Below are 67,155 nucleotides of genomic sequence, written 5' to 3'. Positions count from 1 at the left end.
GTGTCCAGTGCCGGGAGGGGGGGGAAGGGGAGGAGGGCCCAGCAGAAGTCCTATTTGTGGGTTTACAAATGAACTTGGTCGTGTTTCACAACCTGGGGTCAGACACATGAGCATTCAAACTAAACAAGCTATGGTCACTGAAACTGACCCCCAAATAGAGGAGACACAAGAAATCCTCGGCCTCTGAAAGACTGCAGTTTAGGGAGGGGCCAGGGCTTGGACCCCTAGGTGTGAAGGAGGAAGGACGGGCCTGGATTTCTGGGTGTGAACAGGGGAAGTTGAAGTCTGGACTCTGAGAGAAGAGGGGGCTGGCTTCCAGATTTTCCAGAATCTGAGGGAGGAGAGAGCTGGGTCACCAGAGTCAGATGGAGGGGGTGTGGACCTCGGGCACCTTGGTCATCCAACTGGGGCTTTGCACACTCCTCCCCTCACACCCTGTTATCTCTTGTCCTGGGCAGGGGAGGAGACCGCAGTATATTTAGTCTTTGTCCTCGCCCCTTATCTCAGTGTCCTCAGTGAGGCTCGAGCAGCCCAGAGGGGACCCAACCTCTAGAGACCTCCAAGGTCACTGGGGACACCCCTCCAGGACCCTCCAGGAAGCTCTGATCCCTTTCTCTCTCTTGAGGGATCAGCATGGCAGACGAGTAAGTGAATCTTGGTAACCTTGGACTGGATCCCCAAGGAAAGGGGAGAGGAGTAATCAGGCCATTCCAGGGCGCTTGGTCTGAGATGGTAGAATGCAAGGGTGGTTAGGTTTCTGGGTGGAAATAAGTAAGCATTTGAGAATCAGACCCCCAGGGTCCGAGGGAGTGAAAGTTAGTACCCCCGACCTCTTGGTCAGTGGGAGCCCCGTCATTGATTGCCTCTTCACGGTTTCTCTCCCTTCAGGAGCGATGCGGTGAGCGCTGTGAACTAAGAAGTGGAGCAGGGAGCCCTGGGCCCAGAGTGGGCGCTGCAAGGGACTGGGGCGCGGTGGGCGGAGGAACCTGCAGCTGTAGGTGAGGGTCCCGGGAAGGATAGGGTGGGAGGGTTTAGGCAGTGATTGTAGTCTGCTCCACCTCCAGGCTGGGGACCCTCATCCGGCACCAGCTCCTATCCGACGCCGCTCCTCTGCCAACTACCGAGCCTATGCCACGGAGCCACACGCCAAGGTGGGCCGGGGTCCTAATGGGTGGGGTCACCGCTGGGCGGGGCTTCTGGATGCAGACTCCTCAGGGACCAGGGAGGGGCGGCACCAAGGCTTTGACAGGGGTGGCAGGACTCTGGTGATGGATGGAGCCTTATTGGTGGGGCAGAATTTTTGAAAGGTGCAGGTTGGGCTTGGTGACAGCTGCCTGGGGGGCGGGACTTCGCTGCCCACAGCAAGGCATAGGCGATGGGGGTGGGGAGCGGTGGATAGATGGGCAGTGTGTAGCTCTAGTCAGAGCCCAAGCTTCCGGTGAACTCTAGTTGAAGAATGGGCCCAAATGTACCTGTGAGAGGTGGGGCCTCGCAGCTTTGGGACCTCTCTCTGACCTTTCTCCATGTCATCCTGGCAGAAAAAGTCTAAGATCTCCGCCTCGAGGAAACTTCAGCTGAAGGTGATGACTTGCTCGGAGGGGCAGGGCCTTGATGGGCGGAGCTTTTCTGGGTGTGGTTTCATTTGGGAGTGTGTCATTACGTGTACCCCCCCCCCCCCGCACATATGTGTGCGCAGAAACGAGACAGTTTTTGAGTAAAAGATACCAACATGGATGTTCTGTCTCTCTGGAAGATGGAGGGAAATTTTTTGTTGCTATGCTTTTGGGAACACTGTTGTCTTCTTCAACCGTTCTGCAGACTCTGATGCTGCAGATTGCGAAGCAGGAGATAGAGCGCGAGGCAGAGGAGCGACGTGGAGAGAAAGGGCGCGTTCTGAGCACTCGGTGCCAGCCTTTGGAGTTGGATGGGCTGGGCTTTGAAGAGCTTCAGGTACCAGCTCAGAAAGCAGGGATTCCTGCCGAACCTAGGGCCGGAGGTTCCATGTTTCCAGTCTGGCAACCCTTGGGTATCAGGAGCACAATCATGGTTTCCCTAGGGACCTTATGCCAAGCAATACAGACAGCGCTACAACATGCAAAACCCAATGTATTTCTCCAGCCGTTCCCTTCCAAGTCTCAGGATTCTTGGTTCCTAGCCATATTACTTGAAGTTCCCTGGAGTTCACTCCAATGTCGTTTCCTTCCAGCTCCCCCTTCCTCAGGCCCAGGAGTACAGATCTCAGCACTTCTCTCTCAAACTCAGGAACCTAGCGCTCAATCCTCTTCCCTCAGACCCAGGGATCCAGAGCCCAGGCCTCCTCCCTCAGACCCTGGGATCCAGAGCCAAGGCCTCCTCCCTCAGACCAGGGAACCCACTCTCCAGCCTCTCTCTCAACGCACATGCACTTTTTTCATCAGGACTTATGCCGGCAGCTCCATGCTCGGGTGGACAAAGTGGATGAGGAGAGATACGATGTGGAAGCAAAAGTCACCAAGAACATCACCGAGGTGGGAATCTGGGGAAGTCTGGGCACCCTCACAGTAGACTGCCATCCCCAGGTCTGTGGCTTCAGGCTTCAGGCTATGGCTGTCTGGGCTTGAGAGAACTCGGAGCAGAGAGCAGTTAGCGGTGTGCCTACACCGTGGGAAAGGAAGTTGTTTCAGCAGAGGGACAGCACAAGGCACTGCGACTGGACTATTGAACAATAAATTAATTGAGACCCTGTCAGGGAGTCAAGATCTGCACATTGCTGGGCTGGGCTGTTAGAAGCTTTGATGGGGCCGGGAACATCCGAAAGAGCATGCATGCAGTTGGAGGCATTTTCTCTTTCTTTCTTTCTTTCTTTCTTTCTTTCTTTCTTTCTTTCTTTCTTTCTTTCTCTCTCTCTCTCTCTCTCTCTCTCTCTCTCTCTCTCTCTCCTTCCTTCCTTCCTTCCTTCCTTCCTTCCTTCCTTCCTTCCTTCCTTCCTTTCTTTCTTTCTTTCTTTCTTTCTTTCTTTCTTTCTTTCTTTCTCTCTGGTTTTGTTTTGTTTTTTGAGACAGGGTTTCTCTGTAGCTTTGGAGTGTGTCCTGGAACTCACTCTGTAGATCAGGCTGGCCTTGAAGTCAGAGAGATTAGCCTGCTTCTGCCTCCCTAGTGCTGGGATCAAAGGAGGTGGCACCGCCCAGCACAGTTGGAGGCTTTAACCTGGAACCAGAGCTGGAAGAAAGGCAGGAGCTTAGATACTGATGGCAAGATAGGGATAAAGGGGAAACGTAGGTTGGAAGACTAGGGAAGGAAGCAGAGGTAAGGGGATCTCCACGTGGGCCCCATGTGGTCGCCCCCAGATCGCAGATCTGACCCAGAAGATCTATGACCTGCGTGGCAAGTTTAAACGGCCCACCCTGCGAAGAGTAAGGATCTCTGCAGATGCCATGATGCAGGCTCTGCTGGGGACCCGGGCCAAGGAGTCCTTGGACCTGAGGGCCCACCTAAAGCAGGTGAAGAAGGAGGACATTGAGAAGGTGAGTGTGGGTGAGGGTGAGGAAGGCAGATGCTTGAGAGGGTCTGAGGGGCCACAACCACGGTAAAATCCAGACAGAGAGAGTGGAGGTGCAGGGGGAGGGGGAGACTGGAGGTGTGTAGGGGAGACAGGAAGTACATGGGGGTGACTAGAGGGGCATGGAGGAGAACGGAGATTTATAGAAGTTGGTCAGATTGTCTAGAACCAGATTCTTGGACAGGTATTCAGTTCAGCGTAGAGTGGTCTAGCATGCTAGAGGGGAGATAGAGGGTATTTAGGGGATAGATACCAGGAAGAGTTCCTAACCTCTGACCTTTCACCTCCAGGAAAACCGGGAGGTGGGAGACTGGCGCAAGAACATCGATGCGCTAAGTGGAATGGAGGGCCGCAAGAAAAAGTTTGAGGGCTGAATCCACAGGCTCCCACCCTTCGCGCCGACGATGTCCCTGAGGAATAAACCTCTCTGAACTGGAAGTGATTGTGTGTGCCTGCTACCCTGGAGTTTAGACATGAGAAAAGATAGGGGCAATAAGGGTTGGTGTCCCTCCAAACCATATGGGGGTGTGGTCACAGACAAGCTTCGAATATGGGTTTCAAACATGGGGTAGTCTCCTCTGCAGGGGCACAGAACATGCTAAATCCAAAGAAAGATGTGCCAGTGGGCCCAGAAGTGACTCTGGGATGATGAGCACTCGCTGTTTTCCCAGAGAGCTCAGGTTTGATTTCCAACACCTACATAACAACTCAAAATTATCAGCAATTCTAGTTCCAAGGGATCCTATCCCTCTTCTGGCTTCTGTTCATGCAAACAAACTATCCATATGTATAAAATTTTTAAATTATTTTTTTAAAGTGCCAAGAAAAGAACAATAGAAACACAGATACACTCACAGTGAGGCAGACAGATGATGGAGACCCTGTGAGAGTGAGAGACAGACATGGAAAACGAAACCAGGTGTGGGGGCGCACACCCTTAATCCCAGCACTTGGGAGGCAGAGGCAGGCAGATCTCTGGGAGTTTGAGGCTAGCCTCTATAGAGCGGGTTCCAGTACAGGCTCCAAAGCTATAGAGAAACCCTGTCTCGAAAACCAAACCATGGCTCTGAACGTTCAGAGCCATGGACTAAACAAAACCCAGTTTTTACACATTACCAAGTATTTTGTCAAGGCGACAGAAAAGACAGATCAAGGCACTGCGATGTGTTGAAAGATCAGATGTGAGCTCTCAGTTACTGCTCCTGAGTTGTGACGGCCTGTCTGCTACCACAATCCCTGCTGTGATGGTCATGGACTAACCTCCTGAGACTATAAGCAAACCCCAATTAAATGCCTTTCTCTGTAAAAAAAAAAAAAAGAAAACCAAACCAAAAGAAAAAAAAAAAAAGAAAAGCAAAGAAGAAGCAGAGCTGAGCTGCAGGTGACTACATACAGACACCCCAGGAACACATATGGACCAAAACATGGAGAAACTGTGTTAACCCCAGCACTGCCGAAGTGTAGGACCAAAGGATCAGGAGTTCCAGCTACCCTTAGCCACATAGATGAGTTTGAGGCTGGCATGGGCCACATGAAACCTCAAATCTTTCCTCACCCCCTGCCCGCGAAACAAAACAAAAAATGCAGAATGTCACAGCAGTTCAGACAGGGGAGAGAGAGAGAGAGCGCAAAGAGAGCCCAAACCCGAGAAGGGAAGAGAGAGCCCCCAACACCCGCAGAAATAAACCCAAAGATGCAGTTTGAGGCATGGAGAACACACTTTCAGGGCGGCCATGGATTCCCTAGAGTTCAAGGTCATGGCTTGGCTGAGAAGGGGAGGGCTGGAGGATACTAAAAAAGATCTGTGTCAGATGGAAAGAGCAGGGGCTGGGAGGGTGAGGGCTCTCGGGCCTGACACCCCATCCTCCCCCTCCTCCCCACACCTGCTTCCCAGCTTTAGCAGCCTGTTGTCACCGTGGTGGAATCCCGGTGGCAGACAAAGGACTGACTGGGGGTGGGGACGGGAGACAGTTGGACTGAGTCAGAGAGGGTAGAGATGGAGGAACAGAAACACACACACACACAGAGAGCGAGCGAGCGAGAGAGAGAGAGAGAGAGAGAGAGAGAGAGAGAGAGAGAGAGAGAGAAACATCCAGACAGGGCTAGAGGAGAAGTTAGAGAAAAGCCAAGTAGAGAAAAAAGCAGGAATCCTTGCTCAGACCCCCTTTGCCATTAAGCCCTTTTCCCTATACTGTTTCCATTCATGGGGACTCCAAAGCCCAGAATATTTCTGGGTGTCCTAAGAGAGCTTGTGAGGTGCCTGACCCAGCCTGGAATCTAGGGCATTGTTGACTGAATCCAACAGGAACCTTGAAGCAGATGGCAGGGGTTGGACCCCAAAACTGGAGCCAGAGAGGGCAGGACAGGCTCTGAGCATGGGGGATGGTGTTTGGACAGAGGAATCCTAGCCCCCTCCTCCAACCCAGGGGCGGGGCTGAGCATCCAGCTATAAACCCAGGGGTGCGTCCCTGTCCTCAGAAGCATCAGATCCCCTCTGCACCAGTGGACCCAGCCTTAGGTAACTGGGCTCTCAGTTCTTCACACAGATGTCTTTGGGGGTGGGCAGGATAAGAGTGGGGACCAGGTGTGAAAGTGAGGTCAGAATCTCCCCCCTTCTCCTCCTCCTTCTCCTCCTCTTCCCTTCCTCCTGCTTTGAGACAGTCTCATTCTGTAGCCTAGGCTGGCCTTGAGTTTACAGCAATCATTCCGCTACCTTAGTGTTGAGATTGTAGGCAGCAGCAACCAAGCTAAGCCTGAGCCTTTGGGAGGACTTGGAATGGCAAGGGTGGAGGGGTAGATTTGTGGGTTATGGATTCTGGGGGTGCTCTTCTTAACATGGTGGAGGATGCATTTGGAAGACAGAGGTATGTGGATCTCTATGAGCACAAATCTAGGCTGGTTTACAAAGAGAGTTCAGGGTTACCCAGTAAAATTGTCTCAAAGAAATGTGGAGGTCTCAGAGGCTGGAGGAACCACAGAATCTGTGCTTGAAGGGCAAATGGCTCCTGTATTAAGGTTTGGGAAATCTTGAGGTATGAGGAACTGGGGAAGGACTTGGGCCTGAGGTCTCTGGTACAGGTCAGAAGTCCCAATACTCAAAAGATTGAAGCAGGAGGATTTTTAGTTTGGGGCCAGCCTGAGGAAAGAAACAGACTATTTGGAAAGGTGAAACTGTAATCCCGGGTGCTGCAGATGGGACTTCTGGGTTTGGGTGTCAGGTTTTATTTGACGGTCTTATACCCTGAGGTCTTATATCTGGGGTTCAGACAGGTGCAGGCTGTGATCTGGCATTCAGGGAGGCAGAAGAATCAGGAATTCAAGGGCATCCTTGGCTACATAGTGAGTTCAAGGCTAGCTTGTGTTATTTGAGACCCTGTCTCAACACCCCCCTCCCCAATCTTGTTGGTCTTGGAATGTAAGGGCCCACACATGTGCTCGTATGAACTGGGTACCTGATAATCTAGAGATACTAAGATACTAAGATTTCTTGGTCTCACATAACAAGGGCACAGGACTTGGATCTCAGAATCTGTGGGTACCAACCTCTGAAGGTCTCAACGTGGGGACTTTCAGGCCTGGAGGAACAGAATTTGGGGGAGGGAGTTGTGGTCTTTAGGAGATCAGGCTGAAGCTGCTTTTGATGGATGCACACACATCCCTGAGCAGAATTTAGGCGGAAGGAAAACAGACACAGGAGGAATGTTAGGTGAGCAAGGGGCTGTGGTAGGAGAGGCGCAGTGGTGGGGGACGCCCCACTTCTCCAGTTCCTTATTGGGAAATGTCCTCTGTTTCTCTGTCTGTGACATTCCCCCAAAATAGCACTAGGGGTGGGGCAGCTATTGTCTTCAAATCCTGTCCCTTTTCCAATATCTCCTAATCCCTTCAGGGATCAGGTTTCCATGAACCTGTCACAGGACAAAAGAAGACAGCTGGGAGAGGGGGCAGGGTAGGCAGGCTCGGTATAGGACTGGGGCCTGGCTTCCATGAGCTGGAATGCTGGATGCTAGCCTTCCCTGCTCTGATCCAGAGGTCCAGACCCCATCGCACCTCCCTCAGCCCCAGGAGTCCAGGGACCAGCCCTCTTCCCTTGGGGACCCTATCCTACTCAGCCTCTCTTCTCTGTTCTGTAGGTCACTCCAGAATGTCAGACACGGAAGAACAAGATTACGAGGAGTGAGTGATGGCCTCTGGCAGGGTTGGGGGCTTGAGATGAGGAGAGATCATTCCAAGATGTCTAACTGTCCCCTCTCTCCCCCTCCTTCCTTGTCCATGTTTCTAGGGAGCAGGCAGAAGGTAAGTGGGGAGAGGACTTGAGGCGGTGGAGGAAGCACGAAGAAGCCGGCTCCTTGAGGGGGAAGTGTGGCAGCGGGGGAAATATGGAGCGGGTGGGATGTTCTGAAGCTGCTCCCAGGAAACCCCTGACAACAGGTGGGAATGGTTCCTCTTGCACTTGCAGCTGGGACACGAATGCCATCTTGTTAACCCACTCTCCTCTTACCCAGGACTTGGGTTTAGACCCCAGACCTGATGGAGGCTGGGACGCTCCTGGGTCTGAGGAGCGAGGGCTGGGGCTACCCCATGAGTCTCTGGTACACACTTGATGCTCCTTATCCCGGATCTAATATCTTCTTTGTGTGTCCCCACTCCTTCCAGATGAGGAGGCGGTGGAGGAGGAGGAAGGTGAGGCCTGAATCCCACAGGAGGCCTGGGTGTGGGGGTGGGGTGGGGAGGGGCAAAGAACGTTGTGCTGGGCTGGAGGATCCTGGGTCCATTCTTTAACTGCATCTCGCTTCTCTCCCCATTCCTCTATGCTACTGTGTGGCTTCCTTTCCCTGCACCTCCCAATCCTCGCTTCTCCCAGCCCCCGAGGAACCGGAGCCGGTGGCAGAGCGAGGTAACCATAGCTTCTTCGCTTCCTGGGATTGATTCGGGTTGTCTGGGGACCCCGACATCATCAGGTGCGCCATCCACTATCACCCCATCCACTCCTGGATAACCTGCCTGGCCCAGCCTGATCCTTTAAGCCTCTAGGGCTCTGCGCTCTCTGGTGGCCATGAAGGAAAATTGCCTTGCGTGTCTTTAAACCTTTTCCCTTCATTAAAGGGACTGTTGTAACAAGCTTTCATTCCAATCTTGGGATGAAAACTTAGTAGAGAAAGTTGAGTGTTGTTAGAGAAGTGCCCCATCGCCTCTCCTTTTGGCTCCCGACCCTCTTTGTTATATTTGATCCCTATATACATTCGAAGGTTGGGATCTGAAGGTTTTTTTTTTTTCCTTACATTGTGTTTTATTTGTTTGGTTTTGGAGACAGGGTCTTATGTAGCCTGGGCTGGCCTCGAACTTGCAGCAACTTTAGCCTCTCGAGCACTGGGATAACAGGTGTTCACCACCACGCTCAGTTTTTTTAATTTTATTTTTTAGCTCAAGTTGGCCTGAAACTGCATATGTAGCATATATGTTGGCCTTGAACTCATAGCAATCCTCCTGCCTCAGCCTCCCAAGAGGCTAAGATTACAGGCATGAGCTGAGAGGAACTTGAACTTTAGAGTACTATTAAGGGGGGTGGCTGTGTTCCAAAGGAATAGGGGACTGGGGACAGAGGTCTGGGGGGTCCCTGAATGAAGAGATGGGGTCCCCTCCACTGCTGGGCAGGATGGGGAAGGCAGGATACAGGGGATGAAATAATTGTAGACAGTCAGGAGTTTGGTCTCTTGGGTTTCCAGAAGTTGAGGACTGGGTGTCTCCACATAGGGCAGAATGTATATCTGATGCGAGTGACCCTCTTCCTCCCTCTTGGCCACCTTGACACCCCTTTCCTCTCTTAATGGCCGTTCCCCAGAACTGGACTCTCAGATCTTCCTTGGGTTCTCTCTTAGGGGTGCCACGCTCTACACTCAACTATTTCTAATTATCTTTTTTTATTCCCCCATTGCCACCAGAAGAAGAGCGCCCCAAACCCAGGTGAGATGCTACAGGGTGGGCATGGGTCACAAGCGGGTCCTCCCATGCTCCTTCATCTGCAGAGACAGGGCACCTGAAGAGCAGAGAAATGAGGACTTGAAACAGACAACCTTTTTTTTTGTTTTTTTGTTTTTGTTTTTGTTTTTTGAGACAGGGTTTCTTTGTGGTTTTGGAGCCTGTCCTGGAACTAGCTCTTGTAGACCAGGCTGGCCTCGAACTCACAGAGATCCGCCTGCCTCTGCCTCCCGAGTGCTGGGATTAAAGGCGTGCGCCACTACCGCCCGGCTGAAACAGACAACCTTAACTCTTATTAAGGACTTCCCTGCGTTGTGAAACAGGTCTGCTATCATAAGAGCCAAGTTCTAGAACGGCATTCAAGGGAGCCTGTGACACTTCAGGCCAATCAAGGAAGATTTCCTGAGGGAGATGACTTATAGATCCTGATGGTTGGAGACCTTGCTAGTCAAAGAAGGTATTGGGTACATTGTAGGCAAGGAAAGCCATGTCTTACAGGCAAAGTTGAGTGGATCTCTTCCAGTCTGGATGCAGAACCAGGTCATTCTGAGACTATGGCTAAGCCAGGGAGGCCAGTGCCTGCAGTGGAAGCTTACTGAGCTGAGAGGAGGCCTGGGGTGGTGATGTTAGGACCAAGCTTTAGATGAAGGAACACAACCCCGAAGATTCCAGGTCAAGGGAGTAGAGTGAAGGGATTAGAGAGCTCCGGGGAAGGCAGGGAGGAGGTGAGGGCAGTTTCTGAGGGTTTCTGGCAGAGACAGCAAATGAACAATAGAGACACCACCACTTCCGGCAAGAGAATGAACCCTACCAAGGCATGGAGTGTGGTGACAAATGAATTGTTCAGGAAGTGTTCGTTAACCTGAGTCTTTGGAAAGAGTGTGAGCCGCACACTGTCGCTGCACCCGGGAAAGAGTGTAAGCTGCTCAGTGTCGCTGCACCAGGGAGAGAGTGTGAGCTGCGCACTGTCGCTGCACCCAGGAAAGAGTGTAAGCTGCTCAGTGTCGCTGCACCAGGGAGAGAGTGTGAGCTGCGCACTGTCGCTGCACCCGGGAAAGAGTTTGAGCTGGGCACTATCACTGCACCCTGGAAAGAGTGTGAGCTGCGCAGTGTCGCTGCACCAGGGAGAGAGTGTGAACTGCGCAGTGTCGCTGCACCAGGGAAAGAGTGTGAGCCGCGCAGTGTCGCTGCACCCGGGAAAGAGTGTGAGCCGCGCAGTGTCTCTGCATGCTCAATACAGTAGCGCTGGAAATTTCAGCTTTGATGTCTGAGGGTTTTGTCAATCTCAAATCACAGCTATTAAAAGAAACTGTAGGTGTTCTGAACATGCAGATGTGTTTCTTGTTACAGTCGTGCACTCTTGCTGTTAAACAGCTAGTAACAGGACATTAACACAGCTGGGGGAACCGTAAGTTACTTAGAGAAGTTTATAGAACTTAGTATTCATGAGCCTTGGGCTTCATCTTTACCCTTGAAATACAATTTTAGGAACTGGAGAGATGGCTCAGGGTTTAAGAGCACTGACTGCTCTTCCAGAGGACCTGGGTTCAGTTCCCAGCACCCATGTAACTCGAGTTCCAAGGGATCCGACGCTTTCTTCTGGCCTTTGTGGGCGCTTGGCCACACACAGGCTGCACAGACTGCAGGCAGAGAACCCTTACACGTACAATTAGAGAAAAACATTTAAAAGGAAAATGGAGTGTCTGGGAGCATGTACAAAAAATTATACGAACGCATACATGTTAAGCTTTAAAACATTTTATTATTTATTTTGTGAGTGTGTGTGAGCATGAAGGTGTGTGTGCATGGCTCAAGTGTGGAGTTCTGAAGATGACTTCTGGGGCTCAGTTCTCTCATTCTGCCATGTGGGTCCCCAGGAATGGAACTCAGATCATCAGGCTTGGCCCTTGGCCTTTTATTGCTGAGCTCCCGCCCCCTTTTTTGGGGGGGGTGTTTTTTGTTTTTTGAGACAGAGTTTCTCTGTGTAACAACCATAGCTGTCCTGGCACTAGCTCTGTAGGTCAGGCTGGCCTCGAACTCACAGAAATCCACCTGTCTCTGCCTCCCGAGTGCTGGGATTAAAGGCGTGCACCACCACTGCCGGGCTATCCCTGCCTTTTTAATGCAGAGGACTCAACCTATGGCCTTGCATGTTTGAGCCACATACTCCATCTTGAGCCACATTCACAGCCCCTCATTGGGGATTCTAGGCAGGTGCTCGACTCCTGAGTCACATTCCCAGTCCTGTTTTTACTTTTTACTTTGAGGCTGGGTCTCGCAAGTTTCCAAGGGTGGCCTCAGCTTTCTTCTAGACCAGGCAGGCCCTGATTTGCCTCTGATTCCCAAGTCGATCGAATGGCAGATTTGTGCCACTAGGCCCTGCCCACTTTTATAAGTATGTCCAAACAGGCAAAACAAACAGTCTTACATGTTTTATTAAACCCAACATATTCAAACTGTATTTTTCTGACTGTGGTCTCCACACAGACTTGGGGGCAGCTGTCACTTCGACGTGTTGTGAGGTGGGTGGGTGAGGGAGGCCAGCCTGTGGATGATCTCTGTCCACTTCTGTCCACACAGTCGTCCAGTGGTACCTCCTTTGATCCCCCCGAAGATTCCAGAAGGGGAGCGTGTGGACTTTGATGTAAGTGACAGCTGTCCTACCCCAGGCGTACTTGCTGGTTCTTTGGCGCCTTAAGCCCATTCTGCTCGCGTCTCTCTGCTGCGTTCTTAAAATGCCTGGATCGGTGCCCTGTTGTCAGCAAAGAATGCTTTGCTGACGTCTGCTGGAATCCGTCCCTGCAGGCTGTCAATTATCCCCTGGGGCTGAAAAGGGTTCGGCTCTAGGGCCTGGTCCCGCGGCCTCACGGGCTCTCTCTGCAGGACATCCACCGGAAGCGCATGGAGAAAGACTTGCTGGAACTGCAGACTCTCATTGACGTGCACTTCGAGCAGCGAAAAAAGGAGGAGGAGGAGCTCATTGCGCTGAAAGATCGCATCGTGAGCCTGGGAGGCCAGGGAGGCCTGGGAGGTCGGGTCCTTCTGTCTCTCCTCTTCCCTTCCTCCGTGAAGTGCTTTGCGGTCTCTGGGAGAAACAGTGGGGGCACCGGGTGGTTGCACTCCAATGTGTATTTCTGCCAGGCGTGCACTTAGGTGGCCAAGGCAGGCAGATTGCCACAAGTTTGAGACCAGCCTGGGCTATCTGAGACTATTTCAAAAAAAGGAAATTAAAAAAAAAAAAAAAAGAAACCACACTTATTTCTCTTGCTGCCTAGTGGTGGAGGGAGGGATAACTTGGGGGAGAGGCTAGCCTCCGATCCTCCTTCCCCATCTTTCTCCCTTCCACCCCCAGGAGAGGCGTCGTGCAGAGAGAGCTGAGCAGCAGCGATTCAGAACCGAAAAGGAGCGAGAGCGGCAGGCCAAGCTGGCGGTAGGTGTCAGTTCCTTCGCTAGAGAAGAATACCTTCTTTCCCACTTTTGATATTCTCTGCGGGTCTCAGAAAGTCCCTGTAATGTATCACATAAGGCTTTTCTAATGAAAGGACAAACTGCATATTAATAAAAGTCTACTTCTGGTCCAGCTTCAGGCATGGCTGGATCAAGAGACTCAAACCATAGCACAAAGTCTGGGGTTAGTCGGGTGTGTTGGGCCTAGACCTATGATCCCAGCCCTGGAGAAGCTGAGGCGGGAGGGTTCTGTGACTTGGAGGGCTCGTCTCCGGGAGAAAAATGGGGGCATATCACGTTAAGGAGTGGACTCCTCCATGGCCGTGTCTTCACTCAGTATGGAGCTGAGCCATCCACTACCCAGCTGGTGTCTTCCTCCCTCACGGAGGGAACCGCTCTGTTTTCACAGGAAGAGAAGATGCGGAAGGAGGAGGAGGAAGCGAAGAAGCGAGCAGAGGACGACGCCAAAAAGAAGAAGGTTCTGTCCAACATGGGGGCTCATTTTGGGGGCTACCTGGTCAAGGTGAGTCTAGCCTGTGCAAGCCTGGGGTCTGTGTGTACAAGAGGGAAGGGAGGGGAAGCTTCGGAGTGCTGGTCCTGAAGAAGACAACTGAGCCTAGGTCCTGTGTAGGGGCAGCTGTCACTTTAGACAACATGTGACCAGCTGCTGAATGTCTTTGTCCCCTTGGGAAGAATGGGGCCTGTGCTCCTGTGTCTGAGGGAGGAGGCAGGGAGCCTGGGCCTTTGAGTCTGGGGGAGGAGGGTTGAGACCTGGGCCCTTGGGTCTGGGGGAGGAGGGCTGGAGCAGCTGTTGGAGGCACTAGCCATGATCTCGGGATTTTTTTAAATTATTTTTTTAATTTATTATTATTATTATTTTATGTTCATTGGTGTGAGAGTCAAATGCCCTGGAACTAGAGTTACAGACAGTTGTGAGCTGCCATGTGGGTACTGGGAATTGAACTCAGGACCGCTGGAAGAGCAGCCAGCCCCCCTCTGAGTGGATACTGGGAATTGAACTCAGGACCGCTGGAAGAGCAGCCAGCCCCCCTCTGAGTGGATACTGGGAATTGAACTCAGGACCGCTGGAAGAGAAGCCAGCCCCCCTCTGAGTGGATTTTAACATCCAGATTCATCCCTGGCTTGAGTTTCCTCCCTTTCCAGGCAGAACAGAAACGTGGGAAGCGGCAGACTGGCCGGGAGATGAAGCTCAGGATTTTGTCTGAGAGGAAAAAGCCCTTGGACATTGACTACATGGGGGAGGACCAGCTCCGGTAGGTGCTTGTGGCTCATGTAGGGCTTCCATGTGCAACACTCTGAGTCTGTGCCTTGGTGCTGTGCTACTCCAAGCAAGGGACGTTCTTTTTCTGGGCCACCTCTGCTTTCTCTGGTTGAAGTGTCACTCAGATGCAAACTATCCTGTGGCTGGCATGGCCTGTAGAGTCGGGCATACATAGTGCCCTCTCCCTCATTTAGGTACAATCCTAACATTAAGGAGGTGGAGGCAGGGGGATCAGAAGTTCAGGGTCATCCTCTCCTATATATTGAGTAGGAGGCTAGGCTTCCGTTACATGAGACCTTTGTAATTGGATGTTTCCTGTCCCAACTGCCCAATCCCAATAACCAACTCAGAGGCTGAGTAGGAGTTATAAATGCTCAGCTGATAGCTCAGGCTTATTACCCATTTTTATTATCTATGTATTGCCTTGTGGCTCATGTGTGCAAGTCTTGCTTCCTGGGCGGCTTGTTGGCATCTCTGCTAACTCTGGCCTCCTTCTTCCCTTCATTCTCACCTAACTTCCTGCCCAGCTGCCAGCCTGTCAGCTTTTATTAACCAATGAGAGTATTGCACATGCATAATATAGAAAAGGATTGTTCCACACCATTTCACTCTTTTTGCCTAATTAAAAAGGAAGGTTTTAACCTTAATATAGTAAAGCTATATACAACAAAAACAGTCATTAAGTAAGAATTACAGTAACAATATCCAATCTATTTGTATTTGGCAGAATTAGAGAAAATACTTAATTATCTTATCTTAGTGAGTCTAAAGTTTTGCATCTAATTTAACTTTTGTCAGAACTAAGGAAAGCTATTAACTATCTAGTCTTCAACTCCATCAAAGATCCCAGAAGGGTGAAATGTTACCTAACTACACAGACCTTTTGCTGCCCGGACAGTCACCCAAATTCTTCTATAATGTTGGGGCATCCATCTTTGACCCATAAGCCTAGAATGTCTGACAGACATTTTTCAGAAGCAGGAGATGCTGAAGGACTGTTCTGCTGTGTCTTGGCAAAGTTTGGCAGTTGCCTTTCTTGCACCCTTGTGGTCCAGTTTGGACAGTATATTGTCATTTATTGAGGCAAGGGCAGTTTATTTGCCCACATAGGTAGATTTTGCCACAAAGAAAGCAAACTCCATACGGAGTTTCTTTGATGCCCATCATCCTCTTTGAGTTAATTGGTGCTGCCAGGAGCAGATGTGTCTCACTGTTGAGAAAGTCTAAGCTCTTAAAACATTTTAAATGCCATACTCTGTAGGCATACTTTGAAATATATCTAACTTTAATATATCTCTGTATATCTAGAAAACTTAACTAATTAACATGACCATAAGTTTGGTAGATATGTGTGACTATTATAGATGACTAATTGTAGTAAAAGGAGTGGGCTGTATTCCTGTCTCCTGGATAGCTTAGCCCTGAAATAATTATACAGAAACTGTATTCATTTAAACACTGCCTGGCTCATTAGTTCTAGCCTCTTATTGGCTAACTCTCACATCTTGATTCAACCCATTTCTAATCATCTGTATGTCACCACAAGGTTGTGGTTTACCGGGAAAGATTTAGCATGTCTCACCTGGCGGCTGACTCCATGGTGGCTCTCCCTGACCCTGCTTTCTGTCTACCACGCCCATCTAAGGACTGCCCTATCAAAAGGCCAAGGCAGGTTTCTTTATTCAACCAATGAAAGCAATACATAGAAAGAAGACCCCCTACACCAACTAATAATCTGTATTTCTTAATTATATATTACATTTTTAAATGAGTTGTATAAACAGAAGTAGAAACATACATACAGTATAACAAAATTAACTTTAAATTTATGCCAATAAACCAAACTCCATAACAATATAAAATATGTAAGATTAATAGTTGTTTTTTAGATTAAAGTAGATTCAATAATTTAGCCTTTTATCCTATCATTTCTATAATCCCCTCTTTTTCTTTTCAGAACAAGATCCCTGAATCTAATCTCCTTTGTTTAGCTTTTTTTTTTCTGACCATTATCTATAACAACTTGTAACCAACCCTCCTAAATGATGACAAACATTCATAATTTAATTTTGGGAATGTGAACATAGTTCTCTAGACTACTTCCTGTTGATTGGGTGCACTGGTAATCTTTGGGGGATCCTCAGAAAATTTAGGATTGTGGTCAAGTCCTGACTGGAGTATTCTTGCAGCTGGACCATCTCAGTCAGCATCCTTGGAGCTGTTCTGGATGCAGAACTCAGAGGAAACTGCCACAGAGGCAGGCTGAAATGGATCACCTGGACCCTCCGTTCCCATCGGAGATTTTTCAGGGGTCTTCCTTGATCAAACCTGATTTTTCTTAACCTAGAATGAATCCACAGCCTCGCATTTCCTCATTTTCTACATGTGCTTCTTGCCTGGCGACTGGCCGGTGTCTCTGACTCTGCTCTTCTTCTTCCCATCATTCTCAGTTTGGCTTTTCTGCCTGACTTCCTGTCCTGCTACTGGCCTGTCAGCTTTTTATTAACCAATGAGAGTAATACATATTCATAGTGTAGAAAAGAATTGTTCCACAGCAGACCTTGTCTCAGAAGTCAAAACCAAACACACACAATAAATAATATATAAGTGATAAATAAAACCAAATAACTAGGTAGTAATTGCGCATGTCTTTAATCCCAGCACTCAGGGGCAGCTCCCAAATCATGACACGGAGACTTAACATTAGTTATGAATGCTCAGCCTTAGTGTATGCTTGTCCCACTAGTTCTTATAACTTAAGTTAATCTGTTTCTCTTCACCTATGTTTGGCCTACTCCATGTCTGGCTGTCTGGTGGCTAGCTGGCAGGCTCGCTGGTAGGCTGGCTGGTTCGGTCCAGGCATCTCCCTCTTTTCTCCCTTGTTCTCCCTCCATCCATCCTAGATTCTTTCTTGTACTTATTCTCTCTGCTTGCCAGCCTGTGTATTCCTCTATTGCTTAGTTAATGGCTGTTCAGCTTTTTATTAGACCAATCAAGTGCCTTAGGCAGCCAAGCAACACATCTTTATATAAGTAAACAAATGTAGCATAAACAAATGCAACACACCTTTACATAGTTAAGGTAATATTCCACAATATACCAACTATACCAAACTCAAAGACTTGCTGCGCGACTTGCCGTAGGTGTCTCAATATTTCTGGGCCCAGAACACAGCCTGAGTCTCACACATCCCATTTTTTCTCATCCTGCTAGAGAGAAGGCCCAGGAGCTGTCAGAATGGATCCACCAGCTGGAGTCAGAGAAGTTTGACCTGATGGAGAAATTGAAGCAACAGAAATACGAGGTGGAACCTGCTCTTCTGGGGTCCAGGCTGGGTGACAGGGGTAGCAGGCAGGGCTTCCGTTGGGCAGCCACTCCTAACCTGGTTTCCTGTTCCACAGATCAATGTGTTGTACAACCGCATCAGTCATGCCCAGAAATTGTAAGTGCTGCCCCCCGCCTCCACCTAAGGCCTAGCCTGCTCCCTCCCTGCTTGCCTCCCCTCCTCTATGGCTTCTGCACATCTCTGCCCTTTTGGCATCTTTATGTCTTTGTTTCTTACTCCCTGAGACATCCTTTCTGTATCTGTTCTCATGAGTTTATTTATTTATTTGTTTGTTTGTTTGTTTAATTTGCCCATTATTTCAAGACAAAGTCTTACTTTGTAGCCCAGGCTGTCCTGGAGCTCACTTTGTAGCCCAGGCTGTCCTGGAGCTCACTATGTAGCCCAGGCTGTTTTTGGATCTGTAACAGATCCTCATGTCTCAAGTCAGCGGTATGTGGGGGTGACTGACATAGTTCACCCTTCCTGAATTTTTTGTTGTTGGTGGTCTGTCTATTTATTTTTAAGGCAAAGTTTCATGTAGCCCAGTCTCACTAGGTAGCTGAGGCTGGCCTTGATCTCCTGGTCCTCTGGCTTTAGCCTCTGCATGCTGGGATTATTGGCCTGCACTCCAGTCTCTCACTTCTCCTTATAATCTCTTAGGTTTCAGTCTCCTCCCATTTCTGCTCCCTCCATCTCTTTCTTCCTGAGTATATATTCTTTTACACATTTTTGAATCACATTCACATAGCGTGTGTGTGCATGTGCAAGCGCTGCCATGGTGCAAGTGTGATCAGAGAATGACTCCGACAAATTGGTTTCTCCTTCTATCGTGTGGGTCCCAGAGATGAAACTCATCCTAGGCTTGGCTGCAAGCACCTTTGCCTGCTGAGCCATCTCAGCAACACCCCCCTTTCTTCTTCTTCTTTTCCTTTTCTTCTTCTTCTTCTTCTTCTTCTTCTTCTTCTTCTTCTTCTTCTTCTTCTTCTTCTTCTTCTTCTTCTTCTTCTTCTTCTTTTTCTTCCTCCTCCTCCTCCTTCTTCTTCCTCTTCTTCCTCTTTCTCCTCCTTCTCCTCTTCCTTCTTCTTCATCTGTATCTCCACTACCTGACCCTCTTTATTCTCTCTATTTCATGATATTAAGACAAAGTCTCCTGTAAACTGGAATGATCTTTGACTCTATTTCTATTTGTAGTTGAGGCTGTCCTTGAACTCCTGACTCTTGCCTGCCTCCACTTCCCAAGTACAGGGATTACAGAACCATCATACCTAGATTTTTTTTTTAAATTTAAGTCAGATTCTTGCTATATAGTCCAGGTTGTCCTTAGACTCTAGGTGATCCTCCTGCTTCATCCTCTTTAGTGCAGAGATTACTAATGTGTTCCACCACGTTCAGGCTTCTTGCTGCTTCCCACTCAGTCTCTGTCTTTCTCTAACCTTTCTCTGTGCTGTTCCAGCCTCACTGAGTCCTGTAGCATGTCACCACCTTCAGCTCACCCTTCTTCCTTCACCCTGAAGCCCCTTACTCATAAATTTGCATGAGTTCTCTGAACCAACCCAAGAAAGTCAACTCCCACATGGCCACCAACCACTAACTGGGGATTATCTAAAAGGGATGTTCTCAATGTGACAATGGCTCAGTGGTAGTGTCTCTACCCTAGTGAGGCGCTCAAAGGTAGAACCCCTGCCTAGAATCCCCCAGTGAGGGATTGGGGGTATGTCTTAGAGATAGAGCCCCTGCCTAGAATCCCCAGTGAGGGATTGGGGGTATGTCTTAGAGAAGGAGCCCCTGCCTAGAATCCCCCAGTGAGGGATTGGGGGTGTGTCTTAGAGGTAGAGTCCCTGCCTAGAATCCCCCAGTGAAGGATTGGGGGTGTGTCTTAGAGGTAGAGTCCCTGCCTAGAATCCCCCAGTGAGGGATTGGGGGTGTGTCTTAGAGGTAGAGTCCCTGCCTAGAATCCCCCAGTGAGGGATTGGGGGTATGTCTTAGAGGAGGAGCCCCTGCCTAGGATTCCCCAGTGAGGGATGGGGGGATGTGACTCAGTATAGCATGCTTGCTTAACTTGTGAGGCCCTGACTCCATTTGCCCAGTACTGCAAAAAAAGAAACCGCACAGAGTGGCCTCTGCTTTCTTTTTCCTTTGGGTGGGGGTAGGTCTTGGTGGACTTCCTTAATTTTAAAGGTGCTGTGCTAAGCTTATCTCAGAGGCTTAGAGCCTCTTCCTGACCCCACCTTTTTCTCTGACAGTCGAAAGGGGGCTGGGAAGGGTCGAGTTGGAGGCCGCTGGAAGTGAGACTGCCAGGATTTGTCCCCTTGTATGGAGTCCAGGAGCCATTGGAGTGTATCCCTTCTGTAACTCAAAATAAAGGCTCTCCAGACATCTGCTTGAGTTCCTCAGTGTTGTCGTTATGTGTGGCTGGCTAACATCTCTATATTGCCTGGGAGAGCCATCAGCTCATGGCCAGGAGTGTAGTGTAGCTTGGCTAGCACTCCTGAGACCCTGAATTAAATCTTCCGTACTACTCAAGCTGGGGATGGATGGTGAATGTCTGTAATCCCAGCACCTGGGAGGCAGAGACAGGGGGACCAGGATTTCAAGGTCGTCCTTGGCTATGCAGTGAGCTCAAGACCACCCTGGGCTCCCTGAGACTCTGTCTCAAATAATAATAATAACAACAAGTATGCTAGGAGACTATGTGTGGGGAACGAGGTAGAAGGCTGGCATAGGAATAGATCTGTAAGATGTGGTGCTAGGGCCCAGGACACAACTCAGGAGGTAAAGGAGTGTCCTGCCAAGCCTTGTGACCCGTGGAAGGAGAGACACATCTCCTGCAAGTTGTCCTCTGACCTCCATGTGTGTTGGCATATATGAGCATACATGTACAAAGGAATATAACAATTTTCAAAAAGATGTGACTCTGGAGTTGGAGAGATGGTTCAATGGGTTAAGAGTTCTTGCTGCTCTTTCAGAGGACCCAAGTTCAGTTCACAGTTCCTATGACAACTGGCCTACAAGACCCTGTAACTCCACCTATGGGAGATCCGGTGCCCTCTAGTGGTGTACTTGTGGACCTGCACCAATGTGCAGACACATACATAAATACATAATGGAGCTGGTGGTGCCTTTAATTCCAGCACTCTGGAGGCAGAGGCAGGCGGATCTCTGTGAGTTCAAGGCCAACCCAGTCTTCAGAGCAAGTTCCAGGACAGGCTTCAAAGCTACAGAGAAACCCTGTCTTAAAAAACTAGGGGGAAAAAAGTGATTGTGATTTTAGGGGTTGGGGTTGAATCTTCTTCTATAGTTGCAGCGACTGAATTCCATTTGGAGAGTGAATTTCTTCCTGTTCCTTAGTTGGAGGTCACATTTGAAAGAACACAACCTTGTAGGAGACTAATGATCTCGAGACTTCCTTCCCGTTGACCCAGGTTTGGTGTAGTAACAGACATGCCAGCCATAGGTGGCTCCGAAAAATTAATTTATAAATTAATTCCTCTTGAATTTAAAGTGGTTGTACAAGGTTATAACTCTTCCTAAGGATAGTTTAAAATAACACATCCAAAGGCCAGGTGTGTGTAGGAGCGTGCATATAATCCCAGAATTTGAGGGATGAGATGGTAGAAGGTTATATATTAAGATCCTGCCTCAAAAACCAAACCTCAACAAAAACAACAGCCAGACCAAAACTGGCTAATAATAGTCTTACCTCTGTCTGTGCATCGGTGCAGCCTTATTTTGTGGATAATTTTATAAATATCTATGTAGTATGTGCGTTGTGGTGGGGTGTGTGTATATATGCCATGGTCGGGGGTAGAAATCAGAAGTCAGTTTTTGGAGTCAGTGATCTCCTTCCGTGTGGACCCCAGGGGTTGAAATAGCTAATTTCTTGCCTTGGGGAAGAATTGTGTGTGTGTGTGTTTGTGTGGTGTGGTGTGGATTAGGCATCTCACATCTCAAAAACCATGGGATTATACTTTTGGATTTATGGTCATTATTCCCCAGGCCTTGCAAGGGTTGGTAATTTATTTCTTTCACAATACAAGGGTTTTGTGCCCTAATGCCCCTTAGGAAACCGTTTGTTTTCTCTCTACAAATTTGACAACTTTCTGTCCAACTTTGCTGGGTCTGTGTTTGGTCTATTTTTCTGTTTCAAGGTGTTTCTATCCTTCTCCAGTTGGATTTTGGGGGAACATACTTGAAGTATTAAGGTGTTCCTATCTGTTGGGTCTATTATAAAACTTCCAAACCTAGTGGAAATCAGATTTTGTACTATAAATCCCAGCATGCCAGGACAGCATGATACAATCTGAATAACATCACCTAGAGTCCTCTGCAGCACCAGGCGGGCTAAGGAAAAGTGTGTGGTCATTTTGGGCTCCGCTCTTTGGGACCCTTCTTCCAGGTGTGCTCAGGGGATTACGACTAGAGACCGCAGGCTTTTCTTGATCTGGAGACGGACTTTTCTGGGTACCTTGAGTTCTCAGGCACATTTGGAAGTCGGGGGCTAAACCCTTTAGGAGGCGTGGTCCTGAGCTACATTTCCAGCTTACTTTATGTTATCTGATTCCCTTGAACTTTGCACGGGAACTTTATCCCAGAGTGTTAAAAGTGGGTACTCAGATTAGTTTGGCGGCTACTGTCTTTAATCTGGTTTGAGAAGTCAATTTTCCGATGCTTTAGGGAGCCCATTCATTCATCCTAAATATTGTTTACTGCCTACTCTCAGGCTCAGTTCTAGTCATGATGACCAAAGGGTTTGCTCAAAGAAGACAAATGCTTTTCCTCATTGAGTTTATCCCCCATCAACAGCAGATTCAAAACCAAAACAAGCCCGGGCGTGGTGGCACCCCTTGAATACCAGCACTTGAGAGGCAGAAGGAGGAGAATTTCTGTGAATCTGAGGCCAGTCTGCTCCACATAGCGAGTTTTAGGCCACGCAGGGTTACATAGCGAGGCCCGGTCTCAAAAATAAAACCCCAAACATCTGTAATCCCAGCAAGTAGGAGATGGAGGTAGGAAGATCAGCAGTTTAAGGGCATTCTTAGTTAACATAATGAGTTCGAGGGTCAACCTGTCTCACAACAAAACACAAAAAGTATGGGAATTTTATTTCTCTCTCTTTCAGATTCCGTTATACGCCATCATTTCCTAAGCACCTTCGTTTAACCACTTTACAAACCACACTACATTTCCCAGAATGCCCCCCGCCCCCTGGGCATTCTGTGCAGCTTCTATACCCAGATTCCCATCATTCCCTGGGGGCATGCCCTCCTTTAAGCAGTTTTAGGTTTTCGGTTGTTCGAGACAGGGTTTCTGTGTAACCCTGGTCGTTCTGGGAGTCGCTCTGTAGACCAGACTGACATCGAACTCAGAAATTCGTCTGCTTCTTTCTCTTAAGTACTGGGATTAAAGGCATGCCTTTTGGCGGTTTTCATTCGACCCCTTCTAGCTTCAGATTCCCAGATATTCCTCAGGATTTAGCGAGTCTAGTGAAAACTTCAGTTTATAGAATCCATTCCCCAGCACTCCCCGAGGCCCGCCTGCGTCCTCGATCGCTAACCTAGCCGCGCTAGTTACGCAAATCTCCTCAATTAGGACTCCATTTCCCAGAGGGCTATGTGTCAGCGTCGTGACGTCAACGTTCCGTCCGGGGGCCGGTCGAGCCTCTGGGCGGTACTTGCCGTGCGGCGGTTCCCGGCGGCCCCCGGGGCGGGCGGGTGGCTGCTGTTCGTCGCCCGGCGCTCGCTCGCTCGGTGGGCGGGCGGGCGGCCGGCGCGATGTCGGGCGAGGATTGCCCGGCGGCGGGCCCGGGGGCGGCGGCGGCTGCGGCGGCAGCCCGCGAGCGGCGGCAGGAGCAGCTGCGGCAGTGGGGGGCGCGGGCGGGGGCTGAGCCGAGCCCCGGGGAGCGTCGCGCCCGCACGGTCCGCTTCGAGCGCGCCGCCGAGTTTCTGGCGGCCTGTGCGGGCGGCGATCTGGACGAGGCTCGCCTGATGCTGCGCGCAGCCGACCCTGGCCCCGGCTCCGGCGCTGCGTCCGACCCCTCTGTCTCGCCGTCTGCACTCGCAGTGCTCGACTCCACCAACGCCGACGGCATCAGCGCCCTGCACCAGGTCAGCGCCCGCGCCCCGGGTCTGCGCCACCAGGGCATCCTCCCTTCCCGGCCCTGAGCCACCTCCCCTACCGACTCTGCTACCTCTAAGTGCCCCGCCTGCTCCGTGGCCGCCTCTTCTCTGTCATCTGTGCTGTCACCTTTCTCCGTACATCTATTGCAGATTGCTTACTTCCGTGCCTACGCTGGCCGTGTTTCTCCTTTTCAGGCTGTGCGCAGTTTTCCAGGTCTGAGGTTTCGTCCTCCTGCAGTCTGACTTGACCCTCCTCTTACGCTAGGCCCAGGTTCTTCAGTGTCACTTCTGTGAGGGTCCACCTTGTGTCATACCTGTGACCTGTACTTCCCTAGTGGCCTTGGGATGGTCTTTTCCCTTCTAAGCAGTTATATACCCTTTGTTCCCTTGAAAAGATACTTCCTCTGTTGGGTCATCCCATGCTATCTTTATCTTTTCAACTATCCTCTGCCCCCATGTCCTCTTAATTCAGTTCTCGGTTCATCCCCTTTTGGGGATTTTGCCACTTCTTAGGTTTCTCCTTGACTTCTCTTTCTCTATCCACATTATTTGCCTTTCTGGAAACTTCTAAGCATTCGATCTTCCAAGCTGTGGGCTACTTCTCTCATCTCAGCCTCAAGACACAGGTCCTGTGTCTCTGCCGCCTCATTTGTGGGATTACAGGCATGGCCACTCCACCTATCATTTGGGCAGTATCCTTCTTTAAAAACTATACCCTCTTGTTGGGCAGTGGTGGTGCACACCTTTAATCCCAGCCCTCAGGAGCCAGAGGCAGACCGATCTCTTTGAGTTCCAGGCCAGCCTGGTCTATAAGAACTAGTTCCAGGACAGGCTCCAAAGCTACAGAGAAATATTGCCTCAAAAAAAAAAAAACCAAAATAACCAAACAAAACAAACTATGCCCTCTCTCCTATATTTCTACCCTGTCACCTTCTAGAACCTACCCCACCACCAAAACCCTGGGCATCTCAGACACTGTGAATCTTATTTCCAGTGATCTGTGCCCGAGAGTGAGGACCATCTTGTGTTGCCTGGATTCGGTATTCTTTTTATCTTCCCATCTTCCAAAGTTGGGATCACCAGAGACAAGATTAGTCAGACCAGAGCCTCCATCTCAGTTTTCCTTCCTTCTGGTCACAGTGTTGGCTCAGTGTCAGTCTTTTATGGCAGCCTCCACCTCCCGAGCTGTCCTCGCTAGGATCCCTGTGGTTCAGTTACTGGTCGAAGCGGGATCCTAGGAGGGAAGCCTGGCTGTTCATGGAGGTCCAGTTTTCACACATCCAGGTGGAGGACAGGCCGTCAGAATCTGTCTGTCCTGGGCTGGGATGCCACTTAGGTGGTAGAGTGCTTGCCTAGAATGCAGGAAGCCTCCGGTTCATCCCCATTACCACAGAAATCAGGTGCTTGGAAAGCGGAGGCAGGAAGGTTGGAAATCAGTGTCAACTTCAGCTACACAGTGAGTTTGAGGCCATCTTGGGACACATGAGACGCAGTCACAAAACCAATAAAAGGCAGTCAGTACTGACCTAATGTCAGTTGTCGTTGTCTCTTGTATTTTGAATGCCTTTTCTCTGTGTCCCTTAGTTTTCTTATCTGTGGAATGGGACCAGTGGTCACCCTGAAGGACTCTATGGTGAGAGGTGTCATGTGGAAAACTTCCTTTTGGGGGCCTGCATGAGCTGCAGGTGTACACCGGGAATTTGCTTCCAGTGCTGTCTGAGCATTTTCTACATACAAGCAGGGTATTGTTTCACCAAGACCCCTCTCAGGGTGTCAGCATCTTTGACCAGTCCAGCAGATCTGCTCAGACTGATCACCTGATCACCAAAGTCCCTGGCCCTCCTGAGTGGTCCCTTCCGACTATATCCCTTTCCTCTGGATCTGCCGGAGGCCCCTAGAGCACCCTCTCCGACAGGAACCTGTATCCTCAGGTGTGGCCTATCAGCCTTCCAGGTTGGACTCTCCTCCCACCCTGGAGAGACCTTGGTGAACTGACTCCTTAGAGCTTTGCAGGAGGCTTGGGAGCCTGGGAGATCAGATTCAATCAGATCAGTTGGCTTACAGGGCCAGAACACAGAAAGCTGGGGTTTGGAGTACTGCGAGCTCAATTCACCTCCGGGTACTGCCCTGGCTTCCACAGGGAAAGCTCCCGTAGCTAGTTTTGGTCCCAGGAAAACAGGGACATCTGGCCATCCTCTCTAGTGATTTCTAGTCTTTCGTGATTGCTGCACCTTGGGCTTTTTAGTGTTTCCAGTCCTAAACCCTCCCTGGGGCATCAGCCTCCTGCTGTAGTGTTTCCTAAGCCCCAGCCTCTACCTTAAGGCAGGGACATTCCTTTCTCTTCCCCCTATCCAATAATTGCCTTGTCCAATAATGGCTATGAGTTGGGTCTGGAGTAGGTATGGCTGGGAGTTAAGAGTCCTAGGTTTGAATAGGGGAGAGATGGGGAGCCCAAACACCTGGGTCTGGGGGGGGGGGGCGCAAGCCCGGATTCCCTAGGTCTAAGGAAAGAGGATTGGCTAGAGTTCTCCATCTGAGGGAGGGGGAGGTGGGTCTGGATTCTTGGTCCCTAGTGCCCTGCTTCAGGCATCTTTCACATGGATGCCCGCACCCGGCCAGGTCCTTGAAAGGGAAAGGCCCATCTGCCTCCTTGCCCCCCCTCCCATCACCATGACAACAGGGTAGAAATAAACTGAGCCCAGAGTGAAGCCCAGAGTTCATCCCGTTCCCAGGGCACGTGTGCCCCCCCCTCTTGCAGCCTAAATTTCCATGACTTCATGCTCTTGGCCCTCGTAGCTTCCTTCCCAGATGGTTGAGCTTGAAGAAGGGGGTTAATTTTTGTGAGGACCCAGGAGTCCGGACTCAACCCCCTCCCTAGACTCAGTGGTTCCAGTGTCCAGCCAGGGTCATCAGGGATTAAGACCAGCTCTCCTATGGCACCAGGTGCTGTGCTGGCTAGGGTGAGGCCTTCCTCTCCCCGAGCTTTTAGTTTTAAGGGTGAGGAGGCGGGGTTGTAGTGTGATGTGGGGTGTTTGGAAAAGATGTTCTGAGGAAACCTGTGCATGGTAGGCCCTCAGTGACCCCGCGCTTGGTCTGCTTGGACTCCTGGCCACAAGGAACATAACCTAGGCATCCCTTTTGAGAATGTGCCCCAGGCCCTCTACTCTGTTTCTGAGATGGGCTGCATGTGTGTCTCTTTGGAGTGATTTTTTTTTTTTTCTGTGTTGTGGGTGGAACACAGTGCTAGGTGAGTGTTTGCCACTACCTAGCCTGGGTATGGACTTTATTAAGCTTCGTGGTCCTGGGTTTCCCCAGAAGAGGATTCCTGGGGTGTGTCTGCCCAAGATGCCCTGCCCCTGGGATGGCTGGACTCTGGGACTCCCCCACTTCACAGAATATGTTCTGCAGTCACATGCAGGGATGGCAGCTCCACCTCTTCCATGTCCACTTTTCAGTCTGCCTTTTGGAGCCTGCTCCTCGTCTCCGTGAGCTCTACATGTGCAGGTGACCCAAGCATGGGTAACAAAAAGTACCATCTTGAGCAGCTGGTGGCTGGAGGATCCCTGGAACCCGTGCCGAAGGCCATCAGCATTGCTTTCCACACCTCTCCCTGGCCCTGGTGCTTTTGTAGGAATGTTTCCTTGTTGGGCCTCTGGTGAAAGGAGAGCTGATGGGCCTGTCCCCATCCTCAGGCTTGCATAGATGAGAACCTGGAGGTGGTACGCTTCCTGGTGGAGCAGGGTGCTACTGTGAACCAGGCAGACAACGAGGGCTGGACGCCTCTGCATGTGGCTGCCTCCTGTGGGTACTTGGACATTGCCAGGTGAGGTGAGGGTTGAAGGGCAGGGCTTGGGTTAGACATTAGGTCCAGGTCTGGCAGCTCTGACCTTCCCCTGCCCGTAGGTACCTTCTGAGCCATGGGGCCAACATCGCCGCTGTTAACAGTGATGGAGACCTGCCTTTGGACCTGGCTGAGTCGGATGCCATGGAGGGGCTACTGAAGGCAGAGATCGCCCGCCGAGGTGGGCCTATGGGATTGAGAGTTTTGGAATCTGGGAGTCTGGGCTTAAAGGCCAGCCCATTTCCTTGGACTCTAGCTGTCTTTGTGCCTCAGTTTCCTCCCCCATGAAGTGGGAGTGGTACCTATCTCCAGGGTTGCCAAGGCTCTAGTGAGATGCTGTAAGACACAGAATAAGAACCCTAACTGCTGTGAGTGTGTCTGTCACTCCAGCTCCGAGGAGCTGAGGGATGGAGCTACTGTGAGCAGGCGCCTGTCTAGGAGTAAGGAGCATCTTGAATCTTTGTGTCTGGCCCTATTCATTTTCCTGGGTGGGGTGTGTGTGTGTGTGTGTGTTCCTAATAGCAAGTTCTTAACAGGGCTTGAGATCCCTCTCTGCCTGCCTGAGAAGCTAGTGTCCAGGCACATGCCTGTAATCCTAGCCTTGGGAGATGGAGGCAGGAGGGTCATGTTCCACCACATAGTAAGTTCAAGACCAACCTGGGCTGCATGAGACTCCATCAACACACAAACAGATAGTATCCAGAGCCAACTGGGATATAGCTGGATGACTCTCAGCTCTCTTGTGCAGGGCCTGGAGGGAAAGGGATCAGGAAGCAGGCTGGGCTGGGGCTGCCATGCAGCTTAGCAGGCTCTCCAGGAACATAAGACACCAGTGTACCCTGATCAGTTCCAAACTGGGGAGTGTCCAGCTAAGAGATAAGAGGGAACAGAGGACAAACAGATCATGGTTCCCCTGTCCTTGCATGTTACCACCCAGGATGGAGAGACAATAGGTTTACCATGTTGGCATATTGAATTTCAGGTGACTGTGAGTCACGTGGGGATGCTTGGTAGCGAGTGGACACCAAGAGATGAAGGTCAGTCAGGAGCCTCCCTGGGTTACAGTAGGGCCGGGGTAACGGCGGCTGAGATGAGCTCCCTTTCCATTTCCCTGAGTTTATTTTGGTAAAACTTCAAACTCAGAAAAGTTGCCTCAGTGCTATGGCAACCACCGTAGATGCTTTCCTGGGCTTCATCTCAGAATTTGCTAAATTATGTATGGGTGTTTTGTCTGCGTTCCATGTGTGTCCTGCATGTCTGCGTGTCTGCAGAGGCTGGGAGATGTCTGTGGTTACAGATGCCCTGGGTGCTGGGTATTGAACCTGGGTCTTCTGGAAGAGCGTCCAGTGCTGAGGCAGCTCTTAAGCCCTGTTTATATCTCTGGGATGGGGTCTTGCTGTGTGGTACTCACTATGAATTTGGAGCAATCCTGCCCCAGCCTCCTGAGTACTTGGATTACATGTGTGTCAGCACTGCATCTGCTGCTTTTTAAACCTTTTTTTTTATTTTTTTATTTTATTTTATTTTTTTTTATGAGTGTCAGTGCTCAAGCTCTGTGGGGTCAGAGGACAACTTATGGAAGGCTTCTCCTTCCACTATGGGGGTCCTCGGGATGGAACTTTACCTGCTGAGCTACCCTGCCAGCCCGCTGGCCTACCTGTGGTTTTTATACTAAAGCTGCCGCTGGAGCTGTATCAACATGCCCAGTAGTTACCCATTCACAGTGCAGTTCGTGGTTGTGCTGTGGTCCACAGAGTTGTAGAGCTGATGCCACATTGATTTCAAAGCATTTAAAAAGTCACCTTCAAAAGAAATCTGTAGTTCTTAGCTCCCTTCCACACCCTCAGCAGCCTCTAAGGCCTTCTGTTGGAGGGATCTGTCTGTTATGGACATTTCATAAGGATGGAATTGCAATTTAAACAGATGCCCTTTACTGTGTTGTCCTGCCCTCCTCCCTTCCCTCTACACAGGCATCAATACCTTTCTTGTTTTTCCCTGTCTAGCCTGCCCTCCTCCCTTCCGTTACTCAGTCATTTGGAGACTATGTTGCTGAAGCTGTAAACTCTGCCCAGATAATGGGGAAGCACTTCCCTCAGCAGGCCTTACTGCTTTACCCTCCCCAACAGTGAGGTGGGGCAGCTCTGGGCTCTTACCTCCCTCCCTTTCCATGCCACAAGGTCGCCAGTTGCTCTGGCCTGATCTTCTCCCACTTGGGCACTTCCCTTCCCTCTTCCTGTGCTGGTACATCTCTCAGTTTTCAAATGAGCAGTTTTCTTGACTAAAAGATTCCCCTCTTCCAGGCCTGAATTGTAGAGTTCAAGGCCTGCCTGAACTACTGAGTGAGTTCAAAGTCAATTTGGGCAATTTAGTGAGACTCTGTTGAAAAAGTAAAACAAACAACAAAAACAGGAACTGGAGAGAGCTCAGCCACTGAGAGGACCACGTTCAGTTGAGAGCACCAGTTTCTGGGGCTCTCATACCTCTTCTGGTACTGGAACACATATGTGCATGCCCCTGCACAGATACACATGCACACACAGTTAAAAGTAATAAAAATAAATAAATAGGGGAGGACTGGAAGCTTCTCACTGGTAGAGCATTTACTGAGTGTGGGCAAGGGCCCAGGTTCAATCCCCAGCACCACACCACAACAAAACAAGCATCCCAAGATATGACCCACAGTACTTACTGTTTTATTAATTAGTTGGTTTAGGCTGCTGTGAAACTTACTGTAGTACAGTGTGGTCTTGAGTTTGGGCTCCTGCCTCAGCCTCTTGAGTGCTGGGATGCAGTAGTGTGCCTCTCTGTCTGGTTCTCTATATTTTGTGTTGTTGGGCAATGGGAACGCTGCCTGCAGGCACATTTACAGTAGGATAGGGCTTGGGTGTGGCTTAGTAGTTCAGTCTGTGGCACTTGGTCTTAGTATGTGAATTCCCTCTTCAGTACCAGGGAGGGTAGGAAGTCCCTCAGTGGCGGGATAAGCAAAATGTGGTCTTTGCAGAGAAAAGAACGCTATTCATCCTTAACAGGAAGGAAACTGACACATCCAACCATGTGGATGAAGCTTAAAGACCTCCATGAAGTAAGCCAGGCACTCAGAGACAAGTGCTGAGTTTCCATTTGTGTGAGATACCAAGAGTAATCAAAGTAATAGAGCTCCCAAATTCATACAAACAGGCCATTAAATATAGTTCCCAGGTGCTAATAACCCTGGGAGTAGAGCTGGGTGTGGTGGTTTAATCCTACCACAACCCTTTAACCCCAGCACTGAGAGAGGCAGACGCAGGTGAATCTCTGAGTTTGAGGCCTACCTGGCCTACAGAGTGAGTTTCAGGACAAGCAGGGCTACACAAGAGATTCTGACTCAACAAACTAAACAAATAAACGAGGGGGGTGGGGTGCAGAGCTGGCTGGATCCTCAGAGGGGAAAGGTGCCTGCTGGTGGACCAGGAAACTAACCCCTCAAATTGTCTTGCAATTCTCACTCACATACACAAATAAATGAATATAATAAAAATGGGGGAAGATAGAGTTTCTGTTTAATGTGTGCAGAACCTCAGTTCTTCGTATGCCTGTTTATACATGAATGCATGCACACCTGTGTTTGGAGACCACAGGTCAATCTGGAATGTTCGTTGGGAGCTGTCTACCTTGAATTTTGAGAGAGGGTCTTTCACTAGCTTCAATGATTGGGCTAGGTTGACTGGCTAGTGAACCCAGGGGTCCTCCTGTGCCACCTCCCTAGTGCTAGGATTACAGGTGCACTGCCGTGCCTGGCATTCTACATGGTGCTGGGGATTGAACGTGGGTTCTCATGCTTGTGTGGTGAACACTTTACCAACTGAAGTGCCTGTCCAAGCCCTAGAGTTTTAGTTTTGAAGATGGATCCCTAATGCCACAGCCACTTTGGCCTCATAGTCTGATCTGTTCTTTCTCACCCAGGTGCTTAACTAGGCTCCTAGCATTGCAGGCTGGTGCCTACCTGGAGCACAGTGGCCCCACCCTCCTCAGTGCCTGAGCCACAGTTCTCGGTGACACTGGCACATGATCTCATGTCAGCCCCAGGTCCCATCACTGTGCAGAACTTGTCACCCTGTGACTAGGCTTTAAGCAGAGGCACACTGAAGCCATGTGGGCGAGGAAAGTCAGGATGTGGTTACCGAAGGAGGAAGAGTGGGTGCTGCCAGGTCCTAGCCGTGCTGTTGTGGTCCAGGCTGCAGGGTCAGGCCCCTGGCAAAGACTCTAAAGCACAGTGTCTGTGGAGGAGGAGCACCCCTTGGGGGACAGGGTAGGAAGGAGATTTAGGAAGTGCCATCTCCCCTGGAACCCGACATCCAGGAAGGAGAGATGAGGCCTGCAGCTCGCAGAGACAGGCCCAGGGGACTGTGATAGTGACTGGCGCAGGAGAGTAGCATGGCCCTTGTACTCCTAGGTGGTGAGCGTACAGAAATGCAGCACAGTGTTTATTGTGGGCGAGACCGAAAGATCGGTGCCCCACCAGATAGTGGATGATGCCCCGATGTATAACCATGTAGTCCCAGCAGGGGTCGGCTGTCTTCCTTGAAGGGCTGCACAGTACATATTTCAGGCCTTACAGGGTATGTAGTCTCTGTTATAATGACTTTACCAGCTGCTATGGGGGGAAACGAGCCAGGGACAGGATGAAAAAAAGCAGATGTGGCTGGATGCCATTTAAACTTTATTTTCAGGCTGGTGAAGTGGCTCAGTGGGTGAAGGCTCTTGCCACCAAGCCTGACCCCTGGGATCAGTCCCTGGGATCCACTTGGTGGAAGGAGAGAATCAACTTCTGCAAGCTGTCCCCTGCTTTCCACATGTGTACTTGAGTGTACATACACATTCACGTAATAAAACAAGTGTAATAGTTTTCTTACAGTAAATTCAGTATCACACACACACACTGTTTTTTAGGACTGGGAATATAGCTCAGTAGAGCAGCTTGCTGCACATAAGGTCCTGAGTTCGGTTCCCCAGCAACCACATACCCAAGCCCACCACCACCTGTAATGCTAGCAGGTAGGGGGGAAGGCAGATAGAGAGGATCCCTGGGGTCTGCCGGCCAGTCAGTCTAGCTGAATCAGTGAGTGACCCGCTCTCAAGACATAAGGGGGAGGGGCCAGAGATGTGGCTCAGTGATTAAGAGCACTTGCTGGTCTTCCAGAGGACTCAGGCTCAACTCTAGCACCCACATGGCACCTGTAACTCCACTTCCAGAGGAGTCTGACGCCCTCTTCTGACCTTTTCGGGTACCAGGTACACATGTGTACAGACATACACACAGGCAATACACCCAATACACATAAAATAAAAACGCAGTTAGCCAGCCAGCCCCAGAACTGAATAACGCAAGCAGGTCTTTGAAAACACACAGGCTACCCTTGAACATGCACAAGAATACTGACGGTGGCTGAGGAAAAGCAGGGAACTCCGCCCTTCCCCTTCCCTGCCACAGTAGGATGGAACAGCGGGCAACTCCCTTTAAGGAAGCAGGAGGCTGGAGGAAAAGGGCGGTCCTGGCCTTGCCTGCCCTGTTCTCTGTGACTGCTGTAGATGGACTTTAGCCACACATTCTTGAACTCTGCCACCGTTAGGCAGGTTGGCCAGGAGATGCAAAGGGCTAGGACCTGGCTGCCACCAGGTAGCACCAAGCTGCAGCTGGTGTCCGATAGAGTTGGCCTTGGCTTGGGATGAGAAAGGACATCCTGAACCAACTTTGAGGACTGTTTATTGGATCTCATTTAAAGCTTTATGGTGGGAGTGTATAATATATATGTTGAGGGGAGCAGTTGGTTGCCTTGGCTACGAGGGAGTGTAGTGAGACTAGAAAGGAGCCCACTGTGTGTAGAGGGCTTGACTTGGGCCTTACATTTCTAGGCAGGCATTCTCCCAGTGGACTAAACCCTGCTTCAGACAGGATCTCTGTTAGTCCTAGTTGGCCTTGAACTGGTGAGTCTCCGCCTTCTACCCCCTTGTGTAGGCTGTGAGCCTAGTCTTTAATGGCTGAGCCAGTTCTCCAGTCCCATTGTGTTGGTATTTAAAGCCAGGTGGTACCTAAAGACCTTTGCCAGTAACGCCCAATGGAAGTCCTGGGTGAGCCACAGATGTAGTTTGAAACTTCTAAGGCTGAGGATGTGGCTTATCTGTTAACCATGATCCTCAACACCACGCAAGCTAGATGTGACCATGCAAACTGCAATTCCAGCACGTGGGAGGTGGAGACAGGAAGACCAGAGGCTCATTCATCATCTGCTGTTTAGTGAGTTTGAGCCCTCCCCCCCCATTCTCTTTCTCTCTTTTTCTCTCTCTCTCTCTCTCTCCACACACACACACACACACTCTGGGATATGTAAGTCTCTCTGTCTCTCTCTCTCTCACACACACACTGGGATATGTAAATCTGTCTCTCACACACAGAGATACACAAGTGCGTGTACCAAAACAAGAAACAAACCCAGTATTCAAATTAGGTGCAGTCAAAACAGTAAGGGGAACTGGGGAGATGGCTCAGTAAAGATGTTAGATGCACCCAAGTTTCCATCTCTAGAACCTTTGTAAAAAGCCGTTGGCACTGGGGCACATCTGTACTCCCAGGTCCTAGAGTGAGGCAGGCCCAGTGGCCTAGAGACCCTGCCTCAGCAAGGTGGGAGGCGAGAACTGACTCCTGAGAATCGTCCTCTGGCCAACTGCCACACCTTGTGTGCTCAAAGTAAAGTTGTAAAACAACTGCTCACGAGTGCCCTTATCATTTTCCTGTATTTTGAAATTCCAAATATACTTTACATTCACGGCCCATCTCAGTTTTGAGTGCCTGGTGGGCCCACATGGCTGCCGGCTATTGTATACAACAGCTCAACTCTGAGGAACTTTGGGAAGTGAAAAAGTTTCACAATCGTAAAAACATAGGGACTGATAACCTTCCCAGGAGAAAACAGAGCATTCTTCAGCAGAGACCATTTTGCTGTGATCTCAGTGAGTTCATAGTACTCAAAGGAATGAAGATCGCAGTGAGGGATGGTGTTTTTGGGTAGGGTTTCAGCCTCAGCTAGGCTGCCTGGCTTTGTATTTTGATGTTTGAGACAGGGTCTCATGCTGCAGCCCAGGCTGACCTTGAACTTGAAGCAATCCTGTCTCAGCCTCTTGAGTGCTGAGAATATAGGTGTGGTGTGTAATTTTGTGAGTGTGTGTGTGTGGTTTTTAGAGACAGGGTTCTCTGAATAACAGCTCTGACTATCCTGAAACTCACTCTGTAGACCAAGCTGACCTCGAACTCATAGAGATCTGCCTGCCTCTGCCTCTGAGTGCTGGGATTAAAGGTGTGCACTACCACTGCCCATCAGCAGCTGTCGTGTTTTTTTTGGATTTTTTTTTTTTTTTTGGTTTTTCGAGACAGAGTTTCTCTGTGGTTTTGGAGCCTGTCCTGGAACTAGCTCTCGTAGACCAGGCTGGCCTCGAACTCACAGAGATCCGCCTGCCTCTGCCTCCCGAGTGCTGGGATTAAAGGCGTGCGCCACCACCGCCCGGCTTGTCGTGTTTTTAATTGTTATTGTTTTCAAAGACAGAATCTGACTCTCTAGTCCAGGTTGGCTTGAAATTTACTATGTATTGCTTAGGGTCTTAGCTGGAGTCATCTTTGTGGATTCCTGGGAACTTCTCTAGAACCAGGTTTCTTGATAGCCCCATAATGGCAGTAGCATGGCTAGGGAAGACTGAGGGGCTACTGGCAGTGGCACCAAGACTCATCCCTACTGCTTGTACTGGCTTTTTGGGAGTTCTCTTTGGATGGATACCTTGCTCAGCCTAGATAAGGAGAGCCTTGGACCTTCCCAAAAGCAATGTGCCTTACCCTCTCTGAAGAGTGGATGGGGGGTAAGAGGGGTAAGTGGAGGGGGATGGTAGGAGAGGAGGGAGTGAGAACTTGGATTGGTATGTATAATGAAAAAAAAGATAGTTTGTTTTCTTCTTCTTCCTCTTTTTTTTTTTTTTTTTTTTTTTGAGACAGGGTTTCTCTAGCTTTGGAGCCTGTTCTGGAACTAGCTCTTGTAGACCAGACTGGCCTCGAACTCACAGAGATCTGCCTGCCTCAGCCTCCCGAATGCTGGGATTAAAGGCGTGCGCCACCACTACCTGGCTGTTTTTGTTTTGTTTTTTTTTTTTTTTAAAAAAACAAATAAAAATATAAAAAAGCTTAATTATGGAGCTCAGATTGATGGCGATCATTGTGCTCAGACTGAAACTGGAAGCAGAGGCATGAGCCACCACATATAACTATACAGTGAAGTTTTGTTTGGTTTAATCACACTTGGAAAGGAAAAGATGGCAGTAGTGACAGTGTGTGGAGGTGCTGGGTTATAGATATAGCAGGAGGCAGAGGACAACTTAGATGGAGTAAGGTGCGGGGTTTGCTCAGGAAATGAGGTTTTCTCTTAAAAAAAAAAAAGAGATACTGATCCACATGGGTCAAGACCTGTGGTTTCCATTCCTGGCCTGTTGTGTCTTAAAACCCCTCAGTGGTACCCAGGTTTGCGGATAGCACAGTTGGAAAACACAGGGTTAGTCCAGGCCTCCCGAGTCCAAGCAGGGAACTGGTGAGTCACGGTGAGACTGTGACTAGTTGAGACTGTAGCCGGGGTTTCCTAGACTGCCCTGTGTGAGTCCACCTGTCACCTCTCATTCTCCCAGGTGTGGATGTCGAGGCAGCCAAGCGGGCTGAGGAAGAATTGCTGCTTCATGACACAAGGTGCTGGCTGAATGGGGGTGCCATGCCAGAGGCCCGGCACCCCCGGACCGGGGCTTCTGCCCTGCATGTGGCAGCTGCCAAGGGCTATATCGAGGTGATGAGGTGAGTGAAGCCAGAGTGATTATTTTGTGTCTTGAAGCTTCTGGGGCTCTTGTCGTTTTCTTCTTCTAGTTTGTACACCTAATGCCAAGAGTATTTCCCTCTCCCTAGCTCTGCTCAAGAGGTTTAAAGATGATACTTGTTTATCTCTCTGTGTGTTTGTATGCACACATGCATATAGGCAAAACATTCATACACATAAAAATAAAAATCAGTCTTTAAAAAACATCATTAAGGGGGCTGGAGAGATGGCTCAGAGGTTAAGAGCATTGACTGCTCTTCCAGAGGTCCTGAGTTCAATTCCCAGCAACCACATGGTGGCTCACAGTCATCTATAATGAGATCTGGTGCCCTCTTCTGGCCTGCAGGCATACATTGGAAGGAATGTTGTATAAATAATAAATAAATAAATAAATAAATAAATAAATAAATAAATAAATAAAAATTAAAAAAAGAACTTTATAAAAAAAAACAACAAAACCCAAAAAAAACCGTCATTAAGCTAGTCATGGTGGTATATGTCTTTAATTTCTGTGTTTTGGAGGTCAAGGCAGGATTGCTGTGAGTAGGCTAGCCTAGGCTACCTAGCAAGAACTGTGTGTATGTGTGTATGCTTGATAGGGTCTTGTACATGTGTAATCACAACACCTGAGAAGCAGAGGCAGGAATATTACTGGAATTTCAGGCTAGATTTGTCTACATCCTGCTGTGCATATGAGGCTAGTGCTGTATATTGCGATCCTGTTGTAAAAACCAAAACCCCAAATGTAATTAAGATGAACCTCCCTGTCTTCCTGCTTTCCATACTGGTAAAGTTGTCGGCAGGTTTTCTCAGGCAGGATTTAAGACCTACCACCCCCAGACTTAATGGCTGTCTGTGTAGTTCTGCTCCTGAGGGAGGGGCTTCAGCCTCTGTATTGTCAGTATGAGTCCCAAGTCTGAGGCTGAGCTCTGAGCCACCCCTTTTGGGGACAGGCTGCCCTAAGCAGCTGATAGCAGAAGCTGCACTCCGCTCCAGCCATGCCACCCACTTCAGGATGTGGTCTGTTGTGACCTGTCTCACCTGCCATTGCATCTACAACCCAAGTCAGCGGGAAGCAGAGACAAAGGGAGCAAATGTCTTGTTCCTTGTCAGGAGAACATTCCACAAGTTTTTGCATCACTTAATGCCTGTGTTCCACCTACCCAGTTCTCATTATTGACAATTGCTAGCTACAACGAAGACTAGATTTGTTTTCACACAGTTGTATGTCTGGCTAATGGTTGTATGGTCTGTGTGCATGCATGTGTTTAGGCACTTGTATGTGTAGAAGCCCGAGGTTGACGTGTGATATCTTCTCTAGTTTCTCTCCACCTTACATATTGAGGCAGGGTCTCTGGCTGATTCCTGAGCCTACCTTTTTGGCAAGTTTAGCTAGCTGTCTCCCTCTGAGGTTTTCCTGTCTCTGCCATGTCCATTCAGTCTTTATTTTTTTTAATTGTTTGTTTTTCTTTGTTTTTCTCTCATTATACATCCCTACTACAGTTTCCCCTCCCTCCACTCTTCCCAGTTCACCTTCCCCTCCTCCTTTCCCCCAGATCCACTCCTCTGTTTCCCTTCATAAAAGAGCAGGCATCTTGGGCTATCGGCCAAACACAGCATAACAAGTTACAGTAAGACCAGATTATGCACAAACCCTTATATCAAGGTTGGATGAGGCAACCCAGTAGGAGGAAAAGGGTCCCAAGAATAGGCACAAGAATCAGAGACACCCCCACTCCCACCATTAGGAGTCCCACAAGAACAAGTTTAACAACCTTAACATATATACAGAGGACTTAGTGCAGACTCCTACAGGACCCCTGATTGTTACTTCGGTCTCTGTGAGCCCCTGTGAGCCCTGTTTAGTTGATTCTGTGGGTCATGTTTTGATGTCCTCCAACCCTCTGGCTCCCATAATCCTTCCCTCTTCTGTGGGGTTCCCTGAGCTGTGGGTCTCTGCATCTGCTCCCATCAGCTGCTGGAGGAAGCCTCTCTGATAAAGATTGGACTAGGCTCAGATCTATGAGTATAGCAGAATAGCATTAGGAATCATTTCATTGACTTTTTGTTTATTTATTTTTTCCAGTTGTATTTGGTTCTACCCTAGGTCTCTGGCTGTCCAGCCTCCGGTTCCTGACCATCAAGGCTCCCTCTTGTGGCATGGGCCTCAAGTTGGACCAGTCTTTGATTGACCACGCCCACAAGTTCTGTGTCACCATTACCCCAGCATATCTTGCAGGCAGGACAAATTGTAGGTCAAAAGTTTTATGGCTGGGTTGATGTCCCAGTCCCACTACTAGAAGCCTTGCCTGGTTATAGAAAACATCCAGTTCAGGTTCTGTGTCCTCCATTGCTAGGTTCACCATCATAGATTCTGGGGTTTTCCACTGCACTAGGTTTCCATCTCACCCCCAAAGTGTCGTCTCTCCCAATACTCTCCCTCCACCCCATCCCCTGCTTGATCTCTCCTGTTCCCATCCCCACGCTCCCTGTTTTGTTAATGAGGAAAATCCCTTCTATTTCCCCTTCCCAGGGAATTCCATGCATCCTGCCCTTGACCTTTCCTCGTTACTTAGCCTCTCTGTGTCTGTAGATTGTAGCATGATTGTCCTCTACTTAACAACTAATGTCCATGTATGAGTGAGTGCGTACTATGTTTGTATTTCTAGGTCTGGGTTACCTCACTCAGGATGATTTTTTTCTCGTTCCATCCATATGCCTGCAATTTTCATGATGTCTATTTTTTGTATTTTTTTTATGTACCTATATGTAGATGTCTGTGTGAGGGTGTTGGAACCCCTGGAACTGGAGTTACAGACAGTCTTGAGCTGCCATGTGGGTACTGGGAATTGAACCCAGGTTCTCTGAAAGAGCAGAGCCATCTCTCTAGTCCCAATGTCAAATTTTATAAAACAGCTATCCACTCAGTTTTTAAGTGGATCCTGGTAATCAGAACTCCTTTCCTTGTGCTTAAACGCTTTGCCCTGAGCCATCTCCACAGTTCCCAGAGGCTAGGAAGTAGAGAAAGTAAGTCAATACTTGTGGACAGCCTCATTCTCTTGTCACAGAACTGGAGCTCTGGGTCTGTGGGCTCAGACCATCAATGCTTCTCTGGAGTCCACCTGTGAGGGCTGGGAGGTGACTTAGGAGTAGAGCACTTGCCTAGCGTAGTTCTGGGTTCCAGTTCCAGTCTGGAAAAAAAATCACTGATGAAAATGTTTGTGTTTGTTTATTTGGTCTTTTCAGTCAATACCTCATGTTGGTCAAGGATAGCCACTAATTCATTAGTCTTGAATTTTTAATCTTTGTTCCTTCGCCTCCCTCTGGGATTTAGAGGTGAGAGCCACCATGCTTGCCTATCTTCCCTGTAACTTCTTTCTTTTTTAATTGAGAGATACGGTCTTGCTATATAGTCCTGACTAGCCTGGTACTTGCATTCACAGCTGTCCTCCTGCCTCAGCCTCTGCATGCTGGTGTGAGCCATCATACTGAATTTTGTGATTTTATGATAGCCCCTTTGTGTGAGTTTGTGTTTACTTTCCTCTTTTTCCTTAATTTATGGTTATTTATTATTTCTGACTATTAAAAGTTATTCTCCTCATTGAAGTAGAGGTAAATATTTACTTGATGTCTGTTAGATGCTAGCCTCCTGGATGGTCTCAAACTTCCCATTCACTTAGCTGTCCTAGCATTTCAGATGTGTACCCGCCACAGCCAACCAGAGAGACATGATGGGCAGCGCCATTCTATTCTGTTGGCTGTCCTGTCCCTTGCAGCACCTCTGACCCAGTTGTGCCATGACTGTGGACATTGCCACAAGTCTCCTGGGGACTATCAGGTTCAGATGAAAACCTTAGCTTCTAGACAGTGAGATAGCTCAGGGGTAAAAGTGTTACATTAGGTTCTGGAACTGGTGGTGGAAGGAGAAAACCAACCCCCCGAATGTGTCCTCTGATCTTCGTACATGCGGCGGCACGTGTGCTCGCATTAATCCCATCACACACAGAAACGTACACAGTAATAGTAAATAAAACCAAGTTTATCAGAAGAAAACTTTGGCCTTGGGAGGGTATAAATAGCATGTAATAGAGTCTTCTGGCAGACTTGATGGTGAAAAAACTGCTGGGTGAGGAAGTGCTGATGGATTAGAGGGCATGACTGGGTGGCATGCTTTGGGCTCCTAGGATACTGACCAGAAGGGGAATATAGCTAGTACCTAGCCAGAAACCCAGCATGCGGGAATATAGCAAGAAGCCCAACATGCCCCGGGGCAATAGGACAGGGAATCTTGGGGAACATGAGGAAGGCGGGACTCCTAGTGCTCCGCAATCTGTCAAGCGTCTCTGCCTCTCTCTGCTTGAGGCCTTCCTCATTGACACAGAATCTCACTACATTTTTTTTCAAAAGAGGCTTTGCTCCATGCTGAGTTCATAGAGCTCCCAGGTTGTAGCTTTCTGAAGAGTCATTGACTAAGTCAGGCTTGCCCTACTCCAGCATTCTGACGTTTTGGATCTTATCATTGTGTAGTAGGGCTGCCTACCACAGAGGTATAGCAGCCTCTCCAGCCCCCGCCCCCTGACGCTACCTGTTCTTTCTGCCTGTAAGTTAGGACTCGAATGATGATGTTTATGATTGTGGAGAGGGTGTGTACATGTGTGTCTTTGTGTGGTGCTTGTCACTGTTGAGAGTCAGTATTCTAAAACAGTGTGGCTCCAGAACTACAGTCCCTTGAGGGGGGTCACATTCTCTTCATGGGCTTGGGTTAGTGGGGGAGTCTTGTACCCACCTTGTCACCTCTCACCACTGCCCTAAGTCCTCTAACCTGGGGGACTGGAAGAGTGGGATCCCTGTGGTGCAAGGAACCTTTTGCAGGTTTGATTTGTAGCTGCTGGTCCAAGGGAGGGCTTGGTTGTACAGGGGATCTTGGGGCCGGGCTAGTTGCCAGCAAATCGAGTGATGTTTGAATATTGATCAGTAATACTTTAGCCACAGAACAGAATTTGAAATCAGCCATTGGCTTAGTTTGACACTTGACCCCAGCCTCCCTGGCCCTTAGGCTGCTGCTCCAAGCTGGCTACGACACCGAGCTCCGGGATGGAGATGGCTGGACACCTTTGCACGCAGCAGCCCACTGGGGTGTGGAGGACGCCTGCCGTCTTCTGGCTGAGCATGGTGGGGGCATGGATTCGCTGACCCATGCGGTGAGGGCCATGCCAGATGGTGGGGCAGGGCAGGGGAGAAAGCTGGACATCATCATCATCCACCTCCTTGCCCTACTCAGGGGCAGCGTCCCTGTGACCTGGCTGATGAAGAAGTGATGAACCTTTTGGAGGAGCTGGCCCAGAAACAGGAGGACGTGAGTCTCCACTCCAGTTTGCCTCTTTACTTGGCATCTCTAGGGAGGGAACAGTAACTGGGAGGACTGACACCCTCAGACCTGGGACCTGCTGTTCCCACCTGGTAGCCCAGCTCTGCTGGAGGGCTATGAACAGGGGCACCTCCATATCTGGAGAAGGTGAGGCTGTGTCCAGTTCCCTGCTTGCTCAATGGGGAGAGAGCGTGTGTGTGACACAGGCTGAACTCCCCCCACCCGTAACACTGTTTCTAGTTAGCACTTTTGCTAGGAAAATGGAGAGTGCAGGGATCATGGATGTGGGCCCCAAGCATATGGCATGGGCTAGAAGTGCTTTATCTAGTGAGGTGGCCCAGGCATGTGGAGCCAGCCAGGAGGAACCACTGGGAACATTCTCCAGAGCTGTGCCCCGTGGCATATTGAGATGCAAGGAGGGCATGGGCAAGTGGCATTCCTGGTAGAGTGCTGCTGTGACAAGTCGTGGGGTTATGACAGCGGCCTCTTTAGTCTTGGACAGTGGCCATTGTCATTGGGCTGAGAGCTGCATGTGATAACCATAAAGAGCCACCTGCCCTGGCCTGCGCTGCCAAGAGTTGACTAGCATCTTAGATGTGCTGAAGGGTTGGGAGGAGGTCTGAGCAAGTTGCTGGCTCCTGGGAAGTAGAAGAATCCCTCTGGGAGTAAGATTGGAGGCCTTGACAGCTGGATGAGAACAAACTTAAGAGAGCTTGAACAGGCCCCGGATCCAGTGTGCTGTCAGGATACTGAGTCCCGCATGTTTGCAGGACCCTGCATAAAGTGTGGCTAGCCCAGTTATGCGTGATGGCCCTCAAGGTGGAGAGGTGGCACGGGATGGCTAGGAGATACAGGAGGGATTGTGCTCTGTGCCTTCCCCCCAGTTACCCCCTTCCCTCCTTGTAGCTTCGGAACCAAAAGGAAGCCTCTCAGAGCCAAGGTCAAGAACCACAGGTGCCCTCAAACAGCAAGCACAGAAGGTAAGAAATGCCTGGGCTTGGGGTAGGTTGGACTCGTCACAAGACTTGGACATGGACACCCTGTCTTTCCCCCAGGAGCTCTGTATGTCGTTTGAGCAGCCGTGAGAAAATCTCCCTGCAGGATCTGTCGAAGGAGCGCCGGCCTGGTGGGGCAGGGGGCCCCCTTATTCGGGATGAGGATGAGGGAGAAGAAGCCCCAGCTGGTAGGGATACCAGACCCCTGGGTCTAAGGAAGGAGTATGGGCCTGGACTTCTGAGGCCCCAAGTAGAGGCGACTGGCATCTCTTGTGACAGTCCCTTTCTGTTCTGCACATAGATCATCCACCCGTGGAACCAAGAGCCCTCAATGGCGTGTCTTCCCCTGTGTCCTCCAGCCCCAAGAGCCCTGTGGTGAGTCTGACCAGCCTGAGCTGATGTGAGCTTTGGGGCAGTGGGTGGAATACGGTAAACACTTCCACCTCCACTCAGGAAGGTGGCCTTTTGACTTGGCTCCTAGGTCCTGTGGACAAAGAGCTATTTTTTTGGTGGCGCCTGCTCTGGCTGTGACTTTCGGTGGTTCTCCTGGAGCTATACTCTTGGGCTCTGAGGAGCTGGGTCAAACCTTTGCTCAGTAATGAAGACCTTCTTCCTCTCCCAGATGCCAGAAGAGGCTCCCTTCTCCAGGCGCTTTGGTCTCCAGAAGACAGGGAGCTCTGGTGCTCTGGGTCCCTCAGAAAGGAGGGGTACAGAGGGAGTTCTTGGTCTGCAGCGTTCAGCTTCCTCCTCCCTCCTTGAAAAGGCCTCCTCTCAGGTAGATGTTGTGAAGTGTGTGGGATCCAGGCTCCTGCCTTGGGGCAGAGAGTACCTCCTTTGTTTCTCTCCTGTGCCCACAGGCCAGGGAGCCCCGTCTTGCCAGAATAACCCCTACCCCTGCCCAGAAAGTGCCAGAGCCCTCTACCCTGTAAGTACCAGGGGCTGGGGCAGGGGGACAGGTCTGGTGCTATCCTGGAATTTGAGATCCTGAGAAAGTCCTTAGGGTGCATCAAATAGATGCTTTCTGCAAAACTCCCAGGCCACTGTGCTCTGACTGCCTCAGGGCCTTTGCTCTTCCTGTTGAGTCCTTAGAGCTGGCTTGGTTTTTTTCCTTCTTCATGTCATCTTGTATGCCCCTTTTCTCCCAAGCCCAGTGGGACTGCCGAGCTAACATGGACTCAGTACATGTACCTGGCTTATTCTTTCTTTTCTCCAAGCACCTTCTCTCCCCATGCTCCACACTTGCCTTTTTGGCTGCTGTTTTTTTATGTGTTTTGCTCAGGAATGACTCATCAGCAGCCATGGCTGGTTTACTCTCTGTGGTTCCTCCCATGCCTGGCACAGAATGCAGACCTGAGGGCTATTTGCTGATAAATGAATCCTTACAGGTGTGAGGCTGCCATGCCTCCTTCTTTGGATCACTCCACTCCACCCTCCAGGAGGGAGCCTGGATCCCCTGTGAAGCCAAATGTCCTCACAGCCTCTGCAGCGCCCCTGACTGACTCCAGGGATCGTCGGAGGTAAAGAGACTAGGGGAAGGCCATGCTGAGACAGCAGTGTTGTGTGTGGGCTCCCCTGGGCTCTGGGTAGCTCCTGGGGTACTGTTTGGCCAGTTGAAATGTTCTCTGCCAGAATGTGCACCCTTCTAAGATGCATTTCACGGTGACAGCACTCAAGGAGCAGTCTCTTGAGTTCAGGGTTCTCCACATAGGTCCTACCAGATGCCTGTGCGTGATGAAGAATCCGAGTCTCAGCGGAAGGCTCGCTCCCGCCTTATGCGACAGTCTCGGAGGTCCACACAGGTGGGGGTCTGTGCTCCTGGGTCTGAGGGAGGAGGCTGGGGTCTGTTCTCAGGGTCTGAGGGAGGAGGCTGAGGACCTGAACTTGAGTCCTGTCAAAGTCTAGGCCCTTTTCCCTGACCGTGTTCTTTCTGCTAGGGTGTGACCTTGACAGACTTGAAGGAAGCAGAGAAGGTTGCAGGGAAGGCCCCTGAGCCAGATCAGCCTGTCCCGTCCAGCCTGGTGAGCAGGGTCAGGTAAAGTGGGGCTGGTGGAACCCATCTCCCAGTTTCTGACTGCTTCTCCCTGGCAGGACCCTTTTCGGAGACCTCGGGTCCCTGGTGTGGAGAATGCTGAGGGCCCTGCCCAGAGAGGTGAGGCCTGCCATCTGGGAAATTGGTCCCCAGGGAGCCATCCTATCTCTCCCATGAAGTCGTTTTGTTAACTGGGGGCAAAGTGAGGTTCCCTGCATAGTAGGCAAGGGCCCCTGTAGTGGTGTCTGGGCTGATTATCGCTGATTCCCTAGCAGAGGCGCCCGACGGGCAGGGCCAGGGACCACAGGCGGCCAAGGAGCACCGAAAGGTTGGCCATGAGCGAAGGGGGCCAGCAGAGGTGAGGATGCTGTGTGGAGGGTGGGCAGGCAGGAGGGAGGGCAGGCCTGGACATTGGATGGAGACTGAACTCTCAGGGCTCTTCTGCAGGGGGAAGAGGCGGGGCCAGCAGAGAGGAGCCTGGAGTGTAGGTAGGTTGGGTCATGCATACGGGCTGGAGCCGGCAGGGCCTGGTTCCTAAGACATGTAGTTTCTGTCCAGCACTGTGGATGGCGGCTCCACTGCCCGCAGGCAGCGTTCGCAGAGAGACCTCAATCCAGAATCCAAGCAGGAACATGAAGAGCCTGATGGAAGCTTCCGGAAGGTGCAGCATCCCACCTCATGCCCTACCCTGCCATGTTGTGGCTTCTGCTGATGGCCCACACCTGACCCTTCTAAGCCTGCCTGCTTGCTCTGTGTTCCCAGCTGTACATGGAGCTTCGAAGGGAGAATGAACGGCTTCGTGAAGCCCTGACAGAGACCACCCTGAAGTTGGCGCAGCTCAAGGTGGAGCTGGAGCGGGCCACGCAGGTACAGATGCTGAGACCTAAGAACCAACTGTGTTAGGGACAGTGAGAGACAGAGCTCCAGTTGCAAGGGGCCTGGCCGTGGCTGGTTGGTTACTCCCCTGGGGACGGGGCTCTGACTGGACTAGGGGTGCGAGGTGACACCCAGTCTTTTTTGTCCTCACCAGAGGCAAGAACGTTTTGCTGAGAGACCTGCGCTCCTGGAGCTGGAGAGATTCGTGAGTTTGGGCTGCTGGGGTGGGCCCACTGTGTCTTGGCTTTGCCCTGCCCCCTGCTTCTGAACAGCTCCATTCCTTGCAGGAGCGAAGGGCCTTGGAGCGCAAGGCAGCAGAGCTGGAGGAGGAGCTGAAGGTGACTGGGGCTTGTGATGGGCAGTGGCCAGAGCCCACCTGCCTAGCACTACCCAGCTGACTCCGCTCTGTACCCTAGGCCCTGTCCGACCTCCGGGCTGACAACCAGCGGCTCAAGGATGAGAATGCAGCACTGATCCGCGTCATTAGCAAACTCTCCAAGTAACTCCGGAGGAGTTCCCGCACCATATTTATACAGCTGCTTTTGACACGCGCACCCCTTCCCCCGAGTGAACATGAGTGACAGGGCTCCGGGGGAAGTTGCTGAGAAGCCATAACCTCCTCTCGGGACCTCAGAACCGGGAGGAAAGCACAGAGTCCCCAAGAATCAAGGGGGGCCCTCTGAGGCCAGGATGGAGGTGGGAGGCTGAGCCAGGTAGGGAGATGTTGCTGAAAGAAGGCAGGCACCAGGAATGGGACCAAGAAAGAAGCAAGGACCAAGAAACACAGGATCAGTATCCAGGAGTAGAGTGGCTGCCCCGGGGTCCCATCTCACGTGTGATGCTACCCAGCACCTCTCCCCCTCCCCTGCAGGGATCCAGGAATGTGCCAAGAGTCCCACTGGCCTCTGCCAGGTGGGCCTGTATATAGGGTCCATGTGCAATAGGGAGGGATGTCTTCTATTTTTGCTGCCTCCTTCCCACCCGTTGTCTGGGGAGGGGGAGAAGGTATTTTTGAGACAAAGCACAGGCACCACAAATAAAGTCGTGACATTGCCACTCAGTGACTTGTCTACCGCTGGCTGTGGGGCACTGTTTCTAGCTTGTATGCTCTGGCTGTCTGACTTAAACCGCTCATCCATTTGGATGGGGTCCAGTGGGTGACTGGGAGCTTGCTTACAGGTGTGGGGAGGGCACCTTGCTAAAGTGAGCTGCTGGAGATAGGGTGAGAAAGGTCAGACGAAGTCTGTGGCTCTCTGATAGTGCTCACATTTACTCTCGGTTCCTCGGAAATTAGTAGAGTCGGTGGCCAGCATTGAAAATGTAGGATGATCCACATGGAGAACTTTGCAAGTTTAGCTTCTCTGGGAAAGGAGTGATGGTAAGTAGTCCTTTGTAGCCACAGTGACTGGAACAGAGCCAGGAGCCAGTCTTGCAATGGATTGTACCTCCATCCTTAGAGTCAGGAATGAGCTACTACAGCCGGGCTCAGTTCTGCCTGCTGGTGTCGCCGGAGTGAACAGCTCCATCCACCAGCCAGTGCGCCATAGGAGGGAGGTAGCCAGTGTGTGGATTTCAGCTGTAGTGCTGGGGAGAAGGCAGAAGGGGGAGAGAGCAGTGTGTGTGTGTGTGTGTGGTGTAGTCTGATATGGACTGTGTATATGTGGTGTGCGGTGTATATTGTGTGTGTAGTGCATGGTATGGTTGATGTGGGGTGTTGGTTATATGGTGTATGTGCGTGTGGTATGTCAGACACATGTTGGTATATGTGTATCTGGTGTGTATGTGTGTGGTATTTATGATAGTAATCAAAAGTAGGCTCCACGACAAGCTGCACAGATACTAGAAGGCAGCAGAGTGAGCCATGTCTCTGAGGGAAGCATGTTTACATGCTGAGAACCACATGTGCAACATGGGGTATAGTAGGCCTGGCATGCTTTGGTGCCCAAGGAAACTTGTGACTGAAGGGAGGTAGCAGAGGTGATGGCGCTGTACAGGATGATGGCTCTGCTAAGAACGTGAGCTCTGGGGTGGGGGTTCTGACTTGAGCTGTAACAGCTTCCCTTAGCTGGCTGTAGCCTGGAGGAGACTGGACAAGGTGATCCACAAATGGTGAAAGCTGGGATCAAAAGGTTCAGATTCAGAACACAGCCACAAGCACCTGATGGTCCAGCAAGCCTGCTGGTTCCTGCCTGCATTTCAGCCTGCGGCCTGGGAGCTCACTGCAGGAATTCAAAATAGTTTGGGCAACTGCTTACATTTTTTGGTTTCTCTATTAGAAAAGGGTGGCAGCAGGGTACCTGACAATAATCCCAGCATCCAGGAAACTGAAACAGGAGGATCGAGAACTTGGGCCTATATACAGACTGTTTCCAACAAAACCAACCGACTAAACCAACCAACCCCGACATAAGAAATGGCGTCCCAGGCAGTGATCAGACTCGTCCCTGGCAGAGCCAACAACAGCATGAACCAATGCCTTGAGTCCTGAAGAGAGAGGAAGGGTGCCTTGAGCCCAGAGGGGTCATAAGCCATCAGCTGTCATGCTGGAGTTAGGGTTTCTCCCATGTACCAGGAGAATAGACAGGGAAGGCGTATTGGAGATATGCAGTGGCTCATGTTCCAGAAGAAAAGGGGCCTAGGGAACTTGTTGGCCTAAGGCTGCCTCTTTTGGGTCGGATCTGAGATGCGCCACCTGGTGGCCCAGGTAAGGACTGACTGCGCCGGGACTAGAGGTCGAATGCACTCTTGGAAGTGTGTTTCAAAGATGCAGGGAAAAGAAAGGTCTTGGAGATATCTAGCCCGGATGAGAAAACCGGCTCTTATCATCCACTTGCATAACCTGGACAAGTTGCAGGGCTTGGCAGGGAGAAAATTCTTGACGGGGCGGGAAGACCCAAGAACCTGTGGCATGCCCAGGGAACATCTAGATCTCCATGGCTAGATCCTTAGAGGCTGGGCAGAGGTGTCCACAGTGTGACTAGGTGAGCTGACCTAGGATGATGAAGGCTGCTCCAGCCCTCAGACACAGGTAAGTGCAAAAAGCCTGCAGCTGAAAGGGGCTGGGTCGAAATGCAGAGTGGGTGGAGACATGAGGCATTTGAAAGAAAAACCCCAGGCTTCAAATGCCAGGTGAAAGAACTGAGAACAACGAGGAGCCAGGGAAAGGTTTTTGAACACGAAAAGGTTGCGGGTGGGGCTAATGCGAGGATAGACTGGAGTCTCCAGGACTATGGGGAAAGAACATGGAGCATTCTCAGATTCCTGGCTCCTTGGTAGCCGGCAAGAGATGGCGACAGCAGGTGACACGGCCTAAAAAGGAGGCTGTTTATAGCACATCACAACGCACAGGGCCCTCTGCGCCTTTTGGGCGTGCCTCTCTGGTAGTGCCTCTCTGCTCCGCCCCATTGCCCATTCCCACCAGTCGGGGTTCCAGTCAGCACAGCCAGTGCAGTCTGCCCGCCAGGGTGGGCGATCCTTCAGGACTTCTATTGCCACTGGTGATGGGGAGGAGTTTGCGACTGTGGTTCTAGGGGGCGCTGGGAACCCCGCCATCTCATTACGTTTTGTGAACGAGCCAGGAAGGATCAAATAACTTCTGTTTTGGCCTCGCCTTCCACTTTTTTTTTTTGCTTCTCCATCACGGCCTCCAGCTCTGACACTTTTTCTCGGTCCTGGAGGGCGGGGTAGAAATCAAGATCTGAGTATGTGAATCCTGGGCGATTTCTCCCCACCTCGCCCTTGCCTCCCACCGTCTGGCCCGAAGGATTCACTCACCTCCAGCAGCGCGCGCTGCACGGTGACTTGGCTGTACACTCGAGCCCCTTCCTCGGGACACACCGCCCGCAACTCTTCCTTTTGCAGTGAGAAGAGCTGTGCACCGGTCAGCACGCCGAGAGCGTCCACAGTCCTGAGCGAGGTAGCATGGGCCTTCACAGTTCAGCTCAAACTTCCTCAGTCCCACCAATCATGTCACACCCACCTAGCTGCTTGTCCAATCAGAGTTCTCAAACAAGGAAGGGTTTTCAGGCTTTGGAGATTGGAGACTTTAGAAAGGGGATGGGACTTCCCTGTGGTCTCCTTTTGGAGCCTGTCCTAGGGCTTTGGGCGTTGCAACCTGGGCCTGCCCCTGCACCATAGTTTCCACGCCCCCACCCTTGGGCCAATCGTTCAGTTCAGGTATCCCTCTCTGCAGACTAGTCCCGGGGAGCCCCACTCACCCGGAGCTAAAACCCTTGGTCTGCAGCCAGGCACGGACCACCGAGGCCTCAGAGCTCGGGCTGAGCTGGGGCTCCGGGGCGCGGGGTCCCAGGGCTACCCGGCTGGGACCCGAACGGCCCTGCGCCAGGCGCGCCTGCAGCTCCTCATTGACACTGAGCATCTGGGAGAATTTCTCTGCAGGAGGGAAACCGTGAAGGGAGGGAGTGCGCACTCAGGGTTCTGGGGTGAGAGGGTTGGGAGCCTCTAGCATGCCCAGGTTGGAGCCTGATAGGTACGCGAAGACAAGGATCTCTTCCCAGAGTGACGCTCTACCACTCACCCTTCTCGCTGGGGTCCAAATTGTTGAGACTGTCGCAACTGTCCCAATGGGGCCGCACCTGAGTAGGGACTGGAGCTGGTGCGGGTGGAGGAGGAGGAGTACTAGTCTCCTTGAAGGGAATGAAGAGAGAGAGGGATGAACCTTCCAGCCCCCTCTGAATAAACATCTGAACACTCCCCTTTCCAAGCAATACCCTTCACATCTGATTTTTTTCTGCCTTCATCCTTAGTACACAGGATCTTGCCTCCACTTCTCCACAAAGAAACAAGAATGTGTGGACTTACTAGGTTTCCTGCAGGACTTTGGCTGCGGTGCACCTGAGGTCCAGGGTGGAGTGTCAGGATGTTATAGGGTACATAGCCCTCCTGTCCCTGATGGTCTCGAACCTTCCACCACTTGCGCTTGTCATCCAGGACCTAGGTGGAATATAAGAAAATTCATGGCCCGGTTCTATGCCTAGGACTGAACTGACCAGTTTCAGGGTCTCAGGTCCCACACTGCTAACCTCCAACACATCTCGGTGCTTGACAGACAGTTCGCTGCTATTTCGGGCCTGGAAGTCATAATTACACAGAACCCACTTTCTGGCTCTTTCTTCTAGCTGGGACTCAGCTTCCAGTTCTGGGTCTTGATGACTGGGAAGAATGAAATTGGTAGGAGATAAGGAGATAGCCAGCCCTGCTGGTCTGGACTATAAGGTGCTGGTGTGAGGTGGGGTTAGAGCCAAGCAGGGGTCAGAGCAGAGGTCCAGGTTAATATGTTAATATAGACTTGACTTTGGAGTCACAGCTTGAATGTAGTTAGCTCAGTTCCTTGCCTAGCATCATGCAGTAAACTACAGCTGAGTATTATGATTACTATTTAATTCATATGGGGTGCTGGGGATTGAACCCAGGGCCTTGTGCATGCTAGCAAAGTGCTTTACTTGTGAGCTACATCCCCAGTTTCTCACTTGCATCTCTGGTCTTAATTTTGTATTTTTTTTTAAATTAAACTTTTTTATTTTTAATATTTATTTATTTGTTTGTTTATTTATTTATTTTGTATACAGTGTTCTTCTGCAGGCCAGAAGAGGGCACCAGGTCTCATTATAGATGGTTGTGAGCCACCATGTGGTTGCTGGGAATTGAACTGAGGACCTCCGGAAGAGCAGTCAGTGCTCTTAACCTCTGAGCCATCTCTCCAGCCCCTTTTGTATGTGTTTTGCGTGCATGTATGTGTGTGCACCACCTGTGAGCAGCACCTAGGAGAGGGTGTCCTAGAACTGGAGTTACAGATGGTTGTGGGCCACCATGTGGAGCTGGGAACTGAACCTAGGTCCTCTGCAAGAGCAGACAGTGTTCTTAACCTCTGAGTCATTTCTCCAGCCCCTCGCTTGCATTTTACCAGTGAGAATGGTGAGACTCAGCCAGAAACAGCAGATCTGTACTGATCAATGCCTAGGATAATGAGCAGGGCACAAACAAGAGCCAACCCTCATGCTTACATAGCAATGCCTGCCGATCACTGTTCAGATTTCATTCTCCTGTAGTTCTGTGAATTTGGATCCTACTTGGTTTTTTTCCTTCTCCTGAGATCGCACTATTATCCCCACTCCAACTTTTTTTTCTTTGTGGTACAAAGGATTGAACCAGTGCCTTGTGCATGCTAGGCAGGCACTGTCCACTGAACCATATCCCAGCCCCTCAGTGGTAGATTCTAGGCAAGTGCTTTTCCTCTGAGCCACACCCCAGTCCTTCAGTAGTAGATACTAGGAAAGGCTCTACAGGGGAGCCACAGTCACAGCCCTTCACTGGTTAAATTCTATCATTAAGCCGCATGCCCAATCCTCACTACCGGGTTCACAGGCAGTCTTTCTACTGCTGAGCTATGCCCATAACCCTTTACAGATGGATTCTCGGAAAATGCCTGCCACTTAGCAACAGCCCACTCCTCTATGTTGTTTTGTATGTATGGATTGTTTGTTTTTTGAGACAGGGTTTCTCCGTAGCTTTGGAGTCTGTCTTGGAACTCGTTCTGTAGACCAGGCTGGCCTCTAACTCACAGAGATCCAACTGCCTCTGCCTGCTGAGTGCTGGGATTAAAGGCGTGCGCCACCACTGTCTGGCATAGATGGATGTGTTGTCTGCATGTAAATCTGTGCACAACTTGTGTGCCTGGTGCCTGCAGAGACCAGAAGATCCTGTGAGACTGGAGTTACAGATGGTTGTGAGCTGGGAAATGTGAGCTGTGACTGGAGTTACAGATGGATGGGTGCTGGAAAATGAGGCTGCAGGGTCCTCTGGAAAAGCAGATAGGGCTCTTGACCACTGAGTCATTTCTCCAGTCCCTCCCAGATCGCTTTCTATTTTATTTATTTTTTATTTTGAGGCAAGGCCTTGTTGCTTTGCCCAGGCTGGCTTTTGAAGCTTACTCTGTGGTTCAAGTAGGCCTTGAACTTTTGATCCCCCTGCTTTGTGCTTCTGAGTAGCTGGGATCACAGGCCTGCATCATCAGAATATGGCTATTATTTCACTCTTTATAGGAAGGGAACCGAGGCATAGTGTGGTAATGGCCACCACAGGAGAGAAAGGTGACTGAGCTGGCCCCAGGATGTCCCTGTCAGGGTCACTCTGAACTGTGCTGCATGCAGCCTGAGTTGAACTCAGGGTGAACCACAGCTCTGAGCTCTTTGCAAGCCCCTTACAGCACCAGAGACTCCTCACTTTCCAGGCAAAGAAGTTGCAGCCAGAGAAAGTGAGTAAAAAGCTGGAGGCACCGAGCCCGAGACTCAGAAGCAGGCAGACAGAGGCGAGGGTCCTGTGGCACCAGGCAGCCTGGGGGATGGTTGGCTTTGGCCCCCCCAGCAAGACAGACCTCATCCCGGATCAAGCCTACCTGTACAAGGGAGAAGGGGACTCTTCAGGGCCTCGGTGCCCCATGTGTGGGACTGACAGCTCCCAGTATGCCGTCCCTGCTGAGACCCTCTGCTGGGGCTCTCACCTAGACCCCCATTTGTCTCCTCCAGTTCTATAATTTTGTACTCAACCCACATCCACTCCCTTCGCTCCTGACCCCTATTTGCCTAACAACCCTAGAATTGTGACCCCTCTCCATCACTTCCTCCCTTGGACCTACAGCCCTCGGCTTCCACAGTTTGGTAGAACTATAAATTTAGGCCCCTAGTTCTTTCCTTCCCAGGGAAGTAGGCAGGAGTCCAGGTCTTGGCCTTCAATTTCCTCTGCCCCTTTTAGCCCTGCAAGCATTCCCGTTTGCGCCCAGTAGGTGTTACTCCTTAAAGCCTTAGGAAGTCAGAAGCCCCACCCTGTTAGTGGCCCAGAGATGCCAGCACTTTCTAAGTTTCCTCAGACATGTATCCAACTTCTTGGAAGTCCTAACCTTGCTTTTAGGTCTCCATATTTTCTCTAACAGCCAGTGCTCTGGGGATTCAAGTATGGTGCTTTCCCAGGTCCTAGGACACCCTTTCAGTCTTTTGAGGACACTGGGGTCCTAACCCTTAGACACACCCACTTCCAGCACCTTACTCTCTTAGCTTTAAGAATCTAAGCCTCCATTCCCTCTTCCCTTGGACCCAGAACTCTGGGCTCCTCCCCCCTCCCTCCTGACTCCTACCCCCACCCTACCCCCAGCCCCGCCTCCTCACCACCTCACCCACCTGCAAAGAGCCGGGAAGACAGAGGGGGTAAAAAAAGACAAGAAAAAAGAAGGGGAGGGTCGGAGTCAGCGCCGGGGTGACCCCGGGACTCAGTCCTCCCAACCCCACCCCTGGCCGCCCTGCGGTGAACACTCACCCATTGACAGCGATCTGAGGGGCGCTTTGCTGTGGGAAGTAAGAGAGCGTGGAGTCAGGCAGGCTGGACCTCAGATTTCCTGCTCACCCTTGTTGTGCGGAAAGGGGAAACTTAGTGCTTCCCTGGCAGCTCTGCCTCACCTGCCTGCGCCGCTTCTCATGTTGTAGCTGTTTTTCCACTGGGTCCTCCCAGGCGCGGCCCTGAGGGTCAGTGGCTGGAGGTTCCCAGCCGCTGTAGAATTCGGGACTGTATGGAGATCCTTCTTCCGGGGGCAGCTCCACCCTGTGGCCAGAGACGTGGCCAAAGGTTAGGCCAGACTAAGCCAGGGGCTTTAATTCACAAATTTCTCTCTTCCTGTAAACCTGTCTCGATTTTTAAGATTCTAAACTCCATTTTTCTTTGTCTGCTTCCACCGTCGAAACCCCACTAGGACATTATATTTCTTTCTTAGTTTTTTTTTTTTTGAAAACCAACTTCCCCCCCCCCCCAAATTTTATTTCTCATGTAGTGTTCTACCTGCATGTACACTTGCTGCCAGAAGAGGGCACCAGATCTCATTATAGATGGTTGTGCACTACCATGTGGTTGCTAGGAATTGAACTCAGGACCTCTGAAAGAGCAGCCATTGCTCTTAAGCGCTGAGCCATCTGTCCAGCCAGGGACATTATATTTCCTTGTTTAAAAATTTAGAAAAAAAATGTATGTGTATGCTGGTTTGCTTGCATGTACACAAGTGTGAATCCCGTGTGTGCCTGGTGCCCATGGAAGACAGAAGAAGGCATCAGATTCTCTGGAACTGGAGCTACAGACAGCTGTGAGCCACCATGTGGGTGCTGGGAATCGAACCTAGATTCTTCGGAAGATCAGTTTGTTCTGTTAAACACCCATCAATTATAGTCCGAAACACACTGATTCCACTCTCCTACCTCCTCCAGCCTCTGAGGCCAAAACCATTTCCTATTTGGGGGGTGGGTGGGTAGAGGATTGGGACGGTCTTGATAGACAGCCCTGGTTAGCCTGGAGACAGCTATTTAGACTAGTCTGGCCTTGACTAGTCTGGCTTGCAGATAGTCTCCTGATTCTATTTCCTAAGTGTTTGATTACATGAAACATTTATCTATTTGCTTATTACTGTAAGTGTGTGGGTGTGGGTGAGCACATGTGAAAACCAGAGGACAATTCTGTGGAGGCAATTCTCTCTGTCCACATTTAGATAATAAGTTCGGGGATAAAACTGCAGAAGCTCCCACCTCCAGCACTGCCGTTTTTGGGACAGGGTCTCAAGCTTGGCTTCTGGTGGAGGGCAACCTTAAACTTCTGATCCTCCCGTCACCACTTCCCAAATACTGGGATTACAGATGTGTGGTACTAAGCCCAAGCGGCTAGCTACTTTCTAAACACTTGTAGCAATCTTCCTTGCCCTTTGACCCACTCCTGGTCTCTCCAGGTCTCCAACTCTGCTTCTGCGGTTAAGTCTCCAAGCCCAGATTCCCTCCCACTCCGAACCTATAGGACACACCTTCCACACACTTGATGTTTCCATGTAGCTGGGTCCCACTCACATAAGCACCCCTCCTTACCTCTAAATTCTCCAAGACCCCATCTTTTGTTTCAATCAGACTGGTTAGAGCTTAAACCTTTCCTTCACGCTAATCTCAAGCCTTTTCTCCAATTGGATCCTGGCATTTACCCTAAATCCCACCCCCTCCTCAATTTATTTAGCAGCATCCTGTCCGCCAAGTCCCGCCTCTATACTCTGCTTTCCCCTCTCACCCTGGGCGGGTCCAGGAGTCCCCCAAAGAAGTCCACAGTGCATTTTCGCGAGGAGTCACATTGTCGCGGAGTAGCGCCACAGCCTCCAAGGTCAGGTGCGGTCGTCTCACACGGCTCGCGAACTCAGGGCCGCCTGACGTGTTCACAATCTACCAGACCAATAGGAGGGAGCATGCCAACGCGACGTTCTTGAAGTCTAACCCCAATCCTTCCAAAACGGGGGGAGGGTGCCCCTGAGGGCTGGGAATGAGTCTCACCATCTGCAGAGGTCCAAACAGAAAGTGCAACAGCTCTGGAGAGGAGGGGTTGGCGATGTTGCCCCGCAGTCGGGCCTGGATGGAGGGAGGTCATTTAATATTAGTGCACAGATGGTGGATGGGTCAGAGTCGTAGGGCCCTCACCCCATCGATGCCCAGCAATGATGCGTCCTCACCAGCAGACTGAAGGCATATTTAATTTTCTGAATCACGTCGGTGTATTCAGCCTCGCTGGGTGGCTTGGCCCGCAGCGTCAGCAGGCCCTCTGTGGGTGGGGAGCAGGTGAGGTGGAGGGGACAACCAGACAGCATTAGATAGATAATAGTTCCAAAGGAATAAGCATCCAAATGGATGGCCTTAGGAAGTCAGACCTGGCTGGTGGTCGGAGACCCCAGGGAGAGAGGATATTTGGGCATCATCTAGCAAGGTGTGGCTCCGTTAGCCATAAATGCCCCTTACCTCCGGCAGCTCGGCGTCGTGTCCTGCGGCCGCGCTCGCGGTGCTCCAAAACCCGGGCAGCCTCTGCTGACTTTTGCAGTCTGGATACGAAGCTCTCCACGTCGTCGAACACGTGGTTCAGGATATCCTGCCATACGCAAGAGGATCAAGAGTTTCAGACTCTCAGATGCTGGTCTAGGTCCAGGCTTTCCAATCTGAGCTCCTGACACATCTTTCGTCAGGCCACGCCTATAACTGGGGCAGTGGGTGGTCTATACCCAAAGGCTCCAGTGACAGGCCTAGAACTAAGCCCTACCCCGGAGCTCAGCACCTATGCAGCTGTCACACCTAGAAGAGCCATGTTCCTGAATCTCGCACCCCAGCCCCGGGCTTTCTTGATCGTCGCGGGACTCGTTTTCCGCCCCAACCTGGTGCCTCTCATGCATGCTCACCACGTCCCGCTCCGCCTGCAGACCCGCCAGCTCAGGACCCCGCGGGCCCAGGTCCGGGGAGGTCGGGATAGCGTTGCTCGTGGTATTGCGAGCTGGGCTGGGTCTCCCCGCTTCCCCCGTCTCTGGAATTGGTTCCACTTGGGGTCGCCCACGACCCGTGGACGGTTCCACTGCGCTGATCACCGCGCGGACTGATGGACGACGCTGTAAGGGCGGGGTCTCCGTAGCTGGAGAGGCGCCACGTTGGAGCTCCTCCTGCGTTGCCCTGCTTAGTGAGAAGGGGGAAACTGAGGCTGGGCCAACCAATGGTACCAGGGAGAGAGACACGTGGTCAAACGTGGGCCGGGCGGTTTTTAGTGAGGAATTGGATACGCTGACTGAGAAACCAAAGACCAAGACAGGTTCAAGTCACGAGAAAGGGGGAGGGGTCGCCTTGTCTGGGAGGTACAGGTCAGACCTGACCAAGGCTAACTTGTGACCACATTCAACACTCTAGGTTGTTCATATCAAGCCCATTTCTTAGTTGAGGAGAATTAGACCCATAAACGGGAGAATGTTTTCCAGAGCGTTCTGCATCTCCTCCTCCTCCTCCTCCTCCTCCTCCTCCTCCTCCTCCTCCTCCTCCTCCTCCTCCTCCTCCTCCTCCTCCTCCTCCTCCTCCTCCTCCTCCTCCTCCTCCTCCTCCTCCTCCTCACCTGAGCGCTGCCGCCCTGCGTTCCCCGCGTCCAGAACGGTAGTTCTGCAGAGCCCCTTGGATGTCCTCCCGGATGAGCTCCGCCTGTCAATCATGCTTTTAGATCTCCCCTCTTGCGCCCCACCCACTGTCCGCCCAGACCTCTCTCCTGTTGTTAGCACCCTGCCTCCTGCTGTCTTGGTCGGACACCACGGACCCTCATCTTGGTTCTATCTGATCCCCAGACCATTTTTCCAGGTTTTTCTCAAGGCCTCAGAGTACCTCGGCCTTTCGCCTGCATCTTCTTTCCATCCTTGCGTTCAGTCATGGTTCAGAGTTCAATCTGTCCTCAAACCGAGCTACCTCCCAGACTCGCTTTCCTAGGCCCCGCCCCAAACAAGAAAACCCCACCCCAGACTCCGCCCCAAAAGAAAGCCACACGGAGCCACGCCCACTCACCCCGAGAAGCAAGCCTTGGAAGAAATGGACATCTGGTTGTGCACGCTCTGGCTCTTGGCAAACCAGGAGCAACAGCGAGCGGCTCCGGCCGCGGGGTATCACCGTATCACAGCGTACGATGGCGTCAAGTGGATATGACTCTAGTTCCTCCTGCAGGATGGAACCGAAAGGTAAACGAAGTATAGACTCCTGATACTTCTTCAGCTGTGTCCAGGAGCTGGTACAAGACAACTTCAAGAGTTTAGGGTCCTAGAAATACACCCTGTTTAATAGGTGAGGTTGCAAAAGACAGCTTGCCGAAGTTCCCAGGGGAAGAACGCGTAGGAGCCAAGATTTACACTCATATCCCAGCCCCCATCGCTTTTTCGACCCGCGTGTCCCTTGACACCTTGGAGACCGGGTCAAGCAGAGTGACATGGCCAGGCGACACTCTCAGTAGCATCTCCTGTGCCCAGACGCGCCCCTGGCTGTCCATGACGGCCAGCTTCCTGGAAGCATCTTCCACCGTGTGCACGCCATCCTCCTCCCCCAAGCAGAAGGTGACCAGGTGCTGGCAGGAGACAAAGAACGCAGTGAGTTCCAGGCAATGGCAACCTGATGCTGGGTGGGCTAAGCGCCTCTGGAGGTGACTTCCAGTTCAAACCACACATCTCCCAGAATCCTTTCCCTCAGAGCCTTGAGTCCAGACCTCAGTTCTCCTCCCAGAGAACGAGTGCAGGCTCCAGCCCTCTTCCTTCAGACCCAGAAAACATCAAAAAACAAAACAAACCAGCCGGGCCGTGGTGGCGCATGCCTTTAATCCCAGCACTCGGGAGGCAGAGGCAGGAGGATCTCTGTGAGTTCGAGACCAGCCTGGTCTACAAGAGCTAGTTCCAGGACAGGCTCCAAAACCACAGAGAAACCCTGTCTCAAAAAACAAAAAAAACAAAAACCAAAAAAAAAAAAAAAAAACCAAAAAAAACAAACCCAACAAAACAAGCCGGGTGGTGGCTGCACATGCTTTTAATCCCAGCACTCGGGAGACAGAGGCAGGTGGGTCTCTGTAAATTCAAAGCCAACCTGGTCTACAGAACTAGTTCCAGGACAGCTGACTGTTACACAGAGAAACCTTGTTTTGGAAACAAAGCAAAACAAAACACCTAACAAAATAACACTCCCTCCCCCCCCAAAAAAAAAGGAAAGAAAAAACAAAACAAAACCAATCCAAACAACCAAACAAAAACCAGCCTCCAAGCCACCAGGGCTCCTTCAGTGGCCAGCACTGAGTAGACGTCCTCCTAGTTCGGCCATCTTCTTACCAAGACTGGAGGGCCCTCAAGGGAAGGGAATAATCAGGACTAACTCCCTTAAGGGCTTCCTCTGCTCCGTATTACAGTATTCCACACCCTCTTGTGGGGCCTCTCGAAACTGCCATACAGAACTGTGGCTGATTTGTCCCTACATCCAGCACTGGGGACAGCTCAGAGGAAGATTAGATGGAACCTATTCAGTCCCAGGTAATGAGGAGGGACATCCAGAGAGAGAGACCTCTCTCTCTTTCTCAGTTGTTGGTTTTCTGAGACAAGGTTTCTCTATATGTCAGTCCTGGTTCTCCTTGAATTTGCTTTGCAGACTAGGCTAGCCTCGAACCCTGAGAGCCACCTGCCTCTGCCACCCAAGTACTGGCATTAAATGAGTGTGCCAGCACCGCTGGGCCCTAGAATCCTTTCTGTTTGATGGACCATCTGTTTTCTAAAGCCCTGTCTCTTTGGGTACACTTATCCCCAAGAGATTTCTTAGGAAAACACAGACTCACATTGACATGATACTGGGACACGTCGGCCATAACCACAGTGGAGTAACGTTTCCTCTGTTCTAAGGGCAGGGAGGGGAAAGGACATCTAGAGTCAGACTTCAGCATTGTCCCTTAGATCCAGACCCAGCCCTCCTCCCTCAGACCCAGGAGTCCAGACCCAGTCCTCCTCCCTCAGACCAGGAGTCCAGACCCAACCCTCCTCCCTCAGACCAGGAGTCTATCCCCAGCCTCCTCCCTCAGACCCAGGAGTCCAGACCCAGTCCTCCTCCCTCAGACCCAGGAGTCCAGACCCAGCCCTCCTCCCTCAGACCCAGGAGTCCAGACCCAGCCCTCCTCCCTCAGACCCAGGAGTCCAGACCCAGCCCTCCTCCCTCAGACCCAGGAGTCCAGACCCAGCTCTCCTCCCTCAGACCCAGGAGTCCAGACCCAACCCTCCTTCCTCAGACCCAGGAGTCCAGACCCAGCCCTCCTCCCTCAGACCCAGGGTGTCCAGACCCAACCCTCCTTCCTCAGACCCAGGAGTCCAGACCCAGCCCTCCTCCCTCAGACCCAGGAGTCCAGACCCAACCCTCCTTCCTCAGACCCAGGAGTCCAGACCCAGCCCTCCTCCCTCAGACCCAGGAGTCCAGACCCAACCCTCCTTCCTCAGACCCAGGAGTCCAGACCCAGCCCTCCTCCCTCAGACCCAGGGTGTCCAGACCCAGCCCTCCTCCCTCAGACCCAGAGAGTCCAGACCCAGCTCTCCTCTCTCAAACCAAGAGTCCAGGCTCCATCCCTCCTTCCTCAGATCCAGGAGCCCAGGCTCCAGCCCTCTTCCCTCAGACTCAAGACTATAGACTATTCTCTCTTTTCCCAAGACCTTCATTCTTGGTCTTTTTTACTCTCAAGCTCACCATAGATAGACTTGGCACTTGGTTTGGGTGCAGCTTCAGGCCTGGTGAAGAAAAAATAAGGGCTTAGAGCAATGGTTCTCAACCTTCCTAAGGCTGTGACCCTTTAATGTAGCTCCTCGTGTTGTGCTGACCTCTAACCATAAAATTATTTTCGTTGTTACTTCATAACTGTAATTTTGCTACTGATATGAATCGTAATGTAAGTGTCTGATGTACAGGATATCTGATCGATATATGATCCCATGAAGAGTCATTTGGCCTCCAAAGGGGTCTTTACTCACAGGTTGAGAGCAACCATGGGGGTGGTGATAGATCCTGCAGGAATGCCAGGCAAAGCTTCAAGGAGGGTAAGGGTGGGTCATGGAAAGTTTGATCAGGTGAGAACAGGGCAACACAGGTGTTTAAAAAGATGGTATGATGTGATAATGTGTGGGGGCAGAGACTGCTATGTTACATAGACCTGGGTTCAAATATTCTGTCTGCCTGCCTGCCTCTGCCTCTCTCCCTTATATGGGGTCTCCCTATGTATCCCTGGTTAGAACTCTCTTTCTCCCTATTAAAAATGCTTTTGCATTTTTGAGATAGGGTCTTGAAATCACCGTGTAGCTGAGGATGGTCTTGAACTTCAGTTCTTACTGCCTGTACTCCCAAATGTGCTGGTAATATAGACACACACTACATTATCCAGCTCTGGGCTCAAATTCATGGGGCAGGTGGGGCTAGAGAGTTGGCTCAGTGGTTAAGAGAATTTGTTGCCTTTCTGGAAGATCCTGGTTTGGTTCTGGGCAACCAGGCCAGGCTGCTCACAACTACCTGTAATTCCAGCTTTAGGGGATCACACACACACACACACACACACACACACACACACACACAGACACACACACAGATACACACACAGAGACAGACAGACAGACAGACAGATAGACACAGAAACACACACACATACACAGAGAGAGACAGACAGAGATATATACAATTAAAAAAAAAAGACAGATTGGGGGCTGGAGAGATGGCTCAGCAGTTAAGAACATTGACTGTTCTTCCAGAGGTCCTGAGTTCAATTCCCAGCAACTACATGGTGGCTCACAACCATCTGTAATGAGATCTGGTGCCCTCTTCTGGGGTGCAGGTATGCACACAGGCAGAACACTGATACATAATAAATAAATAAATCTTAAAAAAAAAAGACAGATTGATGTGGAAGATGATGTATGCTGTGAATATGTTTTATTGTCATTGGTTCATAAAGAAACTGCTTTCAGCCAATGGCTTTACAAAGTAAAGCCAGGCTGAAAGAGATATATATAGAGAGTAGGTGGAGTCAGGGAGGTGCCATGTAGCTGCCCCCAGGAGACAGACTCACTGGAACTTTGTCGATAAGCCAACAGCCACGTGGCTATACACAGATTAATAGAAATGGGTTAATTTAAGATATAAGAGTTAGCCAGAAATACACTTAAGTTATTGGCCAAACAGTATTGCAAATATTATAGTTTTTGTGTGATTATTTCTGTTCTGGGCAGCCGGGAATGAACAAGCAGCCTCCTCCAACAACAGACAGATAGCTAATCTTGGTTGTCACCTTGACTGCATCTGGAATCAACTTAAATCCGAGGTGCTGGGCACGCCTGTGAGGGATTTTCTCAGTTGGATCATCTGAGGTGGGAGACCCATCCTAACCCAGGGTCACACTTGTGTCAGAAGCCCTCACAAAAGGACGTGGAAGTAGGAAACTCCTGCTTTTTGCCTGCTTGCCCTCACTCTCTCTGGCAGGTTCATATATCCTGTTGCCAAGGCATTCCTTCACTGATACTAGAACACACTTCTTCAGGATTCTAATGCAGAGAGAAAACCAACAGCTTTCTGGGAATTCGTGGGGACTTCAGCACCAGACAGGGACTACTCACACATCCAGTTTGGGAAACTGAACACTGACTGGATTCCTGGCCTTTGTGTCATGAGACAGTCATTCTTGGGCTACCCAGATCACAGCATGTAAGCTACTTCAGTAAGTCGTGTGTGTGTGTGTGTGTGTGTGTGTGTGTGTGTGGTGAGTGTGTGTGTTCATTCTACCAGTTCTGTCCCTGTAGAGAACACCGACTAATACAGAAGGGTAGAGTCTGGTGTGATTAGGGCACACTCGTCATTCTAGCACTCAGGAGACAGAGATGGGAAGATTTCTGTAAGCTTGAGACCTGCCTGAGCTACATAGTGAGACCCTGTTTCTAAATAAAGAAGAGCCAGACCCTGTAAATGAAACAACACCAAAAGAACCCAGATAAACAGACAAACAAACAAACAACACAAACAAATAAGACCTCAGGACTGGAGAGATGGTTGAGTGGTTGAAAACACACTCTTGCCAGGCAATGGTAGAATACACCTTTAATCCCACTTGGGAGTAAGAGGCCAGCCTGGTCTACAGTACAGCCAGTACAGCCAGGGCTAAACAGAGATACCCTGTTTGAAAAACAAACAAACAAACAAACAACAAACAGAACAAGCTCTTCCAGAGGACCCAAGTTCAGTTCCCAACACCCACATCAGGCAGCTCACAACTGCCTGCAACTCCAGCTCCAGGAGATGCAGCTCCCTCTTCTGACCTCTGCAGGCACCACACTCGTGTACACAAGTGCACACAGCCAGACAGATAGACACACATAAATAAAAATAAAAGTAAACCTACAAAAAGAAAACCTCGACAAGACCCTGGTAAGGGGACTTAATCTTTCCAGCCTCAGTTTCCCTTCCCGTAACATAGTACAGCATCTACCTGGTGTGGTTGTTGAACAAATACGACCTGATAGGTGATGTATTCTTCAGTCTCGATAAGAATTATTATTATTCTGATTATGATGATGCCCAGCGGTTAGCACACAATAGTTCTCAATAAATGAGAATTGATGCAATGATTTTTAGTAGCCTGAGTGGGCATGGAATTATCTCCTTTCCCTTCCACCACGGTTCAGATCTTCCCAGGCAAGCTATTCCCTGTCTCTTCCTGTCCTCAGTCTCCTCTTAAAATTACTGCTTGCAATATTTTTTTTTTGTGAGACACAGTCATATGTAGCCCAGGCTGGCCCCAAAGCTGAAGATGATTTTGAACTCCTGATTCTTCTGCCTTTATATCCTAAGTACTGGGAATATAGGCATAATCCTCCACGACTGGTTCATTTATTTAGATGTGTTTTGAAACAGAATCTCACTACGTAGCCCTAGCTGGCTTGGAACTTGCTATATAGACCAGACTAGCCTTGAACTTGCAGAAATCGGCCTGCCTCTGCCCTTTGAATGCTGGGATTAATGTTGTGCCCACGCCTTGTTAATGTGGTGGTGTGGATTAGAGCACCCCTCCCCCAGTATTTCATACATGCTAGGCAAGCCCTCTCCTAGCTGAGACACATCCCCACTCCCTGTAATTTCTTAAATCCCCATTTCTACCAGAATAACAGCAGGTCAGAGCTAGGCAATCAAGTCTAGTTAGACCCCTGCCTTTCATCCTGATCCTGCTTGGGGCATGTCGCTACGTTTGAGGACCTCCGAGCTGGAGAGCTTACTGTTTAGTTTCTGCCACTCTTTGTCTTCCTGTACAACCCCCCAGCCCCCAACCAGGAGATCCGAGTCTTCACCATCCTCATGCCATTCTGTCAGAGGGTCGATTGTTAATACTAAGATAAGGACAGGAGCGGCGGCAGTTCCTAAAGGTGGGAGTGTCTGCCATGGGAAGGGCCGGCGGAGTTCTGTCATGCGTGCCTGATTCTATCAACTCTTGAAATATGTCCCCAACTCCCATTTATCGAGAAGAGGAGGTGGGTTCCAGGAGGTGACATGCCTCTGCCAGAGCCACACCATGGCAGAGTATGCATATTTACAAATGAACCCCTTCTGTCTGTGCCTAGCCACAGGCTGGGCAGGGAGGGGAGCATTCCTCCTGAGTGTCTAGAGCCTGGGTTGTAGAAACAGGATTTGCAGGTGTGGGGGAAGGGTGGAGGGGCAGGGGGCACTTACCCCGTGGTGGTGCTCATGGTGGTAGGATGAGTGGTCTGTCTTCCTGGAGGTGCCCTGAGAGCCAGCAAAGATGTGACTGACTGACTCGGCTCAGTGACGTGACCCTGGCTCAGCCCTCCTCCCTCAGACCAAGTTGTCCAGGCCCAGCCTAGCTCCTTTAGACCCAGGAGTCAAGACCTGACCATTTCCCCTCACCTAGGGCCCAGCTCCCAGCCCCCTTTCCTTAGACCCAGGAGTCTAGGCTCTAACCCTCCTCCTTTAGACCCTGAAGTCCAGCTCTCAGCTCCCCTTTCTTACACTCAGACTTTCAAGCTCCAGCCTTTTTTCCTCAGACCCAGAAGTCCAGGGAGAACGTTATCCCTCAGATACAAGAGTTGAGACCCCAGGTCTCCTAGTTCAGATCTAGGAATTTAGGGAGGACCTCATCTCTCAGATTCAAGAACTTAGACTCCAACCCTCCTTGCTCAGACCTAGGGGCCCAGAGATACCTTATCCCTCATATCTGAGAGTCTAGACCTCAGCTCTCCTCCCTCAGACCCAGGGGTCCAGGCTCCAGCTTGCCTCCCCCATATCCAGGTATCCAGCCCCCAGATCTCTCCTCCCTCACACCAGGGTTGGTCTGGCCTGGCCGCTCCGGTGTTCAGGCTTCCTCACCTGCCTGCTGTTTCTGTCTGACTCTCAGCCTTCAGCTCGCCCTCCCTTGTATTCTAGACTCCTCCTCTGCCTCCTCCCAGGCCTTGTGGCTCCTGCATACCTGAGCGCTCACCTGGCACTGCTGGCCTGAGGTGGCTCGGGGCGGGGTTGGCACACAGTCTCAAGTGCGGGGGCTGGGCTGGCTGCAGGGGATCCCGGAAATTATGTGTGTCCGCTGTAACAACAGAATAACAACAGCAATTTGCTGTCACACTTGTTCGCACATCTGAGTGAAAAAGCTCCTCCTTAAATATATCTTTGAGTCCTCCTTGGCGCTGGGGGTTGGGTAGAGCTTGGATTTCCTATTGACTGACTAGTAAGGAAGTTAAGGTATGGAGTGGTTGGGCCACTTGTTCGTACAGCTAGGTCACCAAGAATCTGTGTCCAGTGTGTGTGTGTGTGTGTGTGTGTGTGTGTGTGTGTGTGTGTGTGTGTGAAGGAGATCAAATACTGACTGCGTCTCTAGGGCCACCATGTGTCCTGGCTTCCAGGACACACAGCCACTGCTGCCCTGGCTTCAGACTCCACCTACCCTCTTCCATCTTCCTTGGAAAATTTCCCTCAGTCATCCCTAGGGAGCCAAGGGGTAAGACTTGTCTCATGTGAACCTTTAACACAGTTCCTCATGTTGTGGTGACCCCCAACCATAAAATTATTTTGTTGCTACTTTGTAACTGTGATTTTGCCACCACTATGAATCATAATGTAAATATCTGATGTCACGAACCACAGGCTGAGAACCACTGACAAGGCCGGATGTGGTGGCTCATTCCTGTAGCACCAGCTTGGAGGCTGAGGCAGGAGGACTGTGTTTGAGTTTGAGGTCAGCCTAGGCTATGTAGTAAGTTCAAGGCTAGGCTGGGCTACAGTGTGAGACCCTGTCTGGGGATGCAGTACAATGCTTGCCTAGCACACATGAAGGCCTGGGTCAGTCCCCAGCATCACATAAACCGAGCACAGATATGCACGTGTGACCCAGCACATAGAAGGTAGAGGCAGAAGGACCATGAGTTCAAGGGCATCCTCAGATGCACAGTGAGTTTGAGGCTAGCCTGGTCTACAATGGGCTCAAACAATGGTGGTAACAGCAAAGCCTAGACCTAAACTAACAGCCCAGCCTCCCCGGCACACCCCTGGAATGGGCACAGACACCTTTCTCAGGTGTCTTGTTCCACGGTCCCCAGTGACTAAGCTGCACACACATCATGTCTTCCCCAAACCCATGATGAGTGTGTGTCTTTACCGAGATGAGGAAACTGAGAACCAGTATACTCAGGTACGAGGCCAAACAGTATTTGTAAGAGACTCGTTGTGGAATCAGCTTAGGTGCCTACAATGGTTGAATGGATAAGGAAAATGTGGTACACATATACAATGAAGTACTATTCAGCCACAAAGAAGAAATGGCGTCATGTCATTTGTGAGAAAATCAGTGAAACTGGAGAGCACCATATTAAGTAATGTCGGCTGTGCACGCGAGTGCGTGTGTGTGCGTGTGTGTGAGTGTGTGTGCACGTGATGATGTATGTGTGAAGGTCAGAGAATAACGTATGCAGTCAGTTCTCTCCTTCCACTGTGGAGGTGGTTTTTGGGGGCTGATATCAAGTTATCAGGCTCTATGCCAAGCGTCTTTACTCACTGGGCCATCTCACCTGCCCATGTTAAGCAAGAAGACCCTTGTGTATGTTGGTTGCCAGTTAGATGGAATGTCAGA

The 67,155-nt window shown here is 50.6% G+C and overlaps 4 protein-coding genes and 1 long non-coding RNA gene across 7 annotated transcripts; 4 read left to right on the top strand and 1 right to left on the bottom strand.

Moving 5' to 3' along the window:
* The first annotated feature begins 1,523 nt into the window (after window positions 1-1,523).
* Tnni3 (troponin I3, cardiac type) lies at window positions 1,524-3,968 on the top strand. Its single transcript, XM_057762475.1, has 5 exons — window positions 1,524-1,580; window positions 1,819-1,950; window positions 2,418-2,507; window positions 3,327-3,503; window positions 3,829-3,968. The coding sequence occupies exons 1-5, from the start codon at window positions 1,524-1,526 to the stop codon at window positions 3,910-3,912; spliced, it is 540 nt and encodes a 179-aa protein (XP_057618458.1). The 3' UTR covers window positions 3,913-3,968.
* A 2,054-nt stretch (window positions 3,969-6,022) lies between these two features.
* On the top strand, window positions 6,023-7,831 carry LOC130867197 (uncharacterized). The gene is made up of 3 exons (XR_009056441.1): window positions 6,023-6,056; window positions 7,669-7,711; window positions 7,818-7,831. It is a non-coding gene; the product is annotated as an uncharacterized LOC130867197 (long non-coding RNA).
* Window positions 7,832-7,914: 83 nt separating this feature from the next.
* Tnnt1 (troponin T1, slow skeletal type) lies at window positions 7,915-19,941 on the top strand. The gene is made up of 12 exons (XM_057760419.1): window positions 7,915-7,966; window positions 8,192-8,218; window positions 8,400-8,432; window positions 9,478-9,499; window positions 12,095-12,158; window positions 12,398-12,514; window positions 12,867-12,944; window positions 13,371-13,484; window positions 14,126-14,235; window positions 17,457-17,547; window positions 17,645-17,685; window positions 19,812-19,941. The coding sequence occupies exons 1-12, from the start codon at window positions 7,915-7,917 to the stop codon at window positions 19,855-19,857; spliced, it is 795 nt and encodes a 264-aa protein (XP_057616402.1). The 3' UTR covers window positions 19,858-19,941.
* A 3,318-nt stretch (window positions 19,942-23,259) lies between these two features.
* Ppp1r12c (protein phosphatase 1 regulatory subunit 12C) lies at window positions 23,260-46,725 on the top strand. 2 transcript variants are annotated; one of them, XM_057762742.1, is made up of 22 exons: window positions 23,260-23,672; window positions 27,377-27,507; window positions 27,588-27,706; window positions 36,223-36,382; window positions 41,458-41,602; window positions 41,683-41,757; window positions 42,676-42,749; window positions 42,825-42,952; window positions 43,066-43,139; window positions 43,387-43,539; window positions 43,622-43,689; window positions 44,150-44,281; window positions 44,473-44,563; window positions 44,699-44,782; window positions 44,853-44,913; window positions 45,069-45,151; window positions 45,241-45,281; window positions 45,352-45,454; window positions 45,556-45,660; window positions 45,824-45,874; window positions 45,957-46,007; window positions 46,086-46,725. In XM_057762742.1, exons 1-22 carry the CDS (start codon window positions 23,340-23,342, stop codon window positions 46,170-46,172), a joined length of 2,349 nt encoding a protein of 782 aa, XP_057618725.1. In that variant the 5' UTR covers window positions 23,260-23,339; the 3' UTR covers window positions 46,173-46,725. The 2 variants fall into 2 exon arrangements, with proteins under 2 accessions (XP_057618725.1, XP_057618724.1); XM_057762741.1 differs by having other exon boundaries at window positions 45,066-45,151.
* Window positions 46,726-47,971: 1,246 nt separating this feature from the next.
* Window positions 47,972-64,799, bottom strand: Eps8l1 (EPS8 like 1). 2 transcript variants are annotated; one of them, XM_057761691.1, is made up of 19 exons: window positions 64,749-64,799; window positions 60,738-60,778; window positions 59,845-59,903; window positions 58,438-58,599; window positions 58,050-58,199; window positions 57,613-57,695; window positions 56,918-57,182; window positions 56,487-56,613; window positions 56,204-56,292; window positions 56,028-56,102; window positions 55,771-55,919; window positions 54,138-54,279; window positions 53,998-54,026; window positions 50,712-50,841; window positions 50,491-50,622; window positions 50,207-50,315; window positions 49,887-50,061; window positions 49,444-49,576; window positions 47,972-49,340 (listed from the first exon to the last, which is right to left on the bottom strand). In XM_057761691.1, the coding sequence occupies exons 1-19, from the start codon at window positions 64,763-64,765 to the stop codon at window positions 49,254-49,256; spliced, it is 2,154 nt and encodes a 717-aa protein (XP_057617674.1). In that variant the 5' UTR covers window positions 64,766-64,799; the 3' UTR covers window positions 47,972-49,253. The 2 variants fall into 2 exon arrangements, 1 of the variants encoding a protein (XP_057617674.1); XR_009056671.1 differs by lacking the exon at window positions 49,887-50,061 and having other exon boundaries at window positions 49,255-49,340.
* Window positions 64,800-67,155: the final 2,356 nt, after the last annotated feature.

Source organism: Chionomys nivalis, chromosome 2 (assembly GCF_950005125.1).
Source record: "Chionomys nivalis chromosome 2, mChiNiv1.1, whole genome shotgun sequence".
Lineage (NCBI taxonomy): Eukaryota > Metazoa > Chordata > Mammalia > Rodentia > Cricetidae > Chionomys > Chionomys nivalis.
Note: the sequence above shows the minus strand (reverse complement) of the source record. Positions and strands in the feature narration are given on the sequence as shown.

What these genes read in the sequence shown, in the direction of transcription:
- Tnnt1 (XM_057760419.1), top strand. Translation starts at nt 7,915, where the DNA reads ATGGAGCGGGTGGGATGTTCTGAAGCTGCTCCCAGGAAACCCCTGACA. An exon ending in CAGGAAACCCCTGACAACAG is followed by an intron (nt 7,967 to 8,191) that starts GTGGGAATGGTT and finishes CACTCCTTCCAG; the next exon opens with ATGAGGAGGCGGTGGAGGAG. An exon ending in GGAGCCGGTGGCAGAGCGAG is followed by an intron (nt 8,433 to 9,477) that starts GTAACCATAGCT and finishes CATTGCCACCAG; the next exon opens with AAGAAGAGCGCCCCAAACCC.
- Eps8l1 (XM_057761691.1), bottom strand. An exon ending in GACTCCTGGACCCGCCCAGG is followed by an intron (nt 54,280 to 55,770) that starts GTGAGAGGGGAA and finishes CTCTGGCCACAG; the next exon opens with GGTGGAGCTGCCCCCGGAAG. An exon ending in CCTCAGATCGCTGTCAATGG is followed by an intron (nt 50,842 to 53,997) that starts GTGAGTGTTCAC and finishes CATTCTTCCCAG; the next exon opens with TCATCAAGACCCAGAACTGG.
- Ppp1r12c (XM_057762741.1), top strand. Translation starts at nt 23,340, where the DNA reads ATGTCGGGCGAGGATTGCCCGGCGGCGGGCCCGGGGGCGGCGGCGGCT. An exon ending in TGGATTCGCTGACCCATGCG is followed by an intron (nt 41,603 to 41,682) that starts GTGAGGGCCATG and finishes TGCCCTACTCAG; the next exon opens with GGGCAGCGTCCCTGTGACCT. An exon ending in AGCTGGAGGAGGAGCTGAAG is followed by an intron (nt 46,008 to 46,085) that starts GTGACTGGGGCT and finishes TCTGTACCCTAG; the next exon opens with GCCCTGTCCGACCTCCGGGC.
- Tnni3 (XM_057762475.1), top strand. Translation starts at nt 1,524, where the DNA reads ATGTCATCCTGGCAGAAAAAGTCTAAGATCTCCGCCTCGAGGAAACTT. An exon ending in TCACCAAGAACATCACCGAG is followed by an intron (nt 2,508 to 3,326) that starts GTGGGAATCTGG and finishes GGTCGCCCCCAG; the next exon opens with ATCGCAGATCTGACCCAGAA. An exon ending in AGAAGGAGGACATTGAGAAG is followed by an intron (nt 3,504 to 3,828) that starts GTGAGTGTGGGT and finishes TTTCACCTCCAG; the next exon opens with GAAAACCGGGAGGTGGGAGA.